General features: G+C 37.0%; 3 protein-coding genes and 1 long non-coding RNA gene across 6 annotated transcripts; 1 reads left to right on the forward strand and 3 right to left on the reverse strand.

The window, feature by feature from the left end:
- Positions 1–3,808: 3,808 nt before the first annotated feature.
- LOC149933024 (uncharacterized) lies at positions 3,809–5,933 on the forward strand. Its single transcript, XM_090155670.1, has 7 exons — positions 3,809–4,113; positions 4,223–4,876; positions 4,941–5,048; positions 5,105–5,216; positions 5,279–5,358; positions 5,417–5,747; positions 5,806–5,933. Exons 1-7 carry the CDS (start codon positions 4,075–4,077, stop codon positions 5,898–5,900), a joined length of 1,419 nt encoding a protein of 472 aa, XP_090011796.1. The 5' UTR covers positions 3,809–4,074; the 3' UTR covers positions 5,901–5,933.
- Positions 5,923–9,673, reverse strand: l(2)05287 (WD repeat-containing protein l(2)05287). 2 transcript variants are annotated; one of them, XM_090155668.1, is made up of 19 exons: positions 9,519–9,673; positions 9,296–9,388; positions 9,087–9,216; positions 8,956–9,021; positions 8,800–8,893; positions 8,626–8,738; positions 8,491–8,561; positions 8,334–8,426; positions 8,170–8,258; positions 7,953–8,108; positions 7,679–7,887; positions 7,431–7,615; positions 7,207–7,364; positions 6,844–7,140; positions 6,696–6,782; positions 6,446–6,621; positions 6,187–6,387; positions 6,052–6,131; positions 5,923–5,994 (listed from the first exon to the last, which is right to left on the reverse strand). In XM_090155668.1, exons 2-19 carry the CDS (start codon positions 9,379–9,381, stop codon positions 5,979–5,981), a joined length of 2,307 nt encoding a protein of 768 aa, XP_090011794.1. In that variant the 5' UTR covers positions 9,382–9,388; positions 9,519–9,673; the 3' UTR covers positions 5,923–5,978. The 2 variants fall into 2 exon arrangements, with proteins under 2 accessions (XP_090011794.1, XP_090011795.1); XM_090155669.1 differs by lacking the exon at positions 9,519–9,673 and having other exon boundaries at positions 9,296–9,493.
- A 10,374-nt stretch (positions 9,674–20,047) lies between these two features.
- LOC149933026 (relaxin receptor 2-like) lies at positions 20,048–54,647 on the reverse strand. 2 transcript variants are annotated; one of them, XM_090156631.1, is made up of 14 exons: positions 54,383–54,647; positions 45,868–45,951; positions 44,756–44,864; positions 42,980–43,051; positions 42,394–42,465; positions 39,008–39,079; positions 37,586–37,657; positions 35,009–35,080; positions 26,525–26,596; positions 25,732–26,016; positions 25,009–25,186; positions 21,495–21,870; positions 21,187–21,431; positions 20,048–20,919 (listed from the first exon to the last, which is right to left on the reverse strand). In XM_090156631.1, the coding sequence occupies exons 1-14, from the start codon at positions 54,615–54,617 to the stop codon at positions 20,806–20,808; spliced, it is 2,058 nt and encodes a 685-aa protein (XP_090012757.1). In that variant the 5' UTR covers positions 54,618–54,647; the 3' UTR covers positions 20,048–20,805. The 2 variants fall into 2 exon arrangements, with proteins under 2 accessions (XP_090012757.1, XP_090012756.1); XM_090156630.1 differs by having other exon boundaries at positions 21,110–21,431.
- LOC149933027 (uncharacterized) lies at positions 28,052–30,308 on the reverse strand. The gene is made up of 3 exons (XR_016473010.1): positions 30,239–30,308; positions 29,460–29,531; positions 28,052–28,217 (listed from the first exon to the last, which is right to left on the reverse strand). It is a non-coding gene; the product is annotated as an uncharacterized LOC149933027 (long non-coding RNA).
- Positions 54,648–72,089: the final 17,442 nt, after the last annotated feature.

Consider the following 72,089-nt stretch of genomic DNA (forward strand, 5'->3'; position numbering starts at 1 on the left):
AAATCTTTAGTTAACCTGGTTTAGGTTTTGGGATAATTTAGTTTTGGGAACCAATAATTAAAAACTAACTTGTGTTGTAGCTGTTACGCGATATACAAGTACCTCAAATTTGACCATTTTATGAACTGCCCTTTAACAGAAATATAAAAATATTTCCAGCCGATAGTGTCTTCACGTGATTTATTGCATATAGGATAGTTTAGGGAATAAATTTAGATTTAAGGGTCGTTTAGGGAACAAATCTAGATTTGAGGATAGTTTAGGGAACAAATCTAGATTTAAGGATAGTTTAGGGAACAAATCTAGATTTAAGGATAGTTTAGGGAACAAATCTAGATTTAAGGATCGTTTAGGGAACAAATCTAGATTTAAGGATAGTTTAGGGAACAAATCTAGATTTGAGGGTCATTTAGGGAACAAATCTTGATTTAAGGTTAGTTTAGGGAAAAAATCTAGATTTGAGGGTCGTTTAGGGAACAAATCTTGATTTGAGGGTAGTTTAGGCTACGAGCAACAAACACAGCACCCCACACAAGGAGAACGCAACCCGTCAAAAGTCGTGCGTTTTCTTGCGTACATTTTTAATTGGTCGTTTAGGTACCAAATCTAGATTTTAAGGGCCGTTTAGGGACCAAATCTTGATTTAAGGTTAGTTTAGGGAACAAATCTAGATTTAAGGGTAATTTAGGGAACAAATCTAGATTTAAGGGTAATTTAGGGAACAAATCTAGATTTAAGGGTAAATTAGGGAACAAATCTAGATTTGAGGATAGTTTAGGGAGCAAATGTAGATTTGAGGATAGTTTAGGGAACAAATATATATTTGAAAATAGTTTAGGGAACAAATATAGATTTGAGGGTAGTTTAGGGAACAAATATAGAATTGAGGGTAGTTTAGGGAACAAATATAGAATTGAGGATAGTTTAGGGAACAAATCTAGATTTGAGGGTAGTTTAGGGAACAAATCTAGATTTGAGGGTAGTTTAGGGAACAAATCTAGATTTGAGGGTAGTTTAGGGAACAAATCTAGATTTGAGGGTAGTTTAGGGAACAAATCTAGATTTGAGGGTAGTTTAGGAAACAAATCTAGATTTGGGGGTAGTTTTGGAAACAAATCTTGATTTTAAGATAGTTTAGGGAACAAATCTTGATTTTAAGATAGTTTAGGGAACAAATCTTGATTTGAGGGTAGTTTAGGAAACAAATCTTGATTTAAGGATAGTTTAGGAAACAAATCTAGATTTAAGGGTCGTTTAGTGAACAAATCTTGATTTAAGGGTCGTTTAAGGAACAAATCTAGATTTAATGGTCGTTTAGGGAACACATCTAGATTTAAGGGTCGTTTGGGGAACACATCTAGATTTAAGGGTAGTTTAGGGAACATATCTAAATTTAAGGGTAGTTTAGGGAACATATCTAAATTTAAGGGTAATTTAGGCTACGAGCAACAAACACAGCACCCCACACAAGGAGAACGCAACCCGTCAAAAGTCGTGCGTTTTCTTGCGTACATTTTTAATTGGTTAGACGCTTTAGCGCCTGCTGCCGTCGGAAGGGAAAAATTCGGAAATTGTCTTCCCCCTTTCCGTAAAACGTTCAGCATAATGGCTCTTCCAATGAAATTTGTACACAACACTGCGTTAGCATGTTTAAAGGCTATCTGAGTTCTCCTTGTGTGTGGTGCTGTGTTGGTTACTCCTAGGTTTAGGGAACAAATCTAGATTTAAGGGTCATTTAGGGAACAAATCTTGATTTAAGGGTCGTTTAGGGAACAAATCTTTATTTAAGGGTCGTTTAGGGAACAAATCTTGATTTAAGGGTCGTTTAGGGAACAAATCTAGATTTGAGGGTCGCTTAGGGAACAAATCTAGATTTAAGGGTCGTTTATTGAACACATCTAGATTTAAGGGTAGTTTAGGGAACAAATCTAAATTTAAGGGTAGTTTAGTTAACAAATCTAAATTTGGGGGTCGTTTAGGGATTTTGAAGAGATATCGGGTATTTTTGATATTTCAGGGACCTGGTAGGGTAATTCACGAAAACGATATTAGTAAACCCATGCTTTTTCTCATATAATAAAATTGCGCCCAAAATGGCGGCCATGACCAAAGGTAAGGGGAGTACTACCAACTCTATTAGTTTAAAGAGAATGGAAACTAAATCGAAAAGTCGACTGCTAACACAATTGGATTTTAATTAGCGCCAATCATTCCTAGCTTCTGTTAAACCTGGTGGTAGTATTGTGACATTCGTTGATCCACCATAAACCCTTTAAAGTGAGTAAAAAACTAATTATAATGGAATTACAATATGACACCAGTTTATTAAATGATCCACGAGGCAAATAATATTCGCGTCGATAGAAAATGCATGGTTCCACACGCACGTACAGAGGCGCGCCGGTGCCGTAAGTCATGCGAGGGAGTCCGTGATCTCTTATAATAAAGAAATTCCAAGAGGAGAAATCCGAGTAGTAACGCGTGCAAACGACACGTGCCTAAGAGCTAAAAAAACAATAGCCGAGCGAGGAAAAAGTGTTTCAAACAAAAGACGGCGGTGGAAATGACACGGCGTAATGAAGACTCGGCCATCGCTGCCATTCCAGCGGGAGAATAATTTAATAAACCCCCTACCCTCGACCCCGAGAGAATGAGAGAGAGAGAGAGAGAGCGGAGTTTGGGGTTTCCGGACAATATTCCGGAAGGTCAGGCGGCAGAGCCACACCCACCACGGGGGAGTGAATATGGGTCAAGGACGACATTAGGGGTTGAATCTCACCCGCGTCCCGTTTTATGACTTCCAAATCGCGCGCAACCTCCCTCCCTTTCATAATTCTCTTTCGGCCACTCTTCGATTTTTATCTTCCCGAAAGCGAGCCCTTGATTCTCTCTCTAGGCACGTAGGGATCGCTCTCATTTGATCGCCCAGCAAAACAATGAGCCAAATCGACCGAAATTGCAATCCCCTCTCTTCCAACTACTACGAGTCTACGTTACTAAATGACCATTTATGTCTAAAGTCAAGGGCGAGTGATTCATTGTCTATGACCGATACTAGACATATTAACCCTACGCGTACCAAATTTCTTACTAGTTTAGTTTGGGAATAATATGATTAAAGCAATAGTTCTAGCTAGAAAAGGTTTTTTTAGCGAAAGCAAAAGAAGCTAGAATAAAGAATTAATCAAATTGCGCGGCCTAGCACCCAGTGGCGTAACTAGGAACTCCGCCCCCCCCCCCCCCCCGCGAAAAACGACTCGGGTCCCTTTTAAATAGCACCGATTTTAATCATAAACGTTTTGGGGCCCCCTAGTTCTCGGGTGTGCGGGGGCGCTATTTACGCCACTGCTAGCACCGCGTGAAATTTTGAGCTTGGCATTTATGGTACCAAGCTACTATTAATTTCTTTTATTTTCTTAGACTAGATTGAATCTGATCCTAAGCCCTGGGATAGTCAACTAAATGAATTGCATTTTGCACAATTTTTAGCATCTCGTAGGGGGTTATCCTTTCGTCGGAATGAATAAAATTTCATAGGCCTAATCGTGAAAGGTCGTAAACTTGGATATCATATTATGTACCGGTAAAAATTAAAATAAATTAACTCACCCGCTAAAAAGGAAAATGTTGCAGCCTTCGCATAAATAAGACATCAGTTACCAGTAGTGAATTAATTTCGAATTTTCAAAAACACCGAACCATTGACAAATGTTTTTGACTTAAAACCTATAAAGCTATGACATGATATTTTAAGGTACCTTAATGTTTAATTATTTATAATTTTTAATTTGTTGCTTTCTGTAGCTGAACACTTTCCGGATAGAGATCTTTCTACAAAAATGATTAACTGAAAACAATGGCGGCCAGCACAGCCCAGCAGACGAAATTTGGTTGCGAAAACAGCGAAATTGCTTCCATCTAGAGGAATTAAACTACAATTGCGAAATTTTTGCGCTGTTTTGAATCTTTGTTATTATGCTCTGTTGCTTTTTCTTGCTTTTCAAAATTTAAATTAATATAAATAATTCTACCCTTTGTTGGTTTACATGAAGTAACATTAATATTTACTTTGAAATGTTTGATGATGACGATTTTTTCGATTTTGATAATGAAGTATGTAGTTTACTTTACTGGCCTAGTCTTAGTCTTACTACCCATGATTTTTTTAACATGAATACTAACGTTGATTATTATACTTTTCTGTATTATTTATTTCAATTAGAATTTTCTTCAAGGTATTTTTGATACCAACAAGTTTCGTAAAGTAAATCAAGCAGCAGAATTTTCAGTAGCGAAATCTTCAACAAAAGAAACTGAACCATTGGAAAATGTTAACGTATCTGGGAATTTGACAAAGTCTAACAGTAATAAAGACAGTCCAGAAGCTGCTTCAACAGTTAAAAGAAGTGCATTGGCCTATGATAGTAATGCCAGTTCTTTCATAAATTTAGACACTTTAGACAAGTCAAGGCCCACTTCATTTCAAAAGAGCCCTTGCAGGCCTCAAAATAATGGTGGTTCCCGAATGATTTCTTCAACAGAACATTTAAATGTCAATTCTAATCAAAATGCATTTGAAATGGGAAATAAGGCAGCTCAAAATACAACTATGAAGTTATTTGACTATCAAACAAAAGGTGAAATGTCTCGAGAAAAAAGACCATCACCTACTTCACCGAGGAGAAATGGAACTGCTTGCAAAAGAAGGAGCTTAGATATTGTTGAAAGTCCTAAAACTCCCATTTTGGAAAATAACCAATTCTTAGATAGAATTGGGACTTTAATCTTAACTACATCTAAAACGTTCAGTGCCAATAGCTCAGTACCCGCAAAAAGGAATAAAAGGTTATCAGAAAGACTTGGCTTAAGCAATCAGGTTATAAACGTTTTTCCACACTTAGCAGTTTAGAAAATATATAGCAATTTTTATTATTTGGTAGTCATCAGGTGCTCTTTTGGAAAATCAAAGCTGGAAAAATATGTTATCAGAGTCAGACATTTACAATGATGTTTTAGCCCAGTTCAATATAAATTGGGCCATTAAAATGGTATTTATTTTTAATATGATTAACTTAAAGAAAATAATTTATAATATATTTTTTAGTCTGGTTTAAATTTACTTCCAAATGATCAAATGCCAATTTTAATAGTATCTTTAAAAACTATAAATGAAACTTCGAAAGGATCTCATTTCGTTACATTGCAAGATAAAACAGGTAAATATGATTTTCAGTTTTGTTACTGCCCTTAACTCAAAATCAATCTTTGATTATTACAGGCGAAATGGAAGGAGATATCCACTGGATAAATTCTCGCTTTCAAAATGTGAAACCTGGAGATGTACTTCTATTACGAGAGGTAGGAAAATAGAATCGCGGTGGGTTTTGCTTTTTAATTAAAAGTGTCATAAATTTAGGCTACATTGTTCAGTCCAAGCCCTGGTGTGAAAAAACACTGCGTAATCATTATACCTAATAATATAATTTGCGTTTGGCATTCAAATTCTGAGGAAGAAAGGTATTGCGTTTTTGAGAAGCAACATCTCGCTGCCAAAGTTCGTTTGTGGTTAAGAGAATCTGTAAAAAACCACACTGGTGCAAAAAATAATGAGCAAACATGTCAACCAATTTCCAATGTATGTATCAATACAATGCAGCCTAGTCAACCAAAAACCCTTCCCTCATTATCACGCAGCACTTCTAATCAAAGTAAACCTAATATTTCGGAAGAAGAGTCTCTTTGGGAAGGTAACTAATTTCCATTAGTTTGAAGTGGTAATTGGCTTAAACTTTCATTTAAATTTAGATGACACTTTTGAAGAAATTATACAAGAAGATAACTTTGATGACATTTTTAAAGATGATGAGACTGATGAATTGTTAGCTACACTAAACTTCTAATTGTGTAAATGGATTAAATATATTAGTTTGTAACATGGGTTTTAATTTACAAAAATACTCTTACATTTAATTTATTTTTTATTTCTTATCACTCCTATAAGAAAGAAAAAATATATACTTTTTATTGAATAGACAATTTTAAGTTAGTTACCTTTCAATTAAGAGCGAGGACATGAAATCTGAGCATAAAGTTCTGATTGGTGGGACAGCGTGAGAAGGGATGTTCAATAGCTAAAACGAAACAATTAATTATTCTTATTATTGCTGAATTTGAACAAAAACGTACCTCTTGAAGCATTTTCTCCCTCAATTTGCTTTTTTGAAAGGCTTGGTGTTCAGATTCGAATTTCTGAACTTCTGTTTTCTTTTTCTGGGCTATTAAAGCTCCAAATTGGGTTTTAGGAGGCTTAATTTGGTTCTGAATCTTGTCATTTAGTTGGGTTTCTGCGTTGGATTGCCTCGAATTCAAGCTCATTACCATTAACTCCTAAATTATAGAACATTAAATAATAGACAATAGTTCCAATAATCATTAAAATTATTACTTGTTGCTTATTCATAAAATACAGAGAAAAGTTTTTCAAAAATGAGGGGGCTAAAGGGTCAATTTCAACTTCCTCAGCATTGTGTTCTGGAACAAAAACTGATGCAATAATTTCAGATTTTGATACGTTCTCTGAGATATGTACTGGAGCTGGATTACTCGGGTTAAAAACAAACACTGCAATTTTCAATAAAAATGTTAATATGGGTATAAAATATTGACAGTAAAACCAGAATAAAATTTTTACTGACAAGTGTGTTCTTGATTGAAAACCACCATAATTTCACTCTGAGGATTTTTAACCAAAAAGGTAACTTTCATTTCCACTTGCCATTGAACTTAAAAAATAAAAATATTATTAGAATATTTAAAAGAAAAATTAAAAACAGAAAGACTGACTGGCTAAAGTTACAACATTCCAAATAGTCAAGGTTTCATTTGTCGTTGTCACTAGCAAGTGACAGCAGTTCTGTAGACCAAACTTTAATTGCGTGATATTTTCACTATTATTATCAGCGATGGGAACTGAAAGAATGGCTTTAAGACCAGCATTTTCTGGAACCCATAAAGTGACAGCGTGACTAAATGCAACCGCTAAAATGGAACCATCTTCGCTAAAGTCAGCATCCCCCGCTGGGTGATCCCGGTAATATCCCATTGTAATGCACTGCCAGGTTGACTTAGTGGCTTTTTGATCTATTTGGAAAAAATTCAAACATAAAAACGCCAGTCTTATTATTGCCAAAAAGGATAAAGAAATACCAGATGGAATTGGACATATTTCTTCTAAGGACCATATCTTAAATTTCCCGTCGCTGCTTGTAGTAGCAACTAAAGGCCTTAAATCTTCATTTGGTTGAAAGATTAATTTGTTAATTCTCTGATTATGAGGTAAAAGAACAGTGGTGTTGAGACTATATCTGCAAAACAAGAGGATAATTTTAATTTCAATAATAAAATAAGAAGACAAGTCTATAGCTTTTTACAATTGTGTTTTGCTGTTGAATTTCCAGAATTTTAGAACAATTTCCAGGCTAGTTTCTTGATCATCTCGACACTGAACTGTGGCCATCCATTTTGAGTTAGAGTTTAAGGCCACATTCTCAACAATTGTATTGGCAATTACCCTTTCTCTTTCCCGAGTTACAAAGTTTTGATTAGAAATATCCAACTATATAAATAATGTTTTGCCTTAAAACTAGTCAAAAAATGTAAAATAAAGTTTTCATTGTACACTAAAAAGTTGTTTATCCTGATGATGAGAATAAAACTGAACATGGCCAGGCCTTCCATTCAAGACTAAACATCTGTTTTTGGGATCATAAATAATTCCAGTTGGAACAGGGTTCAAGACAATATTTGAGATATCCTTAAATGGATGACCTTGACAAAGACCTTGGAAGCAATGAACAATCTGGTTTTGAGGATTTAGTAAGAAGATAGCTGAAGAATAACATTTTTGATGTTAGACAGTAAAAACACTTTCAAAGAAATTAATTAAAAAGTACCATTATCCTCGTGACTGGTAGCAATGTAGCTATTATCAGGCGCTATTGAGAGTTGACAAATTGGCAGCCCCATTCGAGGCACAAAAGTTTTATCTTCAGCTTGTAAATTCCATTTTAACAAGACACATTCACCACCACCGCTATATAAGTAATTTCCTAGTGGGTAAATTTTAAATGAATTTTAAAATGAATAACTATAATTAAATTTTCAATATACCTTCTGAAGAAAATACCAAATCAGCTACAGGCAATGTATGCCAATGGTAAATAGACCTGGTAGGTTTCGTTGATTGACTAACATTACCCCTAATGAATAATTATGAAATTGACACATTAGTGTGATTTATAACACAAAAACACTACAAAACGAAAAACAAATACCAAATAATTATTCTGCCTAAAACATCTCCAGTAGCTACAAGTTGTTCCTTAGGATGGCTAACAACACAAGTAAATGCTTGAGATCCTATATGTCTGAAATAGTAAAAAAATTAGAATGTAACACATATTTATCATTGATAATAGAAAAAAAACTAACTTTAATCGTTTTCCTCCTTTAAAAACAAAGACAAACAGAAATTTATCCATAATACCAACTACAAACTCCGCCTAAAAACAAGATTATAAGCTTTAATAAATATTATTACAATAGCTATATTACAGCAAAACTTACATTTGAAAACCCAACCGCATGTTGGTTTAAATTAATTTTATCAAAGACAATTTGAGTTTCTGAATTGGGAACTTTCGATTTTACAGGCAAACACGAATACAACATCCCTCCACCTAAAATAAATAATAAATCTCAGTTGAAATATTAATAATCGAAAGAATTTGAAATTATTACCAGATGAATTTAATTTAGAAATAAAAAGGCGTATTTTATTTTCCACAATGTAGCATGTACAGACAGGAGTTAGGTCATTAGGAATATTGTCTGTCTATTGCATTCAATTTCAAAGTTAATATATTAATAAAGATAATGTCATATAATGAATAATACTTTTAAACTAATCCCATCTTCATAATCCCAATAAATTAATGTTCCATCTTCTGAACAGCTAATAATCTGAAGAATCAGTAATGTAAGGTCACTTTGTTCTGAAAGATAATTTATTTATTGTCATACTATACCTGAACTTTATTTGAGGGGTTTGTATGAAGTGATACTATTTTGGATTGATGTCCATTTAATATTTTGATGCATTCTCCACTTGATGTACTATATACGTTAATCAGCCAACCAGATGCTACAAATATGTACCTAAACAATACAAAATTTCACATTTAGAAAAAAAAGGTACTGTTATGGGCAATTTTGATTAAATAAATTTAGTAATTACTTTGAATCAAAACTAAACAATGGTCTGATGTCAACCCGGCTCCCTCCGGCCTTTAGAGAGATTGAGATTTCATTTATTGATTCCATGTAAAAACTGTTTAAGTGTTAAAAATGAAGCAGTCGGTTTCTCCAAGTTGATTGACTTATCCCATCATTCCCATGTGTTGATTCTCCAGTCTCAGCACATGGGAGCAAAGGCCTACAAGTAAGTAAACGCAACTTACCTCAAAGATTAACAAATATCATTCGAAATGTATACACAACGGTCTACAAATTTCATAAATAATAATAACCGCAATTCCTCTAAACAGTCAGCTATTCTAATTTTTAATATACGCAATTTATTACCACTTAAATATAGCACGTATCGTTATCTGTTTTCAGTGAAAGCAGACATCAATTATTCAATTTCGAGTTTTCGACAGAGCTGCCAGATATAATTTTACCTCTACCGCCCAATAACTCTTCAAAGGAGCCCAATTTAAAATAGGCCATATTTTATAAACAAGCCCAAATTCTAGCCCAATTTGGCGAGAGTTTATTTTTTAAAAGGCGCGCTATTCAAAATATTGGTGTTTGCGTGATGTCGCGCACTTTCTCAAAAGTTTTAAGTGTCATGGGAAATTTTATAGAAACTTCAATTTTTTTTATTCGAAATATTTTTTTACAAACCTTCTTTGACCATATAGCTTTTACCCCACGATTGGAATTTCTTTAAAAAGTGAATTCATATATTGAGACTGAGTAATATATTTCGGAGTGCTTTAAAGCGTATTCCTTTGAAAGAAATCGATATCCTACCGATTTTAGTGTATATTATCGAAAACCTCCAAAAAGTAGCCCAAAAACCAGCCCAACAGCCAAATTAATTTTTTTTCCACAAGCAGATATAAAAAGAAGTCCAATTGGGGTTTAAAAGAGCCCAACAGTTATGTCAGCTATGGTTTTCCAAGGTTGCTAGAGACGCTAATATAGGTTTGCTCGCGCGGACGTTTTTGAAGCCTTAAAATACGAGACAAAAAGAAAGTGGTAGGGTCTGACGATACGTCACTAAAACAATCGATTAGAGTTTTAGACGTAATAAAGTACGCTAAAAATATCAAAAATACATTGGTTAGGTAGTCAAAAGTCAGAGCAAATATAATCCGAGGACATAATACTAATTTTTTAAATCGTGACGTTGGTGTCAGACCCTTGAAACATAAAAGAAAAAAAAATGACCATTTCAAATCAAGCGTGAGCACCCCTTGATGGTTTTCGACTGTTCGAGCCATAGAGATAGAAATAAGTAGAGGCCAAATTGAATCAGGCGAAAGTGACCGCTAGTGCCGACCATTTGTATGAGACCATTAGATGGGCAGATTACGTCGCGCCATCGATGCGCAGTAAAATAAACTACATTCAGCCTTTATGAAAATCAGCTGTGCGTACTAATTACTCTGCCAAGAAAATCCTGCCCATCTCCGCTCAGGGTTGGTATTGGAGTTTTAAATCCAATGTTAATCAGCAGAGCTACCCTACACTAACTAACTAATGAAACTAGTAAGAAATCATAACGTAGTGATTTAAAAAAACAAACGTTTATTAAGAATGAGTACTTTACAAGATGAACGACATATTAGGACTGACGGTAATAATAAACGCTGTAAGCGAATATATATACACTTAAGGTTAAAAAATAGTAAGATAAGATTAGTGATTAAAAATATATCTTATTTACAATAAACATTTTTTAACCTATTAAAAAAACTAAACGAGAAAAGCCGATAACGCTTTTTATCTTCAACACTCGCCCTCGTTGACGACTTTCTCGTACTGCCGTAAACTGAGATTCTGACGGTGGCGGGTGAAGACTTCTTTAGGTAGTGGCTTAGTGAAAATGTCGGCCAGCTGTTCTTCACTCGGGACGTACATAACGTCGATGACGCCCTCTTCGACCAGTTCACGAATGTAGTACTGACGAATACTGATATGTTTCGTTCGGCGATGAAACTCAAGATTTCTGATGAGTTTAATGGCTCCTGCATTGTCGACTCGGAGTACGGGTACATCATCGTCTACGTTGAGACCCAGGAAAGACTTGATTCGTTCAATCCAGACGACATCTTTCGCCGCTTCAGTGGCAGCTACCAGTTCAGCCTCCGTGGTTGACAAAGCAACAGATAGTTGCTTTCTGCTCGCCCAAGTAACTGGAGTTGAACCAATTAGGCATACGATCCCAGACGTTGAACGTCTTGTTTTCTCACAACCACCGTAATCAGCGTCGCTGTAGGGGATGGTTGTCATGGAATTCTCGGACTTGAATAAGAGACCCAGTGACTTGGTCCCTCTGAGATAACGAAAAATTCGTTTAACTCCATTCCAGTCAGCGACCTATGGATTCGCCATTGCTTGGGACGCTCGATTGACTGCGTATTCGATGTCAGGTCGTGTTCCTGTCGCTGCGTATCTGAGACTTCCAATGGCCGAGGCATATAAGGTCGTTGACTCGAAACTCTCCTGACTTTGGTTGGTCGTGTCTGGACTGCCGATAGGAGTGCTCACTGGTTTACAGTCTTGCATGTTGAACCTTTCAAGAACCTTCTCGATGTAGGCGCTTTGGTGTAAGAATACGGAGCCGTCGCTTAACTGATCGATTTTAAGTCCAAGATACGTTGACACTTTTCCGGTTATGATTTCGAATTCATCTCTGAAGTCGTGAAGAAAGTCATCAACTACTTTGGTGGTACTGCCGGCAACCAATCCATCATCGACGTAGAGGATCAAGACCAAGAAAACGTCATTGGTTGAGTAAATATATAGACAGTGATCTCCATCAGCACTCTTGAAGCCATGGTTCTGAAGCGATTTGTCAATTCGTTCATTCCAACATCGTGGAGACTGTTTAAGACCGTAGAGACTTTTCTTTAACTTCCAGACTTGTCCACTACTATTGTCGAAACCTTCAGGTTGACGCAGATAAATTTCTTCGGATAGCTTCCCATGAAGGAATGCGGTCTTTACGTCGAATTGCCTGAGGTTGAGATTTTTCTGGGCAACTAGGTTGAGAAAGATCGTATTATCTCGAATCGGGCAACTGGTGCGAAAGTCTCATTGAAGTCGATTCCCTCTCGTTGCGTAAAACCTTTTGCGACAAGCCGGGCTTTGTGCTTGACGATCGTCCCATCTTCATCATTCTTTGTACGAAAGACCCAACGATTCCCGATTATCTTGCGACCAGGTGGAGGATCAACCATTTCGTAGACGTCGTGTCTTTTCATTGCCGAAAGTTCATCTACCATCGCTTTCTCCCACTCGGCGGATTCGTTGCTTGAACGTGCTTCTCGTGCCGTTTGTGGTAACATGTCGCAGATGAGGAATGCTTTATTTGCTAGCTGGCAGCTCTGACATGGTTGGACTTTCCTTAGTGTTGAACGATCTCTAAGGACTGGACCGCTCTTCTCAGGTTGATTGTCCCGGACATTGTCAGAAAGAGACACTGTTGCCTCATTATGTCCGGTAGCCACGTCTTCCGACGCTTCGACGGATTTGGTTGTCTCGTCGTTTGAGTAGTCGGCAGCTCTGGTTGGCATGCCCGATGTTACATTAGTGGCTCTGGTTGGTCCGTCTTTTGATGAGTTGGTGGCTCTGGTTGGCCGGTTTTCGCAAACGAAATCGTCGGTCAATTGCTCGCCCTGGCTGGAGGACTCCCCAGAGACAGGAATCCAGGAATCAGGAACGCACGTCTCGGGATTGAATTTGACATCTCGAGATCTTAGTACGTCGTCCAGCTCTGGAACATAAACTCGATATCCGTCTGCATTGTCTTCATAGCCAACCAGGAAACCTTTATACGCCTTCCGAGACAGCTTCTTTCGCTTCTCTTTTGGTATGTGGACAAAGCACTCAGTGCCAAAGACACGCAAATGCTGGATGGATGGGTTTGTCTTCCCCGTCCATAACTCAAACGGCGTCTTCCCAGCAATGCATGTAGGTGCTGTTCGGTTCAGGATATAGACGGCCGTGTTCACCGCTTCAGCCCAGAGTTTCGGTGGTAAGTCCGATCTGGAATGCAACATGGCCCTTACAGACTCCATAATCGTACGATTTTCTCGTTCAGCGACCCCGTTCTGTTCAGGCGTGTATGGCATGGACTTGCGGTGATGTAACCCTTCTTGAGACGTCCATTGACGGAACTCTTCATTGACATATTCAGTCCCATTATCCGTGACCAGCTCTTGTACTATGTGATTGCGGGTTCGGCAAAAGGCAAGGAAATCTTTGAAACAATTGACGACTTCGGATTTCTTCGTTAGGAAATATACGGCTCGAACACTGGAATACTCGTCTTTGAATAGGAGGTAGTATTTCTTCCCTTTCATGGACGGTGTTGGTGATGGTCCACAGAGATCTGAATGGATCCTTTCACCTGGTTTCGTAGCCTTCTCCAAACGAGTGCCGAAACTGTGCCTAGTCATCTTGCCGTAGACGCACCCTTCACAGAGCTTGTCAGACGTCTGGTTTAGAACTTCGTATCCGAGTCTCCGTAACGTCGCTGCTACATGCCGTTTATCCTGATGACCCATGCGTTCATGCCAGACTTGGAGATCTGCTTTCCGGTCATTTCTCGGATCTGCTGCGATGTGAGCGGAGCATGATGGCTGCATGACTTTAATATCCAGACGATACAGACTCTCGACCTTGCCAGGTACACAAAGGTTCCTTTTGCCTGCGACAACTTCATAGAGACCGCAAGAATTTGCTGTGACCTTGAACTCCAGATTTTTGTTTCTCTTCATTGCGCTTTTCAGCGAGAAAACATTGCAGGCAAAGTCATGGATGTGCCAGACATTGTGGACTACCTCTTGACAGAGTTTCTTTCCGATCCGGAACTGAATCCTTATGTCTCCTTCACCATCCGCTGTCATCTGCGTCTTGTTTCCAATCTGAAGAGTCGCTGGAGTAGCGAACTTGCGGAAGTTTAGGAACTTTGTGGCGTCGTTCGTGATATGCTGTGTAGCACCCGAGTCAAAGTACCATGCTGCTTCAGACGATGAGCAAGCAACGAGACCGTTTGCTGCGATCAGACCCCCGATGCTGGTGCGATTACTTTCGTCAACGCTCGTCCGTCTAGGAGTTTTCCTTTGTCCTCGGCAGTCTTCTGCTATGTGACCAAACTTTCGGCAATTGGTGCATTTTGGCTTACGTCTCATGCCTTTCGTCTCGTTTGATGAGTGACTGCGATGACCTCCGGCATTGCGTTTCGCCATCAGACCAGAGGAATCTCTGAAAGAGTCACCTTCTCGAGTTGCACGGCCAATCAATAAACGTTCCAACTCTGCGACCGTCTGTTTTTCGGTTGGCAGCGTGTCCCAGAGCATACCGAATTCTCGATACTCATCCTGAGGTAGAGACTCGAAGATGCAGGCAATCAGGATGCAGTCGTCGAATGTAACGTTCTTCTCTGTCTGTGCCGTTGACAAGATATCTGTCCAGAGAGAACACATCTGGGCAATGTGGGTGGCCATGTCGACGTCCGGTGACTTCGTAGTTCGCATAAGTTGCGCCAGAAGCTTACGCAGACGGTTGGACGACTTCTGCTCGAAAATTTCAAGTAGCTTGTCCCACATCTCCTTTGGTGTCTCGCAATTTGTGATCATGTTTTGGACCTTTTTGGATAAGGTTGACCAGATGATGCCACGGACTGTACTGAATGCCACTCTGTATTTTTTCTTGTTTAAGGTGTATTCAGACTTCTCTTCTGCTGTTGCTGATAATAACGGCCCCGCGGGTTCAACCCATTCACCAGTCAATATCTCGTAAACGTCTCGTACGGTGAGGATGTCGACTATTTGTCGTTTCCAACTCCTCCAGTTCTCCGGACCAGACAGCTTTTCAACGTCTTGGCGAAGTAGGCTATCCATGGTGGCTTTCGGGAACTGTTGACCAGGATACGGATTACTGTGATGGTAACTGGGACCAGGATACCGGATTCAGCAAGCAGTAGACTTGTTCATCAGTGTTGCTGTTGCGCAGTGGGAGCGTGCTGGGCCCATAACCTATTGGAGTTTTAAATCCAATGTTAATCAGCAGAGCTACCCTACACTAACTAACTAATGAAACTAGTAAGAAATCATAACGTAGTGATTTAAAAAAACAAACGTTTATTAAGAATGAGTACTTTACAAGATGAACGACATATTAGGACTGACGGTAATAATAAACGCTGTAAGCGAATATATATACACTTAAGGTTAAAAAATAGTAAGATAAGATTAGTGATTAAAAATATATCTTATTTGCAATAAACATTTTTTAACCTATTAAAAAAACTAAACGAGAAAAGCCGATAACGCTTTTTATCTTCAACAGTTGGACACGGCTTTTGACTATTACCATAAATGCTCTGACTACTAAAATTAATCGATATCTGGGAGCTTACTAGTCAATTTGACTAATGGAAAATTTACCTAAATATTCATAAATAATTGTGAATATGGCATATCATAAATTCATCATTCATCAATCCCATTTTATTTTAAAAAATCACATCATGTAACTCAAGTGATAATTAAACTACTATTTGAATTCTGACGGGTAAAGCCAAATGTTGGCTGTCCTTCTCGTTTTTATAATCTAATTTTTACCCCCCTTTTAGTCAGTGACTACTAAAAAAAATAAGATAGAAGGCTCACTAGTCAGGCTGACTACTAAAAAAAAAAAATCTTATGTCCAGCCCTGTAGCTTATCACACATGCGCCGTGGGATGCATTTTCGTAGTCAAAAACAAGGGCGGCGCCTTTACGCGGTAATCTTCCCTCCCTTATTTCTATATCTATGGATCGAGCCATTATTGCGTTGGGAATACTTTGGAGCCACAATTTATATATTCTGTGGTTGTGGTCAGGGGCGGATTAACAACTTTTGCTGCCCTAAGCACTTTAAACATTTTGATGCCCCCTGGGCCCCTATGGAATAATGAAAACAATTATAAACAATGAAATTATATTTTAATTTTGGAAATAACTAGATAACACTCGGAACTTTAGAAAACCGTATACCCGCAGAAATTTGTCATAACAGACTTCTAGTTCAACTAAATCCAAATTCTGCATTTGATGTACCCCGTACCTGTTTCATTATCAAAAACTAATTTTATAAAATCCATTACTTTAATATTGTCTAAACAAAACAAACCTTATATATGACTTCTGCTATAGCCACAACCACGGTGGTGCCTCAACTATGATGAAATTGATAAAATTACTAAATTAGTCCCTGTATTGAATTTTTGTCAGTCACTCACTAAAGTTGAAAACTAAATCATGAAATATTTAAACAAAGGAAAGAAAAATTACTTACAAATTACCAAAGTATGTTTTAGCCACAAAGAACGACTAAAAGAAACAGGCTAATTTGCAGTCATCTGAACAAAGGAAATTGATCCTGACTGAGATCCCAACTCAGCTGAAACCGCCATAAAGAGGAGAAACAAATGGCACAGCCACAATAGTAGCCTCTTCATCATAGCACTCTTGATTTTACCCCTTTGATTAAAAACCGCGGCTCAGCACTGTCATCGGTAGATAGAGAGAACTAATAGCAATTGAGTGCCGTTGAAGAGAATTCGTCGATTTCCGGGGACCTATATGCCGTTACTTCCAATCGAGGGGCGAAATATCCCCCTTTGATTAAAGACCGCGGTACAGCACTGGCAAAGGTAGATAGAGAAAACTAATACCAATAGAAAGACGCATGAATTAAATTTATATCGAGTGCAGTTGAAGAGAATTCGTCGATTCCCGGGGACCTATACGGAGCTATAGACTATACGGACCTATAGCTTCCACTGTATTATTCACCTTCACCATCATCATCACCACCACCGCATACATCAGGAGCGAAAATAACAGCCTCTTTCCTCTATACAAGAGGAAGAGGCTAAAAATGAGAAAAACTGACGTTGTGGCGCAAACGTGCGCGCCGGCTCTATGGAGACTATGGTTCCAATATTGAACCCGAGGCACCCAGCGAAAACAAGCGACGGGATACGAAGGTAGAAAACACCGTGATTACTCTCCATATGCATTGCTCGAACTTCAAGTTTTCAACCTCGAAGACAGTGTTTCCAATGTTTGAGAGTAGAGATTTCCTCTATTTTCTTAAAATTTGACTATGTAAGTTTGGGAATTGTGTTTAATAGGAACTTTTTTGTTGCCCCCAATTCTCTTGTCGCCCTAAGCAGTAAGCAATTGCTTATCTCGTTTCAAGCCCTGAGCCCTGGTTGTGGTCTCGAGGAACATTTTCTGGAAATCATGTATCGACACTCACATCCATCATTAGTCGGTGGCGTCTGTGTCTGTTGCTCCTAAGTGGTATCACCTGGCTTGCGGTAGATGACGCCACCAACTAATGATATCTGTTTCGGTTTGTACATGATTTCAAGAAAGTGACCCCAGCCATAAAATACAAATTACGATAATAACGTAGGCAACGGTTCGAGCGTATTCTCCAGACATCAGATTATCTTAACCAATCTGGAGAAAAAACGCATAGATACGCGCGAAATTCATCTGTAAAATAAAGTGATGGAAGCTTTCTATCGTGACTTTGTTGATAATTTTCAAATGTATCGGTGCTTTTAATTTTTAAATGACATGAAGTTAAATTTCACTTTTTTACATAAAACCGCTGTCCTTATTTCTCAATCGTTGGAAATAGGTAAACAAACGGAAATAGCTTCACACGTATGTGCGAGGAACCAACGGACCAAATTAATCGTTTCTCTTCCCTGAGTATATAGGTTTGTTGAACGATTTCCAGCTATAATAAGTTTTGGCATATGTGCGATATTCGGATAGGAATGCTGAGTATTACTATTAGCCTAGTCTCGCAGTCTCGATTAAAGGGTTTGTGAATTTATTATTTTGCCCGTAGGAAAGTACCATAACAATTGCGGATCATTACCTAGCTACGGCCAACTTCAATCACTATAAACATCGAAGTTGGATGTACATTTATAGTGACCGGTACAGCCAACTTCAATCACGCGCGAAATCGAAGTTTTCCGTACCCAGGTAGCGCCCTGGTTCTTTTTTTAGGACTACACCACTGCCTAGCCCTCATCCTCCAACAAAACGTCCCACTGTCTCGCTTCTCCTTTCCACTCTTTCACTAATGAGAATCACCAAAACGTGGAACCCGAACCCTCCTCGATGTAACCCACCAACAGAGAGAACGTCCAGCAGCTTTAAGAAGAGTATGTAGCTCCGTCTCCCACTATCTCTGTCTCTTTCTAATGAAACACAAATTCGTGAAAATATTATTTCGTCATTCTCGGATCATTTGAAAAACGGAATAAACCTGAACTGAAATGAATTTATTTGCTTGAAAATATCACAACCTTAATGTAAAGTCAAAATACGGATACCGAAGCCTGCTTGACTTGTGATGGCGCCGCTAGCAAAATGGTTTCCTTTGCAAAGCTCTTCAAAACTTTAAATAACGTAATCCTTATAGTGTAACATTCTTCTCTTCTTTTTGGGGTTCTTAAACGTAAGGGCGACATTGAAATAATCAAGAGGGGGAGAGGGGAGCAATTCTTCTAACAATGTCACTAGGGCCCGGGGACACTCAACTTGTATTTGGCTTATTTTGGTATACGGCGGTCGGCTGGTTTTGATCCAGGTGAGGGAGGGTTTAGGAAAGATTTCTACATTACGGTTGGACTTTGGATTCTTTCTGGATGCTATGATGCAAAAAAAGTGACTCCGCAAAGAAGAAGGGGTGAACCCAGGATTAAGCCACTTCTGGCGAGTTGAGTTTGAAAAAAGTTCTTATATATGCAGACACGGTCGTTATTTGAAGATTTTGGGGATCACACAGCAACACGATGTACAAAATGCATCTTTAGGGCTATTTATTGGTTAACTTCAGGTGCTTTTTGTCGAATTTAGCGGAGTAATCGGTGTACAATTAAAGGAAAGGTCTTTGAACAGGTAACCAAACTCGCTGTAGTTGAGTTTGGTGGGACAATTATCGGCCCACAGGTTATTTTTCTCAACTTCCTCTTAATGGGTGGCCTTAGCTGAAAAATTGCTTTATTTGTAATTTTAAGGTAATCCGATTATCCGACAAACCACGAACAAATATTGAACAATAAAAAACGTGTCGCCGACAGGGTTAACAAGGCTTATAAATAGAACCAGGTGAAAGAGGAAACTAATTATCGGTAAAGAAACTAGCTTATAAATAAAAGCAGATGAGAGGGGGTCAACTACACGGTGGCTGCCCAAGTTCCAATTATCCTCCCTCGCTCAAAGGTTGAAGGGGAAGTTATATGTCCACAAGTACGCATCGTTCCTTCATGGTAGTTACTGTCCCCGCTTTACATTAGGTGGGCTATCCCCTGGAAAGTTAGTCCTTCAAAATTTAATTGCCCCCTTTCCCCCTCCCCCGGACCATGAAATAAAAGACGAAATAATGACAAATAATTGAATCGGAAGGTAGAACTGGCAATTATAAACAGTCGCTTCGTTTCTGATGTTACTTATTTTGAAATCTGAGATCGAGCACGATTTTTATCTATTTATCAACGTAAACTGAAATTCATTCTTCCAACAAAACTGTGTATACCAAGTTTAAAGCCGCTTTAAATTAGGTTGAAATTTAAATTAACTTTAAGCATAGAGACTTTTGAATTTGAAAGTGCATTAGACAAAATTAGAGAATAATTATTAAATTTTATTCAAAACGTTTGGGCCGTTTTTAATATATTAAATATGATAAATAACAATATATCACAATTTGTAAACTGGATACAATAGACAGGTTAAACCCGCGCTACAAACGCGTAAGGGAAACGCGAGAGTAAACTTGTAGGTTAAAGCTAAGTTTACATTCACAAAGGCCGCCGCTAGCCATTTTTCACACGTAGGCACTGAGATTTGAGGCCCTCCTTTTACACATGGAACTTGGTGGTTTCTAAAATTTCACAATTTATAATAATTTGATATTTAATTTCAAGACACATTTTATGTAATTTAATATATTTTGGAAAACTATTAAGTAAAAACATTTCGCTTATGAAAATAGCGCCCTTATACAAATTTATGAAAAATTTCCGTCTAAATTTTCAAGTATACGGCAAGTGCCTACTACTAGCGGCGGCGCTCTACACTCCCATACGTTCGCTCTACGAGTTTTCACCTGTCTACTAACAATTTGACGATAATTAATCCCACGCATTGGGGACACTTACTTTCGCTTATTTTATTCTTGGCGAAAGAGTCCAAACAATGAACGATAGAGAACGTGGGATTACGAGAATCGACCGTGGAATTGATAAAATCTCCGCGCTTTTTTTTTCGCAGAATAGTAGAAGACTTCGAAAATACTCGGGATAAATACATTTAAAAAACTCTTTACAATTAGGTTTGTGAACACTATATTTCGTACTATCTCTGTAGTAGTTAGAAAACCCTGTTGACCGGTTTGAGCCTCCTTATACGTTGGTCGTTTTCAATCGCGTCTTCAGGCGAAGTAGCAAGGCGGTATGGGGTAAACGTTGTGATCGGTAGAAGAACTCTTCTTGTAAATTCTATTGTTGACCGACAACAGAGAGGCTCTGCTACAATTGGAGTCGTTCTGTAACGTAAGTGAAGCTAGAATCAGATGCCAAAATAAAGGACTTGGTACTTTTAACGGGTCTTTGGCTATACGAGGATTATTTTTGACTCGTAAAACCAATAGACCTATACGCTTGCTTCCGGGCAAGGAGCTCCAAGGTGTATTTTATAACTAAAGTATAGTCGGGTCTCTAACAAGTGTAAGTGACCTTCCCGAAGAAGGAAGGGGCAGCTCCCTGTTGAAACCAAGCTTAAGTACACCGAATAGGAACTTCGCCGTCCGTACGTCGGATATGGTGGTGATATGTAGGCGATTGGTTCCCTTGTTGTAAAATACCGAAGACATGGAAGCGCCCGACGTCTCGGCCGGCACCGGAGGCAAACTGGGAGACCTCCAAGTAAAGACTATCCTGGCTAAATGCTGCTTGAAGAGACGAGTGGTCAGGGTGTACAAGACTGGGTTGAGAGCCGCGTTGACCGGCAACAGGAACACGGCCACCCAACCGTAGAGGGCGTCATCGACCGGATAACCTGCGAGAAACGTATGACGAATTTCCGGTCTTATTGTTATCAGTCGCTAAAGAAAAGTCTCACCAGCTAAAGTGTAGAATTTGATGATAATGATGGGGCACCAGCAGATGAAGTCGGTGCCGACGATGAAGGCGAATCTCTTGGCGATGGTTCGCTCTTGCTGCTGCTGCGAGGAGCGCAGGCCCAAGCGAGAGCGGACGATAGTGACGAACATTTTGGCGTAGGCGACGGCGATGACCGAGAAAGCCACCGAATTGAGACCGCAGAAGACGAGGAGCGAGTACTCCCAGGCTGGCGCGAAAGGCTGGTGCATGTGCAAGGGCAAGCACACGGCGTTCTGCCCGTAGAAGTTATCCGAAAAATAAGGCAAATGCGTCCACGGCAAGAAAGCCAGAAAAAAAGCCAACAGCCACGAAGAACTCATCGTCAAGATAGATATCTAGAGACAATAGAAAAAGGAAATACAGAGATACACTGTTTATAATATTTCTAAACAAATTATCAAAAGTCGCTTGTTAAATAAAAACTACAAAAATTAGTAATTTTCGCCATAAAAACCGTTAGGTTAGAGTAGGCTCGGGTACGCTACGTTTTGTACCACATAAAATATCATTTTTGAGAAGAGTCTTAATGTTAAGTTCCACTCTGTACATAACAATATTTTACGCTATCGATCGACTGTATTCTGCAGAAGGCAAATAAACAATTCTGAATTGCAGTTTAAATTATTATTCTTAAGAAATAGCTTAAACCCCTAGTACTTGCAATGTTAATCTAATCTAATCAGTGGCTGCTCTTATTTTTTTTTCATTTTCGAACATTTAGTGGTGCTCTTACAGTGTACGTTAAATTGACCATATAATTGAACCTTTTACCCTTTGATGGGAACCAAAATAAGATGCGCCTCCGTGACGACCCAGGGCAAATTATAGATTACGATGGTTCTGTCCCACAGTGACGATGCTCAATAAAAACCGGCCCTATTCTGGAACGTATGACCACTACCGGAGTTAAATGACGTCTAGGGTCCGTAACGAAGCTAATGGGTGTCTAGGGCCCGTAAAGAGGCTAAATGGTGTCTAGGGCTCGTAACGGGTCTAAATGACGACTAGGGTCCGTAACGAGGTTAATATGTGTGTAGGACTCGCAACGAAGCTGAATGGTGTCTAGGACCCACAACGAAGGTAATTGGTGTCTAGGACCCTCAACGAAGGTAAATGGTGACTAGGGCCCGTAACCAGGCTAGATGACGTCTAGGGTCCGTAACGACGCTAAATGATGTCTAGAATCGTCAACCAAGCTAAATCGTGTTTAGGGCCCCTTAATGAAGCTAATGGATGTCTAGGGCCCGTTATGAGGTAAAATATTATTTAGGGCTAGTAATAAGGACCATAGATGATGTCTGCGGCACATATAGGTTCAATTTAGGCATGCACCGATATATCGGCGTATTTTATAATATCGGTATCGGCCAATATCGGTTTAAGCGATTCATGAATAATTAGAATTAAATGGTATGAAAGTGTACTGAACTGTCTTTTACAATGTTTTTATCATATACAATACTGTTATGATAGGTAACTTTTGTTAATATCGGCCGATATATCATCCAATATTACCGCCGATATATCGGCCAATATTATGGGCCATGAATAGCCGATACATCGGCTGTACCCATATCGGTGCATCCCTAGTTAAAATAAGGAGAATATAAGTGTTTTCATTCAAACAATCTTAAAGGGTGCTTTCCATGAACCCTTTCCATTAAGGGTTCTTGAATACCGTCAGTTCAATTCACCCTAAAATCCAGATGGTACATCTTTAAAAAACATTTTGGGTTTACAGTGTTGGCTGAAATGTTTACGGTAATAGCTTGGTAGTCACCGTAATAACTCCGTTACCTCCGTAACGATTCTACAACAAGCCCGCAATAACACCGTAATAATTTTATAATCGTTGAAATCGATCTGTAATCGCTGTAATCTTTCACTAATTACTCCGTCGGTGTACCGAAAAATGCGAAGTGGTTAGCCCCTCGTAAATTAATTACTTAAATTGTATCCCTAAGACGTTTCTGGGTCCTTACATCCCCATTTGTTACATTGTATCCTTTGGTTAAGCTGAAACCCCACACACTCAAAACTTACTGTTGAAAAACCAGCAAATACGGTTTATAATTTACAGCAAGGTGCAGTTAAAGTGGGTTAACAGCAGTTTGTCGTAAAATTTACAGCTTTCTGCTGTATTTGGAAGAAAACAGTAGCGACTGTAAAAATTCATATTCGTACTGTTTTTAAAATGACAGTTATATTAAAATAAACAATATGAAACCGTGGTTGACGTTTTACTTCAAAAATGCGTAAAATTTACCACAAGTTGCTGTTTTTTTTGTTATAAACGGCAAGCGCTAGTATATAAAACAACTAATTATTATTTAGTTGTCAAAACTTTTTTTAAAATCGCGCAATTAAGTTTCATTTTAGTTTTAAATATAATAATATCTGATAAAAATATTTTTATATATTCTTTTGTATAAGTAGCATCCCACGCAAAATGCTATATTAATTACAACCCTTGTTCATCGTGTGCTTAATAATTTGAAACCAAGTTAATAGTTTACTTTCCTTTGGTTTTCCCTATAACTCTAAAGTACAAAGGCTCGAGCTAAACATGATCAACTAGAGTTGTAGTCAGTTTTGAAATTATCAATTTTATTTTGCTCTTGGATATGACAATATTTAGACAAACTTCTTGTTGTAATAATTAAAATAATTGATAGTCTTTTATATATTTCTATCATGAATCAATTATTATAATATTTGTAAATTTTTAAATTGAAACAATATGATAATGGTTTGATCCGTAAAATTATGGATGAAATTTTAAGGTTATGAGTAGGTTCTGTATTAAATACGTTTGATAACTAAAACTACTGCAAACACTGGAATTTTACAAACATTGGATTTTACTGTAAAAACTGCATGCATTTACCGTATTAAATACGTCTGGAATGAAGGTTAAATAAACAGCAATACTCTGTAAATATAACTTTATCTTGCTGTATTTTTAAACAGCAGAGTGTCCAGTAAATTTAACAAGAAGCATGACAATAAAAAAACCAGTCAGAGTTGGTTGTGAAATTAACAGCATTCTGCTGGCATCTATGCTGACCGCAGCTTACTGTAAAATTTACAATAATATTTTTCTGTGTGCCCTTCATTCCCGAAGGCTTTTTCAACGCTTGAAAGACCCTGGAAAATAGGCTCCTAAACAACTTCCCTCTAGCTCTCTCTCAGGAGCCTACTTATTCTTCCGGTAAGATAGATTCAAGGGCTACGAACAGTGGCGGACTGGGTCTAATATTTTGGGCTGCCAGAAGACAAAGGGCCCCAGCTTTAACAACTATAAGGCTATCATGTTTGAGGGGCCCACTTCATGAACGGTCCGTGGGGCCCACCTGCCATCGGGCAGGTTCACTCTATGGCCAGTCCGCCACTGGCTACGAACTATAAACCGTGTTATCTTCGTTCGAGCTCTTTCTACTCTCCTGGGAAAGACAAAAAATTTTAATACTTACTCTGTTGGTCCTCCTGCGAAGGGCCAAAGGGTACGTAACGGACACGTATCTGTCCACCGTAATTACGGCCAGAATAAACACGGAAGCTTCGCTGCTAATCGTACTGACACTCCCCAATAGATGGCAGTACCAACTTCTCCGCCAGCTCCTGTCATATTGAATGTAGTCTCCGCGAAACCTGAGTTGAAAAAACGTTGACATTTCCGGTTTTATCTCGTAAAAATGTATTATATACTTCCGTTTTTATCTCTTAAAAATGTATTATATACTTCCGTTTTTATCTCGTAAAAATGTATTATATACTTCCGGTTTTATCTCGTAAAAATGTATTATATACTTCCGGTTTTATCTCGTAAAAATGTATTATATACTTCCGGTTTTATCTCGTAAAAATGTATTACATACTTCCAGTTTTATCTCGTAAAAATGTATTATATAGAGTAGTATCACCTCGTAGCTTTGGCCATGGCCGCCATTTTAGGCGCGTTTTTTTCTCTATAGGAAAAAGCATGGGTGACGTTGCGTGATGTAGCACTGACACTACTCTATACTTCCGGTTTTATCTCGTAAAAATGTATTATATACTTCCGGTTTTATCTCGTAAAAATGATTATATACTTCCGGTTTTATCTCGTAAAAATGTATTATATACTTCCGGTTTTATCTCGTAAAAATGTATTATATACTTCCGGTTTTATCTAAGAAATAAACGTTTTATTGTACCGCATATCTTGGATGGCGATGGCGAACAAATAAATGCCCATTAGAAAATCTGCAACGCTCAGGTTTTTGATGTAGAAACTGTGCACTTCGTTGGGCTCTTTCATCATGAGGCGACCCATCAGAACGAAGAAGTTTCCCAGACAAGCCGACAAGGCCACCAGCCAAACGCTAAGCCGCAGAAAAGGATTATCCAGCATATTCTCGACGCTGCTGATGCCGTCGGATTTGGGCTCGCAAACTCGGATTCGCGGAGCGAAGTAACACATCGCGAATTCGGGCATGTATCTGTATAGACGTGAAGAGCAAAAACAATTAAATTTTCAATCGGGGTCGTCCATCGTAACTCGTTGAAAATCCCCGATGCGCCTTAAAGGGAATAGAACCGCGGGTATTTGGTGTGGAGCCCCGACACTTCCAATATTGGCCGCTCCTTTAAACGCATTTAGATATTTCTGGCGCTGGTTAGTGAATTCTTGCTCAAATCTTAAGGGATCTTACGTAAAGAACGCGTTGAGGTTATATTCCCTTTAAAATCGAGAAGCTAAGAAAACGACCGAAATATTTGATTATGGAGATTTGTAGACGTTTCGGCAACCTATCTTGGCAATTCGCAGAAACGTCTTTATTCATTAAAGTTCCCCTTTCCATTATTAATAAATGAAAAATCTCCATTTGAAGGATAAAGACTTCCCGTTAAAACATCCACGGTGCTTCGCTTAACCTCTCTAACATTATACATTACTATATTACGTTAAATATTTAATTGATCGATACGGAGAAGATGAATAATTACATGTGCGTTAGATTGTTCAGATGATCGAATAGGCCGTTCGGTAAACTTCGGAAAGGGTTCCCGCGCAGGCCGCTGCGTGAAAAAGAAAGTTCATTTAGCAACGAGTGTTACCGCATTCATACGAGCCAACATTTTGGACAAGTTTGTTGGTGAGCGTAGCTTTTGAATCTGATTGAAAAGTTGTCGACGGTGAATATTACTCTACTCCTACAAAGTATGTCAATTTACAGTAATAAGGGTATTTTACCTTCGTATTATCACTTAGGCTTGTTGAATTAAAAAGGATGCGTACAAAAATTATTAGATTTTATTATTTCGAGTTAAGCCTCCTTTGGTTCCTTAAAACGTGGCCAAAAAATGCCAACACGTTGTACATGGTTTTTCTCCGTACATATTTAGCAACTTGATTTGCCACTCGTGTTGGCCAATTATGTTGACTCGTGTGCCTACTAAAAAAACTGAGCAGAAACTTAACTCTAATGTGACGAAAATTCCCAGAAAATTATTCTTAATTAAATTCAATAAATAAATTTCAAATTTGCATTTGTACTAAGATAAGGCACGTTAATTCGTCGTGTTAGAAGCAGCAGACCACGGAGAAAGCGGGATTTACTACCGGGCTTTAACGATACTATTAGAATATTTGAATAACTTCTTATTCTAGAGACAAATTTCTTATTCATGGTCTAAGCATAGCCGTGTTGCTGTTTAAAGTTGGGCGATTTTCCGATCAATTTTGGGAAAATTTCTGGTCATTGTTGGTCGATTATTTGACCAAGATTGGTATTTTTATCGATGTTGGTTTATTTTTTATTTTGATTTGGACCCTTTTCGATTCGACTCTTAGGAAACTTTGGCGCTCCCATTTGGTTAGAGTAAAATCTTCCAAGCTAGCCGCTTTAATATTCAAATTTGGTCATTTAAATTGAAGATTGGTTGAATTTTCTCAGTATAGGGCTCAGAATCATCACTTTCGCGCACGATTTTACCCAAAATTCTTCATATTGTTCTAACAGTGTATGAAACTAAAGCCTCAAATTCAACCTCTCAGCCGGGCTTTAGCTTAGCCCTTATACCGATATAATAAAACTCGAGTTTTAAATAAAAATCCTATTTCTGGAGATCTTAATATATCGCGCCAGTGTGACTTGACGGTGTTCCTTGTGGGTTTTTATTTTGTTTTTCAAAGAGGAACCAGTCATATTTCTTTATTTCCGGACGAAAAACAGATGGTTATATATATTTTTTATTATTATGGCGGTAAAAAGATTGTTTCCATAGCAATCAAAAATGGTATCTGTTCTCTGGAGTATAAATAATGCGCGCGACGAAGTAACTTCGGTGTTCTTAGCTGCCTTGGAAGTAGATTTTTTTACCTTTCTTATTTGAGAATCACTACTCTATCTGCGAAATTGTTGTAACTAGGAATTACTATTGAACGATTTTCTGTATCAATGCAACTCTGAAGTTAGCGTATTATTACGTAGAAACTAACTATTTTAAACGTCGAACAATGACCGCAAAATAAAGCGATTTCTTTTTCATTTAATTAGAAAGTAACCCGGTTGGTTTTTGGTATGTGCAAGAACGTGTAGAAGCAACTAAGAGCTATGTACATTATCATTGTCCCCTGCTGCCATGGTCTTATGCTTCTTAGAATGGAAACGCCCCAAAAATCTGTGTGCAGCGCCATCTGGAAAATGAAAAAGTGGGACGATAATTCCTTTAATTTGCATTTGCTGACTGCATTTTTATAATTTATAATTATAAAATAATAATAATAATAATAATAATATTAACAAATATTAACAAATTATAATAAACTATAATCTATAAATTCCATTTTTCATATTAAAATACATTAAATTCCATTAGTTTGAGAAGTATAACTTCATGCATGGACCAAAAAAACTAAGGGGACTCACTATCCCGATATTTTGACACGGTAGGCGTGTTCTAAATCGGAAGGCTTACCGAAGTACATCAGCCGCTTTGAAGCTCCTCGAGAATTCTGTTCAACTATCACTACGAGCATAAGTTAATGATAACTCTAAGTAGACAAATAAGCCCTTTCAAGGTGGAATCTTTGTCCAGAAAATGTGATGTCAAATCTTGTGTCTCCGATTCCCGCGAAAATGAAAGATTTGAAAAATATCTCGGACCCAGCGCCGCTGTGCGGTCGAGAATGAAACTATATTGGGCTGAGATAAATAAACCAATAGCAAAAAAACGTTATTTTGCCTCTGTGGGGGGAACGAATTTTCTAAGGAAATACCGAAATTTATCTCTTTTGGGGAAGTTCAAGCTAGCCTTGCACCAAACGGGATTAAAGAAACGTCAGCTTCGGCAGTTCCAAGTGTATGTTAAGGCTACTTTGATACGCAGTACGGAGAGACATAGGTCGATTTGGACAAGCATATCCGCCATAGGCAGCATAGCCATTTGTCTACTTAGAGGTATCATTAACTTATGCTACGAGAGGTTTAGTCGGGGCTTAGGCGACTGTACGTGCTAGAAAGTTAAGCTATAGGCTTAGTTCATTAATTTTTTTAAGTTTAGAAATGAAATGGATTCCAGTGAATTTGAAAAAAAACCTCAGCCATACGCGGCTCACTGATTATTTTTACTTAACACAATGGTTAATTACTTAAACTTTTAAAGAACGAATTTCAAAAATAAAAGGTCTAAACCTTACTAAGCCTACCTTTTCTACGAAACTACGCCCGAAATCGACTTCAGCGACGCCAAGTTTGTCCACATTGAACTAAATTACTCGTGATTTTCCTATTCCCAGTATTAAGTTATTAAAGCCTGAACAGTGAGTCTCCTTAGATTCTTGGTCCATGCTTCATGGTGTCCGCATTTAACTTTTCCATAGCTCTTAGTTACTTCTCTCCGTTGTTGGTATGGGATTTATAATAAAGTGTAAACTTACAGAGACGCCAGTGACGGTAGATTAACGAATACTTTCAAATGGAACTTGGAGAGGCGGTTGTTGTTGAGGTCTCTGTGTAAAAGAGGGTTCCGAGGAAAGAACAATGGATTTATAAAACGAGAATCTGAAACCAAGGACGTCTTCCTTTTGTCCGTGCAAATTAATTTCGCTTCGCCTTTGTTTCCGAGACTAAGCATTGCGAGAATAATGGCGGACATTAGCGCCCACTCTCAAAATTTGTCAGTCCTCTAAACCTCAATGTGTTCCACCAATAATTTATTCGGGTTAACAGAAAATATATCTCCTAGAGATGGGAAAAGATTACACGAGGGATGGCCAGGGGCGTGGTGTTTGTTCCTGGAATCAGCGGCCGAATAGGGTGCTGCCCGTGTATAACCCGTTGACCCGGATCCATCCATACGACCAAACTAAAATTGTACGAGCTATTGGGTTTCGTTAGAAAATTAAATATGTACGAAATTTCCTGGTATTCTAAATTTATTCGGAAAGTCATCTTTATATCGTCTAATTAATTTTGACAGAAGCGTATTTGTTTTCATAAGAACCATCTACTGCATTAGTCAGCTGAAAAGAAGTACACAAAGGAGCGCGACTAGTTTGCCTATTGGATAATCCGCCACTGTTCTACGCCGTGTGTTGTAAAAACCCGGTCGAAGAAACCGCCCTTTTATAATAGTTTCAAAATTGCTCCCCCCCCCCATAAAATAATAAAAATAGTTTGTATTTCACTTATCGCATATATGAGTAATTCAACTTACAAGTTCTTTAATGAGGTTAGATTCACTAGACCTCCTTCGTCCAACTTTTCGATTTTGTTCCCGGCCAAAGACCTACGCATTGTGCATAAAATCAATTAAAACGCTCTTTTTTAGAGTATTTTCGTCGGATTTAAAGGGACTTTAAACGTAGTTGACATATGAAGCGGAATTATCAACCGTGTTATGGACCTCGCCAGTGGCGTAGTCAGCGTTTTGGTTCGGGGGGGGGGGGGGGTCACACCATTGAAAAAAAATAAACAAATAAAAATATTTGTACGTACGACCATGCGTTTCGGGGAAGGAACAAACGACGCTGTGACGCAGTGGAAGCTGGGACGAATAATTCGACTCGAAATCTAATCAAAATCCCCGGTTCCACGATTTGCATCGCCCGTCAGCGCTCCTACCGAGAGAATAGCGAACTATTTCGATCCAAATACAAAACACGCGCGTAAAAATATCAGATGACTTGCTCTGCTGTTTTTAATAGAAGTGAGGCTTTTGGAATTTTAATAGGCTTTAGATTATTCAGTAATAATTGTATTGGAATAAAAATGAAAGGGTAATGATTTAATTAATTTAAATAGGAAGTTCGCTTTAATGTTTTTGCATATATAATTTGTAAGAAGGTTTAAATAGATTATACATTCAAAAATGTCTAGTCAAAATGGAAATAAAGGTGTAAGCTTTGACGACAGTGTCGAGCTAAGAACGCTAGGCCTAACGTCGTCCGCTAACATTGGGCACGTGTTTAGTATTTGGATATAAATCTTTCCAATACTTGACACTACGGCGCTACAAGCGGCGCTGCTGTAAAAGTACCAAGCACGCCATTTGGTTTCGGGTCCAGTAATTATTCGTCCAAGGTGGAAGTAAGTAGGGGAAACAAAATTTTCACCCCCTGCCTTTGGAAATCGATTCGTAATGACGAATCGGAAAGTAACATTGTCTTTCGTAAATATCACAATCGACGTGTCCTGGTAGTCATACTGACATCAAAGGAAGATAAACCACTAGTTTGTCCTCAGTAGCGAAAGCGTTGTTATTAGTCTATGTAAACCACGCATGTATTCGTTTCAACCATGAATATCGAATTATATAATTACTCTTTGTAACATCGGGGGCTAAGGTGCAGTGCCTTTCTAAGTTTTACGTAATCAATTAAGCCAATCAGACACAGGCTTAACAGACGAAGAAAATTACTCGTAAGTCTTTCGTGAGTCTTAAAAATATACCTGTACTTTAACAAAATTACTTTATAATCATAAATACAGGAATTTATAATTAAAATTCTTACCTATAGACTTCTAGCTTAGAAAAGATAGCGCCATCTACTTTAATACCTGTCCACTAAATGTGTGAAGAAATAGCAGACGACTTTTGAATATGAATGTTCTTTAACTGAAACGTTCAGCTTTTATATCAAGATCGTATTGAATGAGCAGACAGCTTTCACGCATTCGATTTAAAACTCAGTCGGTAGGCGGCGATACTTCCGACCAAAGTTTAAACTGCGCACGAACCTTATTTTCGATTTTTCGTTCAATCCAAAAGCTATAAATTAAAATTTTAGAAAGTATATTTCGCACTAAGCCGTGGCAATGAAAGCTAGTTAAGTTTCAAAACGTTGCCGTTCAATTGGTGGATTTTAAAATTAATTTTGCGCGTGAAAATACGCCACTGTGTTAGGGTATAAAGGCAGGCAAATAAACCCGCTATACCTCACAACTAGGAGCAACAAACACAACACCCCACACAAGGAGAACGCAACTCGTCAAAAGTCGTGGATTTTCTCGCGTACGTTTTTCATTGGCTAGACGCTTTAGCGCCTGCTGCCGTCGGAAGGGGAAAATTTGGAAATTGTCTTCCCCCCCGCCCGTAAAACGTTCAGCGTAAAGGCTCGTGACGCTCGTCCAATGAAACTCGTACACAACCCTTCGTTAGCGTGTTTAAAGGCTAGCTGCGTTCTCCTTGTGTTTGTTGCTCCTAGCTCACAATGTAAGGGTACTGTCACGAGCAAAAACGTAATTTTGAAATCGGTCAATCGAAATTTTGACCAACGTCGTAATAACAGGGCCCCCCAGAGGTCCTATAATTCCTATAAAATCCTATATTTTCAAAAATGTCCTATAACATCCTATATTTTTTAGCAAAATCCCTAAAAGGTCCTATAAAATCCTATAATTTTGATATTTCGCCCATTTGAAATCCCGCCTCTGTTAAATTGCTAGATTTAGCTATATGACAAATTCCTATACAAAGTCACTCTAGTCTCTACTTTTGTTAACACGGTTAGCTACTAGTATATTTTTGTGATGAAATGGTTAAATAGTTTTTATTTTTTAAGTGAAAATCAAAGATTTATTTCACTAAATATAGATTTTGTTTTATAAATGCATAAAGTTAGTAAATTAAATAGCATATATAGTCCTATAAAATCCTATAATTGGTAAAAATAGTCCTATAAAGTCCTATATTTTTAGAAATATAATTTTTAATTTTTCTTATAAAAATTTTGAAGATATGAGTGGGGGCCCTGTAATAACTAAACCCCACCCATCCTAGCGGCTGAGGCTAGACTACCTAATGCAGTTCGATATTCACGGTTGAAATCAATACATTCCTGGTAAACGTATAGTTTAAAGTCCCTTTAATTAAAAATTAGGATGAGAAGAAAACAACTCGCAGATAAGTTAATCCGGGAAGATCCGACAATGCCATTGTGGGCACTTCGACGAATCTGTTCCTGGAGAAGGAGCTTCCCAATTAATGAAATCAAAAAAGGGAAGAAAAATGCAGAGCGAAGGTCATTAGTTCGGATGTTGAAAGCGAGGGCCATATCGGTGAAGGACGCTTACAGAGTAGTCAAACTGCGGAGTGGTTTGAAGAGCGAATGTGGCAGCTCGTGAATTTGATTCTCCTGAAGCCAGCTGACGATCAAAGAGAGACAAAAAAGCTCTTAGACAAATTGATACTAAGGAGCGCTACGTTCAATATTTCGGCAAATTATAGCGCGCCAAAAACGTTAAACTGAATCGTTAAAAAATGTCACGTAATGGATAAAATACAGGGTGTCCACTAATAATAATAATAATAATAATAATAATAATCAGCTAGGCTAATACCCAAGGCACCACCTTAGGCCTAAGTCATCAAGCGACTTTTGAAGCCATTAATTCAGGTGGCCGGGTTACAATGCGTAGGAGGGTGGTGGCAAGCCCTGCATGCCACGAGATCGAGCCAACAGCTCCCTACACTAACTATTACCGTTAACCTCGACAAGTTTTTATGGAAGGGGAAACCGAAGAACTCGGGGGAAAACCCCTTAAACCAGTAGGGAGAGAACTTGCAAACTCAACGCGGAAGGACCCAGGCGAATATCTCCAAAACAGTTTTAGGTACGAATTTAAAATTTTTAGGTCACATAGTGTGTAGGGGGAAACCTTTGAAAATTTAGATGACCTTGAACCATGTCTTTAGGTCATCTAAACACTCTCGGGAACCGTAAGTGTTAGAAAGTTATTTCCAATTAGAAAAGTGTTCCGTATCACGTTTTAGCGTAGACCCAATCGGATTCGAGTGATAGGAGGTCGATAATAATTTACCAAAATCACAAAGGTCGCAAGAAAGCGCTAATAACTCCATAACAAGTCGTGTTAAATTTGCTGGACAATATCATCATCGTGGGATATTTTAATTTTCAGAAAATTGTATGACCTCGAACCATGTCTTCAAGGTCATACTAAAATTATCTCGAGAACTATTAGGTTTAGAGCAAACATTCCAATAAGAAAGTTGTTCTTCGTCACATTACCATTAACTTTTAAATTGGAATTTCTGCTCTAAACCTAATGGTTCTCGAGATAATTTTAGTATGACCTTGAAGACATGGTTCAAGGTCATACAATTTTCCGAATATTAAAATCTCACACCATGATAAGATTGTTTAGCAAATTTTGGAGTTATTAGCGCTTTCTTGCAATTTTCCCTTTTACGACCATTGTGATTTTGGTAAATTTTTCTCGACTTCCTATTGGTCGATAAAATTAGCGAATGAGTAGATTAGTCCATTATGAAAAGGGATAATAAAGCTAAACCCTAAGCAAATTTGAAGAAATTTTTAAAACTTACTAATAGCTCGTACCGATAGGTCTTCGAGCAAACAAAAAGACACGAAACTCGGACCAAATAGATCTTCCAGTGAAAAACTAAATTAAATTAAATTAAATAGCCAGAAATTCCAACGGTAGACCGGTTTCGTACTATTTGGGACTCGTCAGTACCGTGCGGGAAATCTGGCTTGCGACTATAATAACACCGAATAGATAAACTAAGCCTAAATATTAAAAATTTCAAAACGAGTTGCGTAGCAACGGAAAGCCGAATAGAGGGAGAGTGGTGGAGATTAGTATATACGCAATGTTAAGTTAAAAGGAACCACCTATGGACTGCAAGGTTAAAAGGAATCCGATTGGGTCTACGCTATTTAGACCTAAAACGTGACGGGGAACATTTTTCTAATTGGAAATAACTTTCTAACACTTATGGTTCTCGAGATAGTTTTTGGATTACCTTGAGGACACGGTTCAAGGTCATCGAAATTTTCAAAGAAAGTTTACCCCTACACACTCTATGCGACCCAAAAATTTCAAATTCGTACCTAAAACTGTTTTGGAGATATTCGCCCTGGTCCATATTTTAGTTGACACCCTGTATATGTTAGGCTAACATTCTGTAAAGCGTTATTTAAAATTAGACGAGTGAACTTACAGTTTTTCCAATTTGAGCAACGGTTGGAATAGTTCCGGATTTATTATGGAAATTTCGCAAGTTCTCAGATCTCTACAATTAAAACGGTAAAAAATTATTAAGCCTATTTCGAATTCGGGAATTTTACCCTATTAGAAGATTAAATTTAAATTCAAATGGTACTACGGGTAATTCCTCTCAAGAAAAATTGTTGAATGTTTAATAATCGAGGCCGAAAAGGGAAGACGGAAATTCGTTCTGTTAATTTACAACTCACTGAACGACGCTATTAATATTGGTGTTTCCATTAGACCCGCATTTAAAAGCCTCTACTATTTTGAAATTTAAATATATAAATATTTAAAGTTTAGTAGATCCAAGAATTTATTTATTTATACTTCAAGATAATGATTATTTTTGGAGATTTTCAGTGTTTCTTGAACCACAGGCGGATATGCGTAATATCATAATTTTATGATACCTCAAACCTATGGTAATATATAGTAAAAATAAATATATTATTGGTGAAACAAAGACTAAGTTTTAATACTCTCCAGACATTACAATCCAATTCAGAAGATATATTCTTTCCTTCTGGCGGTTTTTCTGGCATTTTTTTAGAGCTTATTTGAAAGGTTTTTGTTATTTCGGTAAAATTGAGCTCTAATGAGCAAAATTGCAATTTCAACTCTACAAAAGGGCCAAAAAGATGGGAATAATAATCAAGTATAAATTAATACCCATGGTAGGCCATCGACTGAATTTTACTGCAATTATTTAGACTTTTGCGCTTTGCTTAAAATTACAAATGCAATTAAAGTTAGCCCAATGAACTATTATAATAGAAAATATCATTTCCCTTTTCAAGAAACCAAAGGTTTAATTGCATTCAAGTCACTATTCATTTATTTTGGATTATATATACAGGGTGTTCAAAAGGTTATGCAAAAATTTTAAGGAGTTGTAGGGGGTGGGTTGAGAAGTATGCCTGTTGAGAGCTTCAAAGTGTGGCCTACTAACCCCTGGAAGTAGGCTGCAACGAGCGCAAAACCAAGCAGCAGGGACTTCAAATACTGTTTAAGTTACCTTTTTACGCTGGTTACCTCGATTTGTTTACAAAGTCCTTTTTTACCTGTCACACGAACCCTAATCTTAATGTTCGCGTTTCCCCGCTGCTTGGTTTTGCGCTCGTTGCAGCCTACTTCCAGTTGCTAGTAGGCCACACTTTGAAGCTCTCTGGCACTCTTTTAACTCATCGTAGGAAAATGCGGGAAAAAAAACAGGCATACTTCTCAACTCACCCCCTACAACTCCTTAAAATTTTTGCATAACTTTTAAAACACCCTGTATATTTGGAAGATATACTGTTTACTTTCTAATAACCCGCTGTTCATTTAATATAAGCTTGCCATTTTGAAATATCGTGTCGGCAAAGTGTAATTAACTTATATTTAATCTACGCGAAGTATTTTTCCGAACAGGTCGATTTAGCGCCGTCGATATTTTTCCTAGCGCCGAAACGCCCCAATCCCACATCTTTCCCGTCTTCTCCCCTTTTTGTCGTGGGGAGTCAGAAAGCGGAGGTGAACCGAAATTGGGTACAACTTCCGGTGTTCCTAGTTTATGGCGGACGAGAAAGACGTAATACCCGCAAAACTGCCCGGGTTTACGTTTTAAGAAATCTGGTCTAATTAAGATACCGTACCCTTGAAGGGAATTTCCGGGCTATTTCCCCTAAGAATCTACCTCCTAAATAGGCTCTTTGTTTCGCGCCTTTCGCCGATCTACTAACTATTCTTTTTACGCTGCGCCTAATATTAACTCGCTGGTCTTTGCTGTTTTCCCCTCAATCCACCCGTGTATAGTGGAGAATCGTGGCTTGCTCCAAGGGGCAACGCCACAGAGCGCTCTAGAAGCTATAACGACCACATTAATAGTAACGTGGTCATTTTTTACGGTTTACTTTTCGCTTTAATACTTCGCTGTTGAACATTTCGGAAGCAAGAGGCGAAGCTATATTTATGTCGAACTTTTGACGCATATCATACCATATTTCTACCTAGTGTTGTAAGTCAGAAAATTTTCCGCAAAAAATAAAAAAGTTTTCATTCCATGATTACTTGATTAGTCTTATATATTGTTTGCAAATTGAAATAAAGGGCCTAATTATTATGAATCTAAAAGTAAAACTAAACCTCTAGACTAGTTTTAACTGATTAACAATGTAACACTATTAATGTTTTGTAGTATGTTTACTGATATTAGACATTTTATATCGATAAAAAGTTTAAAACATTTTAAACCCTTTAAAGTAATTTATGTTTAAATTTTTTATTTTCCCGGAAAATTAACAACAATATTTCAACCGTTTAAATTAAAATACCGAATATTATAAATTTCAATCTGAAGAACACTATTAAAGAAAATGTTCTTTTTCTAGCGACACGCGTTTTAAATCATGTTTATTTTGGTTTAAATTGAAATGCGAATAAGCATTGTAAAATTAAGGCAAAATCGGCACAAATATTCAATAAAATGCATTTCCGATAAAAACGCGTTTATATAATGGTTGTAAAGGATAAATGAAAAGACACTTACAATTCTTTTAACTCATGTAGTCCCTCGAAAGTTCCTTGGGCCATTTCATATAAAGGGTTGTGCGACAAGACTCTATATTTGAATAAAAAACAAGAATAAATTATTTCTTATTATTTAAGTGAAGACGTTTATACTAAATTTTCGAAAATAGTTCAGTATGTACAGAGAAGTTCAGCGGTAACAATTCTCCCGGCGGCCAACCTCTCCCAGTACGCGGAAGCGAAGCGGTTCGAACACCTCTACAGGCGCAGTAAGTCAGTTTTAGACATTAAGCATAGTCTATGCAAGAGTTGTAAGTCGGAAAATATTCCGCTTGGAAAATTTTCCGGAATGTGACAGAGGCCTTTTTTCCTGAAAATTTTCCGTATTTTTCGGAAAAAAATAAAAAAAAGTTTCCATTCCACGATTATTCTAATATTGTTTGCAAATTTAAATAAAGCGGCATTTTCGCCTAATTTTTTGGAATCTAAAAGTAAAACTAAACCTCTAGACTAGTTTAAACTGATTAACAATGTAAGTATGTTTACTGTTATTAGACATTTTATATCGATAAAAAGTTAAAAACATTAAAAACCCGATTTGCCGAAAATTTTCTGGAAATTTTTCAGCATATTATTTTCCCGGAAAATTAACAACTCTAGTCTATGCATTAAGTCACTGTGATTATTTGAAGGCAAATTTAAAACCCCGGTTTTAACCAATGAAAGATGTTTCAAACCATTGAGTTGGGAATAAATAGAGGTACAACTAAATCCGGCTGGCGCGGGACCAATTTCGTTCAATAAGGAGACTTAATCAACTTTATCGTTCTACCGTGGCGGCATCTATCTCTAATGGTGGAAACTATATTGCAATTGAATTTTTTCGCGAATCTGATGCGAAATGTATTACTGTGTAATGTGTTACTCGTAACAAACAAACCTTTGAAGTTGTTTAAAAATAATTTTATTCTGTCAACACGATCCTTTTTAACTCAAGTTACGGTGAGTTAGCTAATTATTTCTTTTTAGCCATATAACTTTACAAAGTATAGATGGCGCTACCGCCTAATTATAAAGATGAATTTCGTACAGTCTTATCAGAACAGGTCCCGCGTAACCATGGTAACCGAAATCGTAATTGTAATTCTAGCAGTATTATTCCAATGGTTTCAAACTATAGTGTGAACGCAGCTATTTATCGCCGCTTTTTAATTCAATGTTTGAAAATAAAAAAGTCGAAAGTTTAAAAAAAAGTAATCTAACAATAACACTAAAAACATCTTTAAGCGACACTAACTTAAAATGAAACATTTTTCTTTAAAAATTTCCCCGACAAAAATTAAAAAAATTTCGTTTACTTTGAAGACCACATTTAATCATTCTCCATTATTATTTTGGAACCAGGGAGAAAATAATGAAAAGAAGTAAATTCGAAACTCACAGCAATTTTAATTTCTCCAAAGATAGGAACGTTCCCTCCTCCAAATTCATCAGGTGGTTAGACGTTAAGTACCTTTATGAACGAAACATTATTTTACAAACAAGTTGTTATCGGAAACTCGTTAATTAACCAAAACGCGTACACGAAACACCGCTGGGCTTAATTTCGTTCTAAGGATCCTAATCTTACGCTCCGACGGTCCCCAAATATATTACACGCTATTCTCAGCTCGCTCGCAACGTGACTCTTATTTGTTCCAGTAATAAACTACGTACGGCAACGAATGTTATTTGAACTATTCATCCATAAACAGCGATTTTAAGTTGTTTACGACAGTAAATTAAACCTCGTAGAAGGCCGTTTTGGGTCGTCAAGAAAATAAAGGAGAGGATTTTGCTAAACACGACTTTCATTGTTACGCTGGAAATCGTTCAATTTATCCTAGATTAGAGGGATGATTGTCTCTAGTATTTATGTCGCTCCCAAAGGACTCCACTCCCTCTTATTAGTTGGACTTTTTCGGCGCTGCTTATCGGTTTGTAGGGGGGGGGGGTATAAAATTGAATATAACGCGCAGTGATGGGCAATTTTTTTAAATGCAATCTCTGCTCAAAAGAAGCTCACTCTAGCCTGACATATCTCACGCTCTTCTCAAGAGCGCCTTAGATCATCTCGTGAATTAATAACTAAATATAGAGGCAGCTTCGTTCTTCTCCTCCTCTCAATTATTCGAAAGTTAGCGCTCATTCCGACTGCAAACGCTCCGAGCCTCTCTAAAATGAGCGGAGTGCGCCCATCATTGATAACGCGTTGGAGGCTCTGGTTGTTTTTTTTTAATCTTAAATTCTCCAGAAAATTCTTCTTTACACGCTCAACCCGAAAGAGTTTGGTCAGTGCCAGTACTCTTTCGCTTAAACTGATTATAAAGACACTAATATTTGGGGATTCGTCAAAATCCAATTTAGGACGTTCGGGGAATTGAATTGTTGACTTATAGAGTTTGTACATTCATTTTATTTAACATTATTATTTTGGTATCCCTTTATCCGTTTACTGTTCACCAGAGCTGATACCTCACTTTAAACAATCGAAGTACACTGATGAAAAGGTCAACCCAAAAATTATTCAACAGTGTATTCTAATTAATAATTTCCCAATAGGTTAACTATTAACGCGGTTAAACATTCAACTTCCGGGGATTTCATCACGGTATATGATGGGAAATTCGCGCCCAATGATCGCATCGAGCCCGATAAGGTTAACGTTCGATTTTCACGGCGTAAGGACGGGCAAGAAATATATTAGAAACTTTATCTATTGCTATAATATAAACCCTTTTCTTTCGCCGTACAAAGTTCATCTTTGAGAAAAGGTTATTTTCTTAGACGGGTCCAGTTTTTTGTTGAAATCAGCACGAATGAAAGTCGTATTTTCTTTTTAGTCGGGGTCTTAGCGCAGTCGATGAAAACTCGACTGGAATACCAGACTTGGATTTTCTTTCTCTTTAAAAGCCCGCGTAACTCGCAGACCCGAAAATTGGCGGATTCTTGGCGAGACAAATAAGTCTACCCGACATCGTCCAACCACGGAATGTCCGTTTACAATCAATGTCGGTCTACTTCATTCCTCCCATCTCGACACTTTGATAAAGTCTGGCGGGAGAAATGTTCTAACGGGGTGGAGCGTTCGGATAAAGGTGACAAAATTCCGAGGAGAATTACACCGTGGCCCACTCCCGCCCATTGAGTTGGGAATAAATAGAGGTACAACTAAATCTGGCTGGCGCGGGACCAATTTCGTTCAATAAGGAGGCTTTATCAACTTTATCGTTCTACCGTGGCGGCATCTGTCTCTAGTGGTGGAAACTATATTGCAATTGAATTTTTTCGCGAATCTGATGCGAAATTGAAATGTATGATTACTCGTAACAAACAAATCTTTGAAGTTGTTTAAAAATAATTTTATTCTGTCAACACGATCCTTTTTAACTCAATTTACGGTGAGTTAGCTAATAATTATTTATTTTTATCCATAGAACTTTACAAAATATAGATGGCGCTACCACCTAATTATAAAGATGAATTTCGTAGTCTTATCAGAACAGGTCCAACGTAACCATGGTAACCGAAATAGTAATTGTAATTCTAGCAGTATTATTCCCAATTTTATGCTCCCGCCCAAAGTGCCGAAATATTTCCCCGGTGAGATTCCGCGCAATATCTTAGATTTGCGTTTTTCCTACTTCTATTTGATCCTTGTCCCGTCATGATTAGTATAAACACATTTTATCGTCGCAAGGTCCGCTCGCAACCTCGGATTTCGGAAGGCGCGCGGAATTTGGTAATTGGAATGTCGTTGATGATATGTGAGATAAACCGTCTTTCTCAGCCTCTCTCTGTCTGTCTGCCGGTCCGCTAATTAAGCCAAACCGACGGAAGATAAGCTAAAGCGATCGGACCACGCGGACGCTGGTCACGCGTACTTTATAGAGAGATTACATTTCCTCTTTGCGGACGTGTTTACTCGGAGATCATTCCGAAAATTCCTGAAGAATCCGTGTTTCAGATTTACACGATTCGCGGATCAAACTCGATCGAATTTCAAGCAAATTTATTCTTAAAGTAAATTTTATCCGAGAATCAAATATTAAAAGTAATTGGTAATGGAAATCGAGCGTTGCATTGCCAGGTAATTTAAATTTAATTACAGTTTCCTAATTTCGAGACGGATCAACACATTCCAAGGTTTCAAAATGTTTCGCTTTCCCTCGTATAGAGTACGAGCGAGTGACGAGCAGCGCCTCTAGAGGCGAGCTCGCGCGTAACTTGGTTAAAAGTTTTTCTCCGCCCCCATTGAAATTAATGTAAAGTTGGCGATAATTAAACGTTAATTAACCTACCAAATGATATAAGAAATATTCCACTGACAATTTTTCCCGTTTATATGAACTCGTTTATCGCTTTATAACATTCAAAAATAATATTTTTCCCGCACCATGTAGATAACCAAACATCTGCTCGTCTAGGTAAAGTTTGCGTTCGATTATCTACATATATATTATTTTTGAATGTTATAAAGCAATAAATGATTTTTCAAGACGATTTTATATTACATTTAAGTTCGTATAAACGGGAAAAATTGTCAGTTGAATATTTCTTATATCATTTGGTAGGTTAATTAACGTTTAATTATCGCCAACTTTACATTAATTTCAATGGGGGCGGGGAAAAACTATTAACCAAGTTACGCGTGATCTCGCCACGAGAGGCGCTGCGTGTCATTTTCGTTTGAAACCGACAAAAGCCTATATACCACTTTTTGGAAATAAAAGGAATGGTTCTAGGTCTTTAGCGATTCTTTGAAACAAACTGGCAGCTTCTACTTACAAACTGACTAAATTTGGCATGTTTCGGAACGTATCCCATCCCAAAGATCGCACGACTCCTGTCGTAGCTATGCTGTAATTAAATACATGTTTATATTTCAATTAGTTGGAGTAGGCCTTTCTATAAAGTAACATTGGCCTTCTTGTTTAGATGTATCGGGCGCGTCACTCGTGACGTAGAAGTGACGTTTCACTATGACAGCCAATTGACGCTAGCATAAAATCTATTTATGTCTTATTGACTTGTTAAAAGGTTCCACGCGCGTCTTGATATTTTAGCGTAAATGGACGCTAGCGATTTCGCACGTGCTCCCTGAAATGAAAAAAAAAAACGCGCGAGCCTTTTACGCTAAAATATGAAAGACATTTTAACAAGTTGAACAAGAAATGAATTAAAATTCGACGAGTCGCCCTTTTTATAAAGATCTAACCTTCAAAACTGAACTGAACTCCTACGTATCTCGTGACGAAAGCGATACATTAAAACAAGTTCGGCAAGCGTAATGACTTTATAGAATTTAGGCTTATTGCGTATCAAGTATTTAAATTATAAACTTAGTAGTGTAGGTGAAAATCTGAATACTTACAGCGTTTCAAGGGCGGGCAAATAGGTGAAATTTATAGCTTCCAATTTCTCGAAGTTGTTTCCAGAAATATCTCTAAAAAATATGTTTTCTTTTTAAAAGGATACGCCAAGGAAAAGTTCCCATTTCATGCAAAAATTCGTATTCTACTCTTCTCCTTACGATAAATTATTTTCTTACGATTCGCCAGGAGAAGATAATTAACTTTATAATTTTATTTTGAAAGGAGGCCTGCTTATTTCAGATTTCATACAATTATTTCAATGGAAGGCATAAAAATAAATAATAGGCGGATGAAAATTCTTCAAAGATCTGTAATCTTTGAGGGGAAATATTACGTCAAATTTAGTTAGTTTTAAATACACTATATTCATTTATTTATAGGGAACAATTACCTTTAAAAGATTAGCAATTTATCATTTCATTAATTAGAATATCAATTTATAATTTATCTTTGCTACCGTATGTAAATTTTCGAATTCGCTAAGCAGCTAAATGTAAAGTTTCAATTTGTATCATAATTTGTATAAAGAGGACGTATACGCTACAATCGGCTTAAGGACCTTTTCCGGTCCTTACTAAGGACAATTTTTCTTAAGGATAGGGTAGACTACGAAATAAATGGCGAGCGTAAGGATAATTTCCATTTTTAGGGACAATTTTTGTTCTTTACACAGGGTCGTATTAAGGGGGGGGGGGTCAAGGGGTGCCTTACAAATAGGGGCGCTGAATTAAATTTTATTATACCCATATCAAATAAAATTTGTCACTGAATTTGTGTTCTGAGCTCATTGGGGAGCGCTTACTGAGATGTCCCCCACAGCTAGGAATATAATACTGCGTACCTGGAACAGAAATTTGCATTCCCCTATCACGGACTCGCTGTTTTAGCTTCGGCAACGCGAGATCTATACAATTTCGGACATACGAGCGTAGCGCCATCGTTAAAATAGGCGGAATTTTTTGTCTCTATAAATTTTAACTACTTTTCATTCAATTCACAAGGATTTTTTGTACAAGTTGAAACACGAATATTCTACCTGAATTCTACGCAACTAATTTCGGAGATGTTTATTTAATTTGAAGACAAAATAAATAAATCTTTAACACGATTTTAAAACCGGCACGCATTTCTAACCAAGTCCCAACGAACACGCGGACGATATTTTGACTACGGTGTCCGCTAGGTGTATCTAGTATCTTATGTCCGAATAGGCGAAACTATAAAGTCCAGGGGGGCTGAAAAGATGGTAGTCACGTGACTTGGTGGAGAACTGCAGCGCCAGCTATCCTAAGCAATACGAACTATTATTCATTTTATTTTGCTAATAATGGTTTAAATTTGGATCGATTCATAAAAATTATATAATTATTATTATTATTTAAAACATTTTGTAATAGAAGGATGTAAGTTAATTAGCTGTCTGCGGTATCTGGAAGGAATAATTTTTTTATTTATCGTCACACGGCCAACTATGAACACGAGTTACCAAATAGAAGTTGGCTATGAAATGGTAGTCACGTGATTTTGTTTCCCCATTTTAACAAGTTGGTTAAGATCAAATTTACTTTATAGTTTCGCCTATTCCCCACATTGCCAGGCCTATGAATCCCATATTTCCCCTCCAGTATTTCCATCCTCCTAGCCCACAGGCCCCGTCCTTATGAATCGAGCCCTTCAGCTTTGGCCCCGAAATATTTACAATCGTGTGAATAGATATGAACTGATCGTATTCCAATTCGGAAAGTAATAGGGTGCAAAATCAGTAAAGTACTTACAATTCGGTGGCGTTTTGGGGTATGTCGAAGGGTATCTGAAAGGCGTCTTTGTTTTCGCAGAAGACGCTCTTCCGGCTACAAGCGCAATCTTCGGGCACCAATCGCAGCTCTGAAGTCACGAGAACCCGTTAATGGCATCGTAAAACAAAAACCGCTTTCCTCCCACCAACATTAGCGGTAATTAATTATAATTAATTTATAGAGGGGTGGTTTTCTCTAAAGCCTGATTTTCACTCGGCTAAAAAACCTTGGAGGAGGGAAGTATTCTGGAGTGGAAAAGTCGGGCGCCACCTGCGGCTTTGTAAAATTCCCATCATGCTCTTTTTGGTCGGACGTCATCAAGCTAGAATGATGGCAGATAAAGCTGACGTCCGACCAAAAACCGGGGTAGTCTGGGTAATTCTAACAGCAGTAGGCGGGAAAGGACGTTCTTATTACCGCTATGGGATTTTGCACTCCAGAATACTTCCCTCCTCCAAGAAAAAACAACGGAATTGGCTATCCGCGCCGTTTGCGGCAAAATATTTTCCGCAAAATTTTACGGAAAGCTCGCGATAGTCCGCGAACAAGCGCGGAATGGAAGTTCTATTTTTCCGAGTTTTTCAAACGCAACGCAATGTGCTAACCAATCAGTGTAGATCGTGAGTTGACGTCCCTAGCTCACTACTCTCGGTTTGATACTTTGATTCAATTTGTTAGGCCTAAAAAGCGACGCGTTTAGTTTATAAACATTGTTATTGTAATTTAGTCAGTTTGTCACGATGACTTCTAAACAAAAAAGAATGAATGAAGAAGAGGTTCGCGCTTATCCTTTTTTATATGAAAAAGCAAATAGATGTTTTAAAAACCATGAAATTAAAGAAAATCGGTGGACTGCTATTGGAGCTATCTATGGCGTCCATTTTAACTCTGTGAGTCAGTAAAGATACAATCTTCAGTGCATGCGCTATCGAAACCGCCAAATTACAAAGCGCTGGAAAAAATCACCAGTGGAAACCAGTTGCGGAAAAGCCTTGGAAAATCCGCCGGAAATATATTTGCGTAAAACAATTTCCGCCGTTTTTTAGCCTAGTGAAAACCAGGCTTAAAGCGGAATTACGCGCAATTCTTACCGCAGCGATGCTTCTTCTTTTCGCGGTCTTCGTCCGGCCTTTTCCGATACTTCAGATTCAGATAGTCTATCATCGAAAGATCGTCTGCGCAAAATAAATGATATCAAACCGGAAAAGAAACCAATCAGATTAATTCTAAATGAATAGACGGCTTAAGCTTCGCGTATATGTAGTGAATATCGCGGAATGTCTAAGCTTCCGCAAAGCGTTTCTACGCGTAGGTTCAAAACGTGTATCGATCTCGATAAATCTTATCTAGAAGATGGAAAATTGTAAGTTCGTGGGTAAAAACGACATGTATTTGGTTTTTTATGCACTGATGTTTTCAGCATTCCAATATTTTTAAAAATTATATCCAGCTCTTCCACGCAGTATCCATCGAAGGAACTACGGTGACCACGTAACGTCTGTAGCGTAGTTGCCACTGGGGTAATAAATCGACGTCTATAGTATATTTCTTTCCCCAATTTCGCATCAGACGGCGCTTCTGTGAGGAAATACTTCTTATGGTTTCGCTAATGGTCTGATGGGAATTCAACAAAAGTTTGTTTTTGGAAATGGAAGTGCCCGTATACGTATAGAATGTTTTTTCAATTCCTCGTTCGACACCTTTTATAATTGCGTTTTATCCTATGAAAACACTTATTATTAAATGGTTTTATGAGCGAAAAAGTTTAGATTTTTTGACATCAATTTATTTATATACTACTATACTAACTAACATAGCAAATTAATAACGGTCCATTTGAAAGTATAACGTAGGAATTGTATTTTTAAGATATTTTATCAGAATTTCAATTATTGAACGTTGTTTTCGAGTCCACAAAATTGAAATCCGTATTCCTCGTCGTTTTCAACAAAATGATTGAAGCAAAATGTTTTTTTACGCCAAACCAATTCTCCATATACATCAGCTTCATATGAAATACCAAGTGAAGTAGTGACGCTGTCTGGATGAGAATTTCAACTATTTCATACGCACAGTGGCGTACCTATGGGGGGGGGGGGCGGGAGGGGCGGTCTGCCCCGGGCGGCACTTTCTAGGGGTGGCATTTTTCACCCAAGAAAAAAATTCGTATTTTTAGTAATGGTTAACGTTTAGTCTTTTCTCGTAGTGAGCAGGCCCGGATTTAAGGGTAGGCATCCTAGGCACATACCTAGGGGCCCCCCACAAAAATTAAAAAAAAACCATTCCAAAGGATTGAAAAAATCCAAAAATTTGTTGAGACTTAGCTACGGCCCTGGGGAGTTCCAGAGGGCCCCTCTTTAGTTCATTTTATGACCTTGTTTTTATTTTATTCTATCACGGCACAAGGTTTTCAGTCCTTAGGAAAAGATTTTTCGATAAATCGGGGATAATTATAAATGAAGAAAGTATTAGAATTATACAAGTTTTTAAATACGAATTTTACTTTCCTGAGTCCGGCGGCTACTATCGTAGTAATAACCGTAGATAAATATCCGTCGAAGTTTTAGTCGATCGTTTTCAGTTTTTAGATTAACGGAAACGGGTTATACGGATAGTTGAAATATATCTGTGCTGTGTAGTGTAGATTACTCATTTGACATTGACACCGACTTTTAAGTTTGTAAGTCCTTTTTTTCTGTATTTGTTTTTACTTCATTAATTTTACATGACATTGATAATACATATAGTAAATTGTTAACCAAGTTTATTAATCTTGAATTAACCCTTGGTTTAAAATCGAAAATCTAACAATATTAGTGTTGCCAATGTTTGAAAGTTGAAATTCGCATTGCTGGGTAGTAAATTTTCCACAAATTCCCACACCCATATTTAACCCCGCCCCCAAGGAAAACATAACGGAAAAAATGCCATAGTTTTCAAAAATTTTGAAAAATTACTTTTTAAAATTAAATTTTATTGAAATTACAATGTTTAAACATTTTGTGCATTGATTGATTGCAGTATTAGGAGGCACCTCCTTTATATTATTTATAAAATCATAAGATTCACGAAAATACACAGCTCTAGATAATTTCGGGCTTTCTGTTGATAGTCAAATTAAAAAAAAAACATAGGATAAATACCCGCGGACATGAAAATTCCCACAAAATCAACGTTTTTGAAAAAAAATTACCTTTTCCCACAGAGCCACAATTAACCCAAAAAATTCCCACAATATGGGAAATTTCCCACCATCTGGCAACACTGATCTAAAGTGAAACCAAAACTTTATCGTTTCCTTCAAACGTTCCATATTGTTATGATGTAGTAGTGTGCACGACATAAATTTTTTTTAGGTAATACTAATATACCGTTATATATAATCCGTTTTAATTCTTACTAAATACTAATTATACCGTATAGTTAGTTATACGTAGACACGTATAACACGTGTCTACGTACGCTATGATGGGGAAATATAATTTTAAAACCTTTATAGCACGAAAATAGAAAAGAGTGCAATTTTGTTCGGTTGAAATACGTCTATCACATCTTAACGAATTACGAGTTCTACTCTACTTCACTTTAACTTACATTGTTAGACTGCCTTGACGTACAATAATTATTGTACAAAACAGTTAAAATTTTGGTCGTACCATAATGTTAGGCTTGCACAATATCGTACGCTTATTTACAGTAATATAATATTATATTATATATACTTTACATTGCGTTTTGGCTCTTTTGGAAATTGGGAGGGGCGGCAAATTCGTGACCCGCCCCGGGCGTCAAAGGGTCTAGGTACGCCACTGCATACGCAAAAGTCAATGTTTTAGATACGCGTGACGGTATTGAATGCCGACTGGCTTGCCCACGGTTGTATGATGACAGCGATTTCACTTGAGACGTATATCCAATTTATCAGCGTATTAAACATAATCGATATTGTTATTTACAAATAAAATGGTCTAATTAGTCGATTTATTAGTGTATCGCTCTAATTAGTAGTGAAAAACGATTTCCTAGTGTTTGTTGTTATTTTGCAGCCGCCGCTGCTACTCAGTGGCGTAGCCAGGATTTTGTTTCGGGGGGGGGGCACACCAATGAAAAAAAGTAAAAAAATAAAAATATTTGTACGTACGACCATACGATTCGGGGGGGGGCATGTGCCCCCTGTGCCCCCCCTGGCTACGCCACTGCTGCTACTACAAAATTTGCCAAGTGAAAATGCTCTACCGCGGAATCGGGAAAAATAAAACGCCACCACCGACCACAGGCTTTATGCTTCCGAACGGACTGTTTAATTATTATGTAAAAAACTACTAATAGACTATTAATTTAGTGCAAAAAATCCAAACTTTTTCGCGCTCAATTCCCTTACTTGGTTCGCGAAACAAAATAAATTAAAATCCGACTTTTAAAAGAATGTGTATTAAAACCATTAGATTTAAATATTGGTGTAAGCTTTTATTAAGAATACATATATGGTGCTCAGGGTGGTAACGACTCTTTTGTAACGTTGTGGGTTTAGCTTTCCCTAACTAGCACTGAATTTAGCTAAAGGGTAGAATTGAAATCAAGACGGTAGATGTACGTTGAAAGAAGACTGATTTCTATTAATTACGTTTTGCTCTTTATATACAAAGCACGATAAAAATAACGAAAAGGATTCAATAAACCTTTAAGTCTAAAAAATTTAAGATTATATAGTTCAATATCAAAAATAAATGAGACTTATATTGAAAAATAAATTAAATACGAGTGATTTCTTTACAGTCGTCCCTAGCAAGAACCTGATACGGGGCTTTTATAGTTTACGTTTTCCAAAGAAAATAGAGAAATAAGCTTGGAGCAATATTGAAAAAGCTTAAATACTTCTTGCAGCGAAAAAATAAAAGGATTCGTTCTTTAAAGACCCTAAGCCCCTGGCCTTATACGATAGTCGAAGACGGACGTGATTCTCTCCAAATGCACTCGTTTAGTGCATCGTGAAAGTACTCTTAGATCAAACAAACATTCGTATCTGATGTAAGAACGTTTGCCTAGCGACCGAGCGAAGCAACCTTTAACATTAGCTTAGCTTGCCTATAATAATCTGGTGCCCTAAAAGCGCAGACCTTTAAAAGCTAAAAGCCCTAGAGGAATCTTTTCCAAAAAGAGCGTTGGCCAATATGTTCAGATAATAATCAGCTAGGCTAATACCCAAGGCACCACCTTAGGTTCAAGTCATCTAGCGACTTTTAATGCCTTTAAACAGGTGGCCGGGTTACAACGGGTAGGAGGGTTGCCACGCGAGCCAATAGCTCCCTATACTCACTTTTCCCGTTAACCCCTACGAGTTCTCTATGGTAACTTAAACGTCTAAGCAGCGTGATATACACATCATGAACAGACGGCCCTATTACAACTACGCCACGCGTTTCATATCTTTAGCCATTAGAAGACAGTACTTAAATGCGCCTCCAATATTACAATTTCGATTAAACCTCTTCAAAAGTGCAAATTTCAAAGACGTGTTTTTCAAAAACGAGTACCAAAGACGCGTTGACGTCATCTGAAATCCAACAACTCCATACACTCACTATTATCATTAACATCTACAAGTTTTAATGGAAAGGGGAAACCGAAGAATTCCAAAACCAGGGGCGCGTCAAGTTATCGAGATCTAAATCTTACCGTAATATTTTGTTCTTGCAAGACAATTTCTTAGTTAAAAGAATTTAAAAAAAGTGTCAGTTGTCTATCAATTTTCTTCGATAAGCTGGATTTGTAAAATAAGTAAAACAACTTTAAGCCTTTTTGGAAATAATAGTTCGAAACGTTGCTTTAATTTAAAAAAAAACGACAAAAACAATTACCAATATATTTACCATTTACAAGTCGTTGGAATTCTTCGGTGGAAACCTCAAAATTATAATTTATTCCCGTAATATCATCTTTTAGAGCTACGCCAAATAATTCATTGGCATTCGACGCCATCTTGAATCTTGTTAAAAACTACCTCGAAAGCAATCTTGGGAATCTCGCAAGATTTGTGAGATCAAAAGTTCTTGTTTCCGGTTTTGAAAATCGTCAAGTTAGCAAGATCGCAAGAAATCTTGCATTTCTTGCAAGAAATCTTAATAACTTGACGTACCCCTGGTATCACAATAAAATATTATAACAAAAATTATTATTAAAATTAATATTGCGCGACGCCGGGAGTAGTGGCTCACTCCTGTAATCCCAGGCGTCCGGGAGGCAGAGTTTGTGGAAGGCCGTATGAGGACGACCACTAATCCCCCAACGGGTGGTTGTCATACTTCCGCCACGGGTGTCCCAACCCTATCCCCAATTATCCCCTCGTTGGCGTGGCCGTAACACATATCTCGCACCTGATTAATCAAGTGGACGAGCGGACTGTATTGTCCCACCCGTCACAATGGCTCATAACGAGCAAAAAAAAAAAAAAAAAATATTGCGCGACACTTTTTAACAACTCGATAACCTTGAAACTATATCAGAGACATTTAAAATATGTTTAGTATATGTGAAGGTGGAAATGCTCTTTCGCAAAACGCCAAAGCAAATACGCGTTGGTTTACTTGTTTTTGGAACTGAGGTAGCGAAATTAAAAAAACGAATAACTAATACGAATGCAATAATCAAGATTGGAAATTGCGTTTTATTATTACTTTAAAATAAAACATTTCTCTTTCGCAAAACAGAAGAAGTTAAGTTAGGCAGCTGACGTTGTTAAAGGGGAACGGCCAAGCTTTTCCAAATATGGCCTTATTGCCGTATCAAAAGATTAACAAGACGTTCAATATACTAACGCGTACCTTTTTTTGTCTTGAAAAAATAGCTTTTGGCCCAAAAAGTTGAAACGAAAAATAACGCCAGGTGGTTGGGTTTGAATTTTCGCCGCCATATTAGGGGCTGCCGCCAGCGCCCCTAACCCCGTATGAGCGATTTGCGAACTAGCGTAACTTTTAAAATCGCGAAATTTAGGCTTAAGTCTCTTATAACTGGAACGCGCCGCGCGTGCAAAACACATTTTTTGCGTCTTCAGCAGCGCGCGCTTTTACGTTGTTTTTCCGTCTCACCGACTTCTCACCAGATGTCGCGGTGGACGCGCACTTTTCGATTTCCCGAAATTTCTTTATTTTATTAAAAATTAACCACTCAATATTTTTTGACGCGGTTTTCGCCATACATTTTAGTTTTTAATGGGATATAGGGCTATTTAAATGGTTAAAGCTTGACCGTTCAACTTTAATGGATGAGAACGTCAAGGTGTCTTAAGATGTTCGCGGACATTTACTTAAGTTATAGCATTTTAAGTTTGCCGTTGAAACGTCATATTTTTAGACAAAGAGCCGTATAACGACCCAAAAATTGGAAACTTTAACGATGTTATCGCGAAAGGAAAGGGTGAAAACTGAAAAGGTTCTCGTTTGGTTAGTCCCGAGCCTCTGAAAAATATGTAATTTCGTTTCCGGACAATTTGAGGAAACGCTTTACGGAGGGTTCTAGGAAGGGCCTTTAAGCCTTCTTTTTTCATCATTTTTATTGTTTTCACGACTTTATAAAACGAAATAGAAGAATTTAGGTCCCGGGGGATTTCATTCCATTACTTTGTCTGTGTCTCGTGCCAAAGAATGCCGAAGCAATTTCGCGTTGCTAAAAACTACGCGCCTGTCCTAAGCTGCCGAGAGCTCCTCCACAAGCGGCTTTTAAGGTTTAGTTCCGCAAAAGTGTCAGGTCTAAAGTATTCGACTTTTATTGCCATTAAAAAGTCTAATTACCATAAGTAGGACCAGAAGTTTTGTAATGTCTATAAGGAGAGAAGTAATATTTTAGACAGTGGCGGGGTCCGCGATAAGCTAAGTGGGCTATCACCTACCCCGGGGCCCGTGAAAATTTATCGCGTGTATATATTACTCCACCTAGCAATGTAATATGGAAAAATTACACTGATTCAGTAGCGTTGCCAGGAATTTGATTCGGAGTGGGGACACATAACTGAAAAAAAAACAGCATTGTACATACATGATACAACTGTACATTAAGGGGGCACGTGCATCCTATGCCGCCCACCTGACTGTATGGGTAACGATTTTTACCTATCAATAAACCATATTTTTCCTCAGTAATAGTTTATTATATGGGGTATTTCGCCCTGAAAAAAATGTGTTTTGATAAAATCAGTTAGAGTCTGAGATGGTTCGTATTTCGAGGGAATAACATTTAAGCGCTAGAGATAGATGAAGACGTGTACATAATATACGTACATGCCTTTAGCGACGTCACATTTCGTTGAAATTCGGGGAAACTTTGCACTTAAGGCTTACTTCTTAAGGTCAGTTAACATCGTTAATGTCGTAAGAAGTATTCGTTCTGCTTTTATTATTCTTGACATTTTGATGAAATATTTTGGCGGAAAGGATGGGAACAAACTATAAATAAAACGCTTACGAACGCGCGCTTATCGTGTTAAGTCAAGTGACGAGCGTCTTAAGTGGATTTTCGGATAACAACTTATCGCTTCCGAAGTGTTAAAGTTCGTTAAACTATAAATATGTGTATACACTGTATGTTCGTTTTTAAGAAAGTCACTAAGTTGCGTGTAATATAATAATTCGTTCAATCGCTCCGCCAAAATTTACGATTCAACGGCCGAAGACTGTGGGGAAAAATATTACGTCAAAATTTTGTTTATATACATATATTGCCAATGCTCTATACACTTTTCAAATTGCCGCGTGGGTGTAGACAGGCCCGACAAGAGATGGGGGAAGCCGGTAGAAATTACCGGGACCCGCGCAGCCTAAGGGCCCGGGTTTGAATAAACGAGATATGCTTCTCCCGGGTTTCTCCCCTAAAAAGTATAGCTATCTCCAGTAGTCATGACTTTTTTGGGGGCCTGAAATTATTTTTTACAGGGACCCGGGCCTTGTCTCGGCGGCCCTGGGAGTAGAGCGAGAAAATATACAGCTTGTATTACTCTGCCAACTATGAATATTTATAAATGACACACTTAAGCTACGGTTAGACTAGAGCTTAAAACGTAGTTAAGGTCGGTTTGAATGTCAGTTTTGACTAATGTAAATAAGAGAAACTCACCAATATTTTCTCTTTTAAGCGTATTTTGAGAAATCATCCACAACCCTCGAGTTCCAAGCGAATAACATTAGCAGAATAGACAGATAGATAAATCTCCGGTAAGCGATATTTTGGCGAAGCGGTTAGCACTCTCGCCTCGCAGTAAGAGGAGCAGGGTTCGATCTCGGCTTGTGGCACAGCAACTCTTTCTTTGTTGAGTTTGCAAGTTATCTCCTCACTGGTTAAAGCGGTTTTCTCCCTATATCTTCGGTTTCCCCTTTCCATAAAAAACTGGTTGAGGTTAACGGTAATAGTAAGTGTGGAACGAAGGCTTTCCCACCACCCTCCTACGCATTCTAACCCCGCCACTGGTAATTGGCTTTACAAGTCGCTAGCTGACTTAGGCCTAGGGTGGTGCCTTGCGTATTAGCTTAGCTGATTATTATTATTATTCCCTTTTAAGGGTGCAAATCCACGCCTTAAATAGCAAAGAGATAAGGTATTTAAATTATTTATACTGACCACATGACCATTCGTCGGAGCCGTCGGCGCAGTCCTTTAAGTGGTTGCAAATGTCCTCCTGCTTGATGCAAGACTCGCTGTTGTTGCAAGGAAAGAAACCGCTCTGGCACGACATCAGCGGAGGGCCAGAGTTCCCGGTGCCAGCGGTCCATTCGATGCTCCTGCCTGTTCTGGTACTTGTCAGGTTGGCCGAGGGCGGGGTGCCCCGTTGCTGGATGAATCCGAAGACGACCATCGCTTGCAAAAGAAGCAGAGAGAGCTGCGATCCTGTTCGATTCTTCATATCGCCTACTTTGATCTCTGCATTATATTTGGTAAAGTATAGTTAATTATATTAATATGATATCTGCATTATATTTGGTAAAGTATAGTTAATTATATTAATATGATATCTGCATTATATTTGGTAGAATATAGTTAATTATATTAATATGATCTCTGCATTATATTTGGTAAAGTATAGTTAATTATATTAATATGATCTCTGCATTATATTTGGTAAAGTATAGTTAATTATATTAATATGATATCTGCATTATATTTGGTAAAGTATAGTTAATTATATTAATAATAATAATAATAATAATAATAATAATAGGGAATTAAGTTAATAATAAAGGGAATTAAGTTAATAATAAAGGGAATTAAGTTAATAATAAAGGGAATTAAGTTAATAATAAAGGGAATTAAGTTAATAATAAAGGGAATTAAGTTAATAATAAAGGGAATTAAGTTAATAATAAAGGGAATTAAGTTAATAATAAAGGGAATTAAGTTAATAATAAAGGGAATTAGGCTAATAATAATAGGAACTAGATGGTTAATAATAATAATTGGATTAATAAGGAATTATATAAGTAACAACGAATTAGATAAATAAAAACGAATTAGACTAATAATAGGATAACTTATTTAGATTAATAACAATATATAATTTAATAATAATAGGGAATAGACGCTTAAATAAAACCTGTTCAGCGATTTGCCTAGAAGTAGTAATACAGAAAGCCAGGACACACTTGTAAAAGCGTGATATTTTAAAGCGCAAGCTGCTTAATATTTAAAAAAAGGGCTCGCTCAATTTCGCACGCGCCACCTGAAAGAAAAAAAACGCGCGCACGCTATGAAATAAAACTAACATAAACACGTGACTATTTTATTCTGTGATTCACGCATTTATTGAAACGCCTATTATATTAATATTAATTAGAGTAAATATAATAGGGAACTAGAGTAATAAAAAGGAACTAAAATAATAAAAGGGAACTAGAATAAAAATAGGGAACTAGAATAATAATAGGGAACTGGAATAATAATAGAGAACTAGAATAATAATAGGGAACTAGAATAATAATAGGGAACTAGAATAATAATAGGGAACTAAAATAATAAAAGGGAACTAGAATAAAAATAGGGAACTAGAATAATAATAGGGAACTGGAATAATAATAGGGAACTAGAATAATAATAGGGAACTAGAATAATAATAGGGAACTAGAATAATAATAGGGAACTAAAATAATAAAAGGGAACTAGAATAAAAATAGGGAACTAGAATAATAATAGGGAACTGGAATAATAATAGGGAACTAGAATAATAAAAGGGAACTAGAATAAAAATAGGGAACTAGAATAATAATAGGGAACTGGAATAATAATAGGGAACTAGAATAATAATAATAGGGAACTAGAATAATAATAGGGAACTAGAATAATAATAGGGAACTAAAATAATAAAAGGGAACTAGAATAAAAATAGGGAACTAGAATAATAATAGGGAACTGGGATAATAATAGGGAACTAGAATAATAAAAGGGAACTAGAATAAAAATAGGGAACTAGAATAATAATAGGGAACTAGAATAATAATAGGGAACTAGAATAATAATAGGGAACTAGAATAATAATAGGGAACTAGAATAATAATAGGGAACTAAAATAATAAAAGGGAGCTAGAATAAAAATAGGGAACTAGAATAATAATAGGGAACTGGAATAATAATAGGGAACTAGAATAATAAAAGGGAACTAGAATAAAAATAGGGAACTAGAATAATAATAGGGAACTGGAATAATAATAGGGAACTGGAATAATAATAGGGAACTAGAATAATAATAGGGAACTAGAATAATAATAGGGAACTAGAATTTTATTAGGGAACTAGAATTTTAATAGGGAACTAGAATATTATTAGGGAACTAGAATATTATTAGGGAACTAGAATATTATTAGGGAACTAGAATAATAAAAGGGAACTAGAATAATAAAAGGGAACTAGAATAATATTAGGGAATTGGAATAATATTAGGGAACTAGAATTTTAATAGGGAACTAGAATTTTATTAGGGAACTAGAATTTTAATAGGGAACTAGAATTTTAATAGGGAACTAGAATAATAATTATAACTAGATTAACACTTAAAACTGTATTAATAATTATAATTAGATTACTAATAGTACTGATTAATAACAATAGAGAATTTAATTAGTAATAATAGGGAATTATATTAATAATAAGGAATTAAGTGAATAATAATAGTGATTTACATTAATAACAATAGTGATTTAGATTAATAACAATAGTTAATTTAATTACTAATAATAGGTAATTGAATAACTATTATAGGGATTAGATTAGTAATAATAAGGAATTAAATTAATTATAGGGATACGATTAATAATAATAGGCGGTTAGATTGGCAAAGTTTACGGGTTTACTCTTAATACTACTCATCTTAAATTATTATATTTAATCAGTCGGCTGACGTGAGTGACGCAATGAAAATTTCGCTTTTGACTGTTCCCCTTTGTGTGGCCAAGTTAGGTAATTTTCGTTTTCTTTGCATCCGGAATGGGGTGGGGCTGGTAACTTTCCGTCGCTTTGCACGTTTCTCGTAAATAAGAGATGTCCTTTGATGCGAAAGTATAGAGAGCTAATTAAATGTCCGTGTTTGCGGAATATTTAGTTCGATATATAAAAGGCTGCCGCGTCAACCAATTTTTAAGACGCTCAAAATTCGAAATAAATAAATAATAATAATAATAGGATTTTTTTCCACTAAAACTACTTTGATCTAAAATAATAAATTTGGTGATGCTTCCTAAAACAATCAAGAGTGTTATTGGAGGAGCTAACTTTCTGAATTTAACCAACTAATGTCGTTTTTAAGCTTGAACGTCGATTGTAACCATGTCGCCTTGAATAGGTGTTTTTATAAATTAACGTAGCCTTCTTGTTTGAATGTCGCAACTTTAATTTTGGTAATATTAAGAGCGCGCGCCTATGGCGCCAAAAACCTCGGATTTTCACGTGCGCGTTCAAACCGCGCGTGTCAAAACTATTCTAATAAAGCTATGACATCGTGACGTAAGAAAAACATGAAAACAAGTTCGGCAAGCGTAGTTGAATTTATAAAAAGAACTATCGCAAAATTTCCTCAAATTCTCTCTTTGAAATTAAAGTTTTCGTAAATTTCCTCAACGCGGAATTGCTAACAACAAAGTGAAAAGAGATATGTTGACTGATGTAAAACCTTGAAGTCAGGGTATAAAAAGAAGCTAAGAAAAAGACCTATATGAAATGTCCGCTATTAAGTTGTACAGTTGATGTCTCGACCCCGCACACCCCTGTAAGATTGACTTGATCAAAAGTCTTCAAAGGGAACCCGTATCGAGGACGGAAAATCGATAAAGTTTATGAAAGAAAACTGAAATCTTTAAACGGGAATTGAAGAAAAGGCATTAACGGGCTTTCAGCTCCGAGTCCTTTTGTAGCTTCCGTTTTCCGCGATTCCCGGACGTTTACGTCGAGTTTCCACGAACCGGTGGCCATGTTTGGCCTTAACCTTGATAAATGAAATTGCCCCGGTAACTGCTGGCTTCATTTTAATTTGATCCGCTATAAGTAACTGCAGAAAGACGTTCATTGTGAAATAATTTAACGAAATGTAATAAGGTCCTTAATTAATTCTATTATGATGGTTTAATTAATAGTTATCTATTAATATTATTATAGTGGTACTAATTAATTATTTTTACCAAATAAATTTTTACGTTTTCTTTGTCGTAGCACAAAATTTAATTAAATATAATAATCAGCTAGGCTAATACCCAAGGCACCACCATAGGCCTAAGTCATCATGCGACTTTTGAAGCCATTAATTCAAGTGGCCGGGTTAAAATGCGTAGGAGGGTGGTGGCAAGCCCTGCATGCCACGCGTTCGAGCCAACAGCCCCCTACACTAACTATTACCTTTTCAGCTGCTAAGGTTTCACATAACTAATAAGCTTCGAAAGTCGACGATAAGGGAAATCATATTTATTGTAATTAGAAAACATGTAGGGAAAACTTGTAGCTGAGTGTAGACGTACCTTTGCGTGTACAGCCTGCACCTCCTACACGTTCCCCCGTTCACGTTTTCTCGCGCTGGCTTAACCTGTCTAATATCGCGTTAGATAAGTAATATCATATGTAACATAATTATTCATAAATTTGCCTCTGTACAACATTTCCATAGAAAAAATTTCAATGAGACATTGTTTCACAAAAAATTAAAAAATACAAAAATAATTATATCATTGGGCTATTGAAAAGATTACCATGGACACGAATTCACGGGAAAACGAGGTACGAGCTAAACTGTAGATTGCCAAAGCCAGAATCGCGCGAGGAATTCAAAATCCGCTTCACTATCTTCCGTTTCCCATCAGGAAAACTGATGAGGCGTTATTCGTCAGGGAGTGTGAACAAGGTTACATTAAAGGGGAACGGCCAAGCTTTTCCAAATATGGCCTTATTTCCGTATCAAAAGATTAACAAGACGTTCAATATACTAACGCGTACCTTTTTTTGTCTTGAAAAAATAGCTTTTGGCCCAAAAAGTTGAAACGAAAAATAACGCCAGGTGTTTGGGTTTGAATTTTCGCCGCCATCTTAGGGGCTGCCGCCAGCGCCCCTAACCCCGTATGAGCCATTTGTGAACTATCCTAACTTTTAAAATCGCGCAATTTAGGCTTAGGTCTCTTATAACTGGAACGCGCCGCCCGTGTAAAACAAATTTTTTGCGTCTTCAACAGCGCGCGCTTTTACGTTGTTTTTCCGTCTCACCGACTTCTCACCAGGTGTCGCGGTGGACGCGCGCTTTTCGATTTCCCGAAATTTCTTTATTTTATTAAACATTAACCACTCAATATTTTTTGATGCGGTTTTCGCCATAAATTTTAGTTTTTAATGGGCTATAGGGCTATCTAACTGCTTAAAGCTTGACCGTTCCCCTTTAAAGAAAATGCTTTTGTGGCATACTTATGAGGAATTATATTACATATGGTAATATGCTTTGAAAACGCTCTCAACAGAAAAATTTATTTCATAGTTTCTACACGCAAGCTGATAGATAGATAGATAGATAGACTAGCTCTTAGTAAAATATTTACTGAAAGCCTCCTTTAGCCTAAAGTGGACGAATTCCCGAAATCCCATCCGTATGGGATAAAAAAAATGCCGCAAGCCTCTGGAGGAGGATCAACAACGGGTGGCTGTCGTACCTCCGCCTCCCTATCGCTTAGTATCCCTTTATTGGCGTGTTCTTTAGGCAGGTCTAATAGCTCGGGTGACCCTGAACTGAGCCGAAATGTCAATACAAATAAAGAGCATCACTTATGCAACTTACATAAATTAAATAGAATTATTTTACATAGATGGTTCACGGAGGTACTGTCAACTAACTTTCATTGCTGGCCTAGGACATATTTCATTCCACTTTTAATATACGTTTTAAACTTTTCCTACAATTAACTGTATAAGTAAGCCAATGTGGCTATAATCCCCTTTGGCGTAAAGAGCTTTAAGACAAACGTAGTCACCGAAGCGTAAACACTTGTCTTGGGCGCAAACAGGTGTCGCTAGCTTGTTTATATAACTCTACACGATGAAATATTGACATTATCTTCGAAATTAGTGACGCCACCCGTGTTATATTTTCGATAAATACCTAACTAGCGTCTTGCTCTTCTGACAGTGATTTAGGGGCGGTAGGTACATTTGTTCGAATTTCAATCGTCCGAACCGCCGAAATAACAAATATTTCAATGTTCAAATTGGAAAACTTGTTTGTTTCATTCGTCCGAATCGGTAGCATCACTTGTCCGAATTCTGTCGCTAAATTAGTATTTCTTATTGCTGTTTTTTTGTGGGAATTGCGTTGAATGTTGTGGATATTTTAGGTTAGGTTAGGTTCGGTTAACGTTAATGTTACTTTTTTCTTATATTAACAATATTAAAAAAAAACAATTCCTAATATTCGAAAAAACGATTATTCGAACAAATGAAATTCGCCAGTAAAGTTAACATAAATTGAACGACTAAATCACCAACAAAAGTTGTGATAATTTTTTCGGGCAAATGAAATACGTTTTCGGACATACGATCCTGTTTTCCGGCATTCGGACAAATTATCATTCGGACATTTGTACCACCGTTCGGCAGTGGCGTAGCTAGCATGGGTGACACCCGGTACGGTTATCATTGTGTGCTACTTACTAGTCTCTAGTTTGTGTTAGTTTTTATTTTTTAATGGTCGGGTGTCACCCCCTAATCACGCCCAAATGGGTGGCACCCGGGGCGGGCCGCCCCCCCCCCTAGCTACGCCACTGCCGTTCGGACGAATGAAATTCGAACAAATGTACCCAAATCGATTTAGGTGTCGTGAACTTCCGTTTTGAACAGAACCAAAATTACCTTAGTTAATACAATATGATTTTATAAAAGTAACGTATTTCGATGTTACCAGGATGTTACTTATGATAGTCTTTTCTTTTCGAGTTGCGAACGTCCATAAACAGGCTTCCATTTGCTATTTCGCAACGCTAAACACTACTCGTTTTTTTCTACTTTTACCCGCTACTATAGTTTTATTTCTGTTTAGCGTAAAATGATACAGAAGTAAAAAAATTACGAATTATTGCGTAATAATTCGTAATGTTTTTACTTATTTATCATTACAGCGTAAGGCTAGCACCACATCTTTTTTCTTTTAGCGTAAAATATTATTCTTAAACTGCTATGGAAAGTAACATTTTATAAACACTTTTAACAGTAAATTTCACGTGACATCATCATATCTGTCACGAAAGACTAGTATCGTACCCTTTCCTTTGCCTTGTCGTCTTCGTCAAATATTTTAATGATTTGTAAGTGGCTAAAAATATTGCTTTAGTACTTTCGCGTTTTATGATTCAGTACGGCTTTCGCTAATGATGGGTAATTAAAGCCGAATTTCCCTTGATTTAATGGCGATATCGAGATAATGGGCTTAGAAAGGAGTTAAAGTTCCGTTAAAATTTAGCTCTAACTTTAATAGGATTGGAAACTCTTCCGGAAGTCGTTTATAAACATTTTCTCCTGATTTTGGCATTTGAACCTATAGTACGAGGGAAGTTTCGTCCGGTTTCGTCTGCCTCTTTTCGAGTCTTTGTTGACTCGAACGTGTTTGTCTTTCGTGCCTGAGCTAAGATGTTTGCCGCCCCTCTTTCTTCATCGGTCTATAATAAAAAGAAGAAACTACCGGTGGAGGACATTTCGCGCAAAAATTGCCCTATTTTTTATTTCCGAGTACGATGCGTGAAAAATAGAAGGTAATATTGTCGGCTGAGTTATAACCGGAGAGCGTATGAACAAGAATGCGTTTATTTGTACTTAAGCCGGGATTTCATGGTAGCTTGTAGCGTGTAAGCGAAAAGATTGAAATATTTTTATTTTGCTTGAAGTTTTATTTATTTTTTATTTTGGCGCTGTAGCCGCCACCCACTCGCTTTCCGTGTTCATAGCCGTGGATTTGTTGCGTTTTGCGTTCACAGTGACCTCTACATTTTTACGTCACGCAAAAATTTGTCTTTTTCAACAACCCCCACCCCCTGTATTAAATAGAAAGACCATAGCCCCCAAATTATGTAACAAATACATAAACCGCTCAATTATAATAGCACCATAAACCTTAAAATTTTTAAATTTACTTAAAAATGAATCATACTTTCCGGAAAAATAAAATGCGGAAAAATTTCCAGAAAATATAAATATCTAATTTTGGGTAAATAACTAATTTTGGGTAAATGTCTAATTTTGGGTAAATGTCTAATTTTTGGTCAATGTGTAATTTTTGGTAACTATATTTTTTTGGTAACTATCTTTTTTGGGTAACTATCTTAATTAGGGTATATGTCTAAATTGGTTGTATACTATTGGACCGAATCCCTTTTGACCGAATCCCATTGAACCGAAAAGTATTTTCGTTTATAGCCCAACATGGCGGGATTCAGTTGAATGGGAAATTTAAATCTGGTTCGTTTTCACTTCGGGTAGGTTAGTTCAGGTTGGGTTAGGTTAGGTTAGGTTAGGTTAGGTTAGTTCATGTTGGGTTGGGTTGGGTTGGGTTAGGTTGGGTTGGGTTGGGTTAGGTTGGGTTGGGTTGGGTTAGGTTAGGTTAGTTCAGGTTGGGCTAGGTTAGGTTAGGTTAGTTCAGGTTGGGCTAGGTTAGGTTAGGTTAGTTCAGGTTGGGTTGGGTTGGGTTGGGTTAGGTTAGGTTAGGTTAGGTTAGGTTGGGTTAGGTTAGATATGGTAGGCAACTATTTCTAAAAATACACGTCGGTACGAAATAATAAATATTTAAGACATAGTTTAGTCCAAATTAGATATACTATCGTCACGTAACCTACGATATATATAAATATGTATCACTAACGGTATATTGAATGAAAACCGCGCAAAACGCGGTTTTCGGTCGATTGGAATTCGGTTGAATGGTACATTCGGACGAATGGGATTTCGGTCCAATGGTATACAATCGCCTAAATTTGGATAAATATCTAAATTTGGGTATTTAAAATTGGGTATTTAAATTTGGATAAGTATTTAAATTTGGATAAGTATTTAAATTTGGATAAGTATTTAAATTTGGATAAGTATTTAAATTTGGATAAGTATTTAAATTTGGATAAGTATTTAAATTTGGATAAGTATTTAAATTTGGATAAGTATTTAAATTTGGATAAGTATTTAAATTTGGATAAGTATTTAAATTTGGATAAGTATTTAAATTTGGATAAGTATTTAAATTTGGATAAGTATTTAAATTTGGATAAGTATTTAAATTTGGATAAGTATTTAAATTTGGATAAGTATTTAAATTTGGATAAGTATTTAAATTTGGATAAGTATTTAAATTTGGATAAGTATTTAAATTTGGATAAGTATTTAAATTTGGATAAGTATTTAAATTTGGATAAGTATTTAAATTTGAGTAATAATTTGGGTAAGTACTTAAATTTGTGTAAATATTTTAATTCGGGTAAATATCTAAATTTGGTAAATATTTAAATTTTGGCAAATATTTTATTTCAGGTTAATATGCAAATTTGGTAAATATCTAAATTTGGTAAATATTTAAATTTTGATAAATATTTTAATTTAAATATTGAAATTGAATTTAGGTAAGTATTTTAATTCTGGTAGGAAATTTAAATTTGGGTAAGTATTTAAATTTGAGTAAGTATTAAAATTTGGGTATTTAAATTTGGATAAATATTTTAATTTGAAATATATGAATTCGGTAAATATCTAAATTGTGTATATATCTAAATTCTGGTAAACTTCTAAATTTGGGGTCATTCCACGACAAATCGACAAATGTTTTTGGAATTTACCACCTTTTAGATTTGGATAAAAATTAGTCTTAAGGGTTATTCTGGTCGATAAAGCCGAATAAATTTGGGTAAAAATCTAAATTCAAATGGGTAAATTGGGTAAATTTACTATAAACATCTAAATTCAGGTAAATTGGTAATATTCATATCAAATGTCTAAATTTGGGTAGATTGATCAGGTACTGTAAATTGGGTAAATTTATATCTAATGTCTAAATATGTTTAGATTTATCCGGTACTGTAAATTGGATAAAATTTTATCAGGTACTGTAAATTGGATAAAATTTTATCAGCTACTGTGAATTGGATGACATTTTATCAAGTTTTTAAATTGAATAAAATTTGAGCAGGTTATGTAAATTTAATTCGAAAAGCTTTATTAAGTACATGTAAAATTCAAAGAATTGAGATAGTGAAACCATTTTTAATTATTTTTTTAATATAAATGAAATATTTGAATGTATTTATTATTATATAGAAAAAAATTTATACATTCACTAAAAATTAGACATTGACCAAAAATTAGACATTTACCCAAAATTTGACATTGACCCAAAATTTGATATTTACCCAAAATTTGATATTTACCCACATGTACACGATTGTTTATAATTTAATTTTCCTACGCCACATGTACACGATTTTATATAATTTAATTTTCCTACGCCACATGTACACAATTTTATATAATTTAATTTTCCTACGCCACATGTACACGATTTTACATAATTTAATTTTCCTACGCCACATGTACACGATTTTACATAATTTAATTTTCCTAAAAACGTACGGTTAGGGAGGGATGAATTCTATTTGAATCCTTTTTTTTTTTAATTTTAATGTTTTTTCAAGCCCAAGTGAGCTATCTGGATAAATATTTTCGGATCGTATAGCTACATTTAAATTTACTATTTTTAATAGAATAATACAATCTAGGACCGAGAGCTGCATTTATTCCTTTTCTTTTATTTTTTAAACTATAATATAGTTTACATTTTCCGTTATTGAAAAGAGAGTGTTATGTAAATGAGATCGTTTAAAAAATGGTTTGACTTTTAGATAGAGATAGCGAAACCAAACAACGGAAGTCCCAAAAGGAAGCCCAAGAGCCCCCAATCGAAGGTTATTCTCGTCTTCATTAGATAGGTTTCTTTTGAAATTTAAGACACATTTTCGCTAATTAAATAGTATCAATTTTCTACAAATGCCAAGGGAAATGGATTGAATTATTGATATACAAAACACCATTATTTCTCCCTGAACTTACGAAACTTCCATTTTTCCCTCGGGCATAACCGAAATCCATTTGTTTAAAATGAATAACTATGTTCGATGAAAACGTAGGTTGGCGTCTGGGAACGGTGGAAAAGAGTTTCGCCAATTTCATGTTCCCCACAGTTTTAAAGTTAGGAAAGGTATGGCCAGTTGAGCAGACAAGAATAAATAACAACTTAAATATTAATCGCGATGTAATCTTACCACAGCGATAGATGCATATTTGCGTTTAATCTGATCTAATCATAAGAGGTGATCTGACCCTCGAGTGGAAAACCCAATAAAACCAAATTAAGCCTATTTTCTGTTAAGGCGCCCCCATCAGTGGCGTCGGAAGAATTTATACATAGCTAAAATAAAAAAGTCAAAAAGATGCCAAAATATAAAGCATATCTGATGCTTGTGCATTGTAGTTTTAAAACTACAGAATATAGAGATCATCATCTTGATAACAACAATAAATAAAAAAACCACTATCTACTAGAAAATTGTGTTGAATATTCCACTCGGATTTCATAGTCAAGGGGGCTTCAACCACTTCTAAAAAAAATTGATCATATCCCTGAAAAAAATAATATTCCCAGATTTGTTGTCGACTAAGCACTCCTTTTAACTCCTTTACACCGGTTTTACCCAACATTGAAATATGATCTAATAGGGTGGCAAGTAGAGCCGACGCTGAATGAAAAAGGCATCACGCTCACCTGTGGTCCGGCAAAATGCGACAATTCTCGGCAGTGTCGAAGCAACAGTTCTCCGTTTTAGCGGCTTAATTGTTTTCGAAGACGATGCTCGACTTCACTTGACATAAATTTCCGTTTTCCAGACGAATCTCGCCTCTTTGTCTCGTTTCTCCGATTTGTTTCTAATCCGTACTCTCCGCTTTTGGCGGGCTAATCCCGCTGAAGAGGACAGAGACGCGAAAGATCCGTTCCCTTTCCTTCCTGTCCGGACTACTTTCCGGATGATGCTGCCGCCGAAGAGCGTCCCTCTACTCCTCTTTTCTATCATCCGTACGGTCGCCCTCTGGCGGGATGCTGCAGAAACGTCATTACGGACCCTCCACGCGTCCGAATCGATTAAGACTGACGCTTATCCCAGATGTAAGAATGACCATATTTATTATATTTTATTTGTAATTATCGTATTTTCGAATAAATCATTCAAATTGAAATAATTAATTTATCGAGTTTAAATGATTACTCCCCACCATATAGGTTCGGGGCTGGGACCAAAGTTTCTAATGAAGTTTTTGGAATAATAAAATTAGAAAAGCGCGCCGGTTTCATACATTAGGTGAACCCCAAGAGCCACTGCCATATGGATTAAATCTTCCCGGTATCTGTCGTCTTTCTGTTCTGGAAATAAACAAACCTTACCTTAGTATCAAGGTCGCTTTTATGGTATATTTCGACATACGGAGCTGTCATTTCTTATTTTATGGAATTACGAATTTCCGTCTCTCGAAGGAGGAATCACCTTATTGTCAACTTTGGTTTTGACAGATGGTTTTGGCGGTTATCTTTTTTTTGTCTGGTCGGAAATGATTTTAAACTTGGTTCTACTTTTCCCCGATTAAGGCCCCTCTTCAGATTTTTCACCTGTCGCCGTAAAGTTCGTTTCGACCATAAAAAAAGAGGTTTTGTTCGACTTGTCGCCTTTCATTATCGGGTCCGCAATAGCGTTCTGTCACGCTCTAGTCTCTACCTGGAAGAAAAATCAAGCAAGTATAGATACGCATCGATTGAAAGAAATTCGAAACGAGGGTTTTCGAGTGTTTTTACATCAGGCTTGACTTGTTACGTGTTTTTCAAATCTTCATTTAAACGTTTTTTTGTTAGATTTCCGTTATTGTATTTATTATAGATTTTAAACTCGGAACAACTTCTGGCCGCCACCCTCCTATACCTGATGACTTGGGCCTACTCTGGTGCCTTGGGTATTAGCCTAGCTTAATAATATTATAATGAAATTTGTGATGAATCAAAATCTCTGAACCTTTGAAATAATAAAGTAAATGCTGAGAAATAAGCACATACATATGAAGGTATCTTAAAAAATGGTATTGACACCTAGTACGAAAGTGTTTTATTTCTTGACTTAATAACTAAAAAATAGGCCATTTTCAATCAAACCAATTACATTGGAACAGTATTCAGTATGCCTTACAACTATTAAAATACGCGAAAAAGTAGATTAGTCCATAATTAAAAGGGATAAGAAGAAATTAAAAAAGTTACTGATAACTCGTACCAATAGGTCTTCGAGCAAACATCAAACGCGAATTTCGGATCAAATAGATCTTCGAGTAATAAACTAATTTAGTTTTTATGTAGTTTATTACTCAAAGATATATTTGATCCGAAATTCGCGTTTGATGTTTGCTCTAAGACCTATTGGTACGAGTTATTAGTAAGTTTTTTAATTTCTTCAAATTTGTTTAGGATTTAGCTATATTATCCCTTTTAATTATGGACTAATCTACTTTTTCGCGTATTTTATCACCCTTCGCACAGTCCATAGGTGGTTTCTTCTAACTTTACAACTATTCAGGTTATTTTCTTTTCTCAAAATGGATTTTTTTAGACTCGCTTGACTTTTGTCCTCACGCGGCGTTTTTGTGCGTCTGTTGGAACATTTGCGCGTAGTATGAGACGGAAAAAGAATCACCTCGCAATTCCAAAGATAGCGCTAAAAGCCGCTTTTATGAAAACTGGCCGAACTGTCAGCTGCGGGTTCTTATCCGGCCTAGTAGGCGTAATCCCATTTGCACTCGTGTACCAATCCCCAAAGTATGGTCGGCTTTGTTGACTTGTTGAACGCGAATCAAAATTTTGTAAGCCATGTTTTCTGAAGACGCGCACTCTCTTTCGCGAATATAGCTTTTCATATTTGTATATAATAGTTCTTTTTATAAACTAACGTGGCCTTCTTGTTGAAATGTTGCTCTTACGTCACAGTCTCTTACTTTGACAAGCCTACGAGCGCGCGCTACAGTCGCGAGGAATATAGCTTTTTCTAGAGCGCGTGCAAATCGCTCGTGCGAAGAATACACAAATAAAGCTGGGTCTCGTGACGTAAGAGCAACATTTTAACAAGTTGGGCAAGACCACTTTTTATTTTATAAAATCACCTATTCTTATCGCGAGAATGAGCGAGCTAAGTAAATAACCGTTTCGTTTGACGGGCTTCCTGGAAGAAATATGAATCTATAAACTTCCCAAAAACTTTTGTAATTTTAAAATCTTTATTTCTTTTGATGTTCAAAAATATGTATTGCGATGTATGAAGTCACGTATTAGAATTATAGCCGAGGGGGTAGTAACCAGGTGTACAAATCGTAGGGATTCACTGGAAATCGCGTAAGAAAATCACTGGAGATCACCGAGAAATCGTGATACATTAGTGGTGATCATAATAATATAATAATCAGCTAGGCTAATACCCAAGGCACCACCTTAGGCCTAAGTCATCAAACGACTTTTGAAGCCTTTAATTCAGGTGACCGGGTTACAATGCGTAGGAGGGTGGTGGAAAGCCACGCGAGCCAACAGCTCCCTACACTAACTATTACCGTTAACCTGAACAAGTTTTAATGGAAGGGGAAACCGAAGAGCTCGAGGGAAAACCCCTTAATCCAGTGGGGAGAGAACTTGCAAACTCAACGCGGAAGGAGTTGTTCCGATTTTTAACCCAGTGCCACAAGCTGGGATCGAACCCGGCTCCTCTTGCAGCGAGGCGAAAGTGCTAACTAATCCCCCGATAAATAGTGCGAAATTAGTGGAAATCACCCACAAATCGTTAGAAATTAGTGGAGATTGTAATGGTCTCTGTTTTTTACATTTATATTCATATACCACAAAATTGTAATATTTAAAAAGCGCGTGAATTAACAGCTCTTTAAAAGAGCGAGGAGCACGCGGGCTTTTGAAAAGGGGCAGTTAGATTCTGGATTTAAAAGATGGCAGTCTATAATAAATTTCGTTCAACAAAACTAATAAATCGAGTATTTCATTTTAACGAAAGACATTAAAGAGATCACCGAGAAATTTTGAGAAATCAGTGGAAATCACAGAATATGTTTCGAAAATCAGTTATCAGGTATACAAAGATTTTACCAGTGACTACCCCCTCGATTATAACGCTATCTCTCGAAACGTGGACCACAACCTCTACAGTCAAGTGTTCGGTGGACGTTGGAATCATCTTCCGGGCTCTTACACCTTATTAGTCGAATTCATTCCATGAGAGGCCGTGATTGTGGGCGACGAGATATTTGTCGTGGTAATTTCCTGTAAATGAGTATAGCCCCGGGTTAATAGACTCCGCCTTTCCTTGGAATGGGTCCTTTTGCAATATACCTCGCCACGATTTACTCCGCAGAGGCTAATTTACTAATTCCATCTCGATGGAATTGTTAATCCCATTATTTTATTCTCAATTATCTTTTTTCCCCGTTGGCATTTTGCGGAGAGTGTTATCATTAATGAAATTTGTCTAGGCCTCAGAGTATACGGGCTATGAGTTTCAAGTGGGGTGGCGAAGTGGTTAGCACTCTCGTTACGTGAAAGGGTAATTCTTTGACACATAGACACAGCTTGTCAACCCTACTTCGGCTGATTTGGTTCAAATTTGTTGTAAAAGGTTTTTAATGTCGTTGAAACCGAATTCTAGAATATCTTTGAAATCGGATTGGTGCCATGGTTTTGGAGTTATTGAACATCGCGATTTTCTAAAATTGCTCTGACCCCTGAAATTGACCATGGCGTAACTCATTCAATTATGGTCCAAATTTCATAACTATCATTTTAAAGATAAAAAGGGATAGAATCTATATTTTGGGGCATGTTTTTCAATTTTTAGTTTTGAAATTTAATGGTAATAAAATATTTTGACCTTTGGCCTTTGACTTTAACAGCGGTTTTAAATTAAAATGCTTTTTTTTTCGAATTATCCGTGTCCTTTTTATCCCAAAATAATGAAATCCAAAAGTATTATTTCTAGATCTTGAGATAATAATAAATTTCAATATTTAATTTATGGTAATTCCATTATCCAACTAAAATATGGAGATTTACGAATTTTTGTGGGTTAATTTCAAAAGGTTGAAAAGTTATTAGTGGTTTTAAGCAATCGAGTCGGGTATCGAGTACGAATTTTGTTTCATCGAGTATTCGAGTCGAGTCGAGTAATCGAGTTCTTGATTAGGGAAAAATTTTATCTTATTCGAGTCAAGTAATTCAGAAAAAAATCTAGTAATAATTTTAACGAGTCGTGTTATCGAGTACTTGATTATGAGCTGGTTTTATTCAAGTAATTAGGAAATTAAATTTAAAATGAGTATAAACTAACTTTCCATGCTTAAAAATATTCCTTTAATGTAAATGAACCACAGTTTCAGCAACTTTAGTAACCTTATATTGACTAGTGGTATATAAAAGACTAGTATACTAAGCTACAAGCCTAATTATAGTAATGAATATTAAAATTACAATAAAATATACATTTTTTTAAATTATTAATGTACCGTCTGTCCGTATATTGCTTAGGAAGTTAAGACTCCTGAGTCCTAACGCCGGCCGACATCCGAGCTCGTGAAGAGACATCAAAGTGACACTCCAAAACGGCGCACTGCGTATTAAAAACCGTGATCCATCCCCAAGGTCATTCAAAGTATTTGATGTTTGTACGTCTTGTACGCCACCCCAAAAAGTTGCAAAAACCGCTCTTTGAACTTACAAGGAGAGTACCCGAGGTGTTTATTGCAGAATTTGTTCAAAGTCGGGCGTAATGTAGACCTATATGAGATATGAAATTTCCCAAAAGGAGACGTTGCACTACCCATTCGATTTGCCATGGCAACCGAAAATGTTTTTGACCACTTATAACAAAAAAATCTCCATTTAAAAAAGCATGGGATTTTCTCGGTTTCACAGCTACGAAAATTTAAAAAAAAATTATAATCACGAAATGGGTATTTTGTACCACATTTAGGTAAATTTCATCATTTTTGGGTTAATTGGAACAATTTTGACGTAAATTTGTAACAATTTTTGGGTAAAATAAGGAAAAAATATTATTTTTGTTTTAAGTGATCAAAGACGTTTTCGGTTGCCATGGCAAATCGAATGGGTAGTGCAACGTCTCCTTTTGGTAAATTTCATATCTCATATAGGTCTGCATTACGCCCGACTCTTATTCGAGTAATCGAGTACCCGACTATGCAATTTTTTTGTGCTCGATAATCGATGAGTATTTTCCTATTACTTATTCGAGCCTTCAAGGTCGAGTTCGAGTACTCGACCTCTAAAAATGCTGAGATGTTAGTACTCGCACAGCCCTAAAAGATATTAATTTTCGAAACTTACCACTTTTTAACGAATTTTTTGAAATTCGCGATTTGTTTTTACTATCGCACTCCTTTATAGGAGGTCATTAGAGGGGTAGCTCTTATCGTTGAATTTACAGAAAGGTTCATTTCGAAATTTATTCAAATTTTATTCTGTGCATCGTCTTAGAGATAAAAACACCCACCTTAAATTTCGTTTTATAGAAATTTTTATTTCTATTGTAACGGAGTTTTTTAAATTTGCTCGTGCCAGTCTACAGAAAACTGTACATACCCAGATCCTCACACCTTTGGAGTTGTATAAATGGGCATTTCATTAAATTTAACGGTGGACCTCTTTGTAAAATTAACGATGCGTCTACATCAAAAACGTGAGTAGATACAG

Source organism: Leiobunum rupestre, chromosome 8 (genome assembly GCF_980474605.1).
Source record: "Leiobunum rupestre chromosome 8, qqLeiRupe1.1.hap1, whole genome shotgun sequence".
Taxonomy (NCBI): Eukaryota; Metazoa; Arthropoda; class Arachnida; order Opiliones; family Sclerosomatidae; genus Leiobunum; species Leiobunum rupestre.

Bases quoted from the DNA above. Each gene is read 5' to 3' on its own strand.
- LOC149933024 (XM_090155670.1), top strand. From the start codon at position 4,075: ATGTTTGATGATGACGATTTTTTCGATTTTGATAATGAA. The intron at 5,049-5,104 runs GTATTTATTTTT...TATATTTTTTAG, and splicing joins TAAATTGGGCCATTAAAATG to TCTGGTTTAAATTTACTTCC. The intron at 5,359-5,416 runs GTAGGAAAATAG...TCATAAATTTAG, and splicing joins ATGTACTTCTATTACGAGAG to GCTACATTGTTCAGTCCAAG.
- LOC149933026 (XM_090156630.1), bottom strand. From the start codon at position 54,617: ATGGTCGTCTTCGGATTCATCCAGCAACGGGGCACCCCGCCCTCGGCC. The intron at 43,052-44,755 runs GTAAGTACTTTA...CATATTTTTTAG, and splicing joins CCCCAAAACGCCACCGAATT to AGATATTTCTGGAAACAACT. The intron at 21,432-21,494 runs GTGAGACTTTTC...CGTTTCTCGCAG, and splicing joins CAAATTCTACACTTTAGCTG to GTTATCCGGTCGATGACGCC.